General features: G+C 40.7%; 4 protein-coding genes across 4 annotated transcripts; 2 read left to right on the top strand and 2 right to left on the bottom strand.

Annotated features, from left to right (window-relative positions):
• Positions 1–17,756: 17,756 nt before the first annotated feature.
• On the top strand, positions 17,757–20,566 carry LOC135708521 (bromodomain-containing protein 4-like). The gene is made up of 4 exons (XM_065230632.1): positions 17,757–17,806; positions 17,884–18,096; positions 18,157–18,266; positions 18,324–20,566. The coding sequence occupies exons 1-4, from the start codon at positions 17,757–17,759 to the stop codon at positions 20,564–20,566; spliced, it is 2,616 nt and encodes an 871-aa protein (XP_065086704.1).
• A 10,982-nt stretch (positions 20,567–31,548) lies between these two features.
• LOC135708453 (uncharacterized) lies at positions 31,549–71,003 on the bottom strand. The gene is made up of 5 exons (XM_065230571.1): positions 70,181–71,003; positions 53,718–54,039; positions 53,556–53,645; positions 32,862–33,275; positions 31,549–32,802 (listed from the first exon to the last, which is right to left on the bottom strand). Exons 2-5 carry the CDS (start codon positions 53,836–53,838, stop codon positions 32,546–32,548), a joined length of 882 nt encoding a protein of 293 aa, XP_065086643.1. The 5' UTR covers positions 53,839–54,039; positions 70,181–71,003; the 3' UTR covers positions 31,549–32,545.
• Positions 33,372–34,913, top strand: LOC135708644 (vitellogenic carboxypeptidase). The gene has a single exon (XM_065230748.1). It carries the CDS (start codon positions 33,496–33,498, stop codon positions 34,900–34,902), a length of 1,407 nt encoding a protein of 468 aa, XP_065086820.1. The 5' UTR covers positions 33,372–33,495; the 3' UTR covers positions 34,903–34,913.
• Positions 40,773–42,325, bottom strand: LOC135708406 (vitellogenic carboxypeptidase-like). The gene has a single exon (XM_065230505.1). It carries the CDS (start codon positions 42,236–42,238, stop codon positions 40,784–40,786), a length of 1,455 nt encoding a protein of 484 aa, XP_065086577.1. The 5' UTR covers positions 42,239–42,325; the 3' UTR covers positions 40,773–40,783.
• Positions 71,004–72,089: the final 1,086 nt, after the last annotated feature.

Below are 72,089 nucleotides of genomic sequence, written 5' to 3'. Positions count from 1 at the left end.
TGAGCTTAGGAAGGAAATGGCTAAGCAAGAACAGCAGATCGCTCAGCTATCAAAACGAATCGCATTGACAACTCCGACAAACTCTGATTTCATGCGTCAACCGCCATTAAAACGGCGCCGCGATGAAGGCTCGCTCACAGGCAAACCACTTGTTGGTGGTTCTAAAGCAGTAACAGGTGACAATGCCTTTACCGAGGTCCTTACTGTCCCTGAACCCACCGAGCTGTTTTGGCTGTACCTTTCTCGTATTCATCCTAGCGTGAAATCGGAATCAATCGAGAAGCTGGTGAAAGGTTGTGTACAGTGCGAAGATCCGATTAAGGTTGTGCCGCTAGTCAAAAAAGGATCCGACATCAGCCGTATGAGCTTCATCTCGTACAAAGTCGGATTGGATCCCAAACTACGCGAAGCTGCTCTTAGATCGGATACATGGCCGAAAGGAATTTTGTTCCGTGAATTTGAAGACGGTTCAAAAAACATGTGGTTGCCTCGTTTGAACACGCCTACCATCACGATCTCTCCTATTACGGGACCTTCCGAGTTCTCAACTCCCATTTCCGGACTAGACCCAGTCTGCTGATTCAGAATTGGATTTTGCGTTGTGAATCGGAGCGCTGTAGACCAGAACGCAATGCCTGTCGCATTATGGGAGACCTCGAACCACTCGATCCAGTCGCGCTAGCTGTTTCCCGCCATCGAAGTCGTTCTATTTCCTGCCATCAGAGTCGTTCTGGCCCTGCGGTCGAGTTCGGTGGTGGGGTCTCCCAAGCATCGTCTTCAGGCAAGTATGCATACATTAGTTACAGTCATTTGCCTGATCAGTTTCCGTGTTCCAGTGCAACGCTTCAAGCACCTGCCGGCTGTTTCCAGTTGAGAAGCACTTCTGATACTGCTCATTCACAACATCCGCTTTACTGTTCGAACAATCCTAATTCATCTCCGGGACGCACAATAGACCGCTCTTTGGAAGCTCCTGGTTACTCCAGCCCAGTCGTGCCGATTCCCGCCAGCGTTCTGCATAGTCGTCCTGGACCTGTGGCTGGATATGAATCAGGAGTCTTCCACCTTGCCTCTACAAGCAAGTACAATCAATATATTAACTATTTACTGCCTGATGTCGATCAAATTTTCAGCAATTCTAACTATGTTAGTCATTGTGATGATGCCTCTGTAACTCCTAATCCTGGAAACCCGGAACGCGCCGTAGAAAGCCCCATGGAAGCCCCCAATCCCTCCGTCTCAGTCCTGCCATCAGCAGCCTTCGTTCATCATAGTCGTTGCGGACCTGCTGTCGGATGCGGAGAGGGGGTCTTCCAACCCACTCACTATGGCGAGTATCCAATGAGACTTGATGATGGTCAGTTATTGCCTGATGTATCTGTGATTTCCAGGGAGAGCAGTCGTTCGATTCCTTGCCGCAAGCAGGACGTCGTGATCTTCTACCAAAACGCCGGTGGAATGAATTCTGATGTTGAAGAATACCGCCTAGCTGTATCGGATCGTTGCTACGATATTATTGTCCTGTGCGAAACGTGGCTCGATTATCGAACGCTTTCCAGTCAAGTCTTCGGTCCTGACTACGAGGTCTTTCGTTGCGATCGGAATCCTAACAACAGCCGTAAATCTACTGGTGGAGGTGTCCTTGTAGCTGTCCGTAGCGGGTTGGAGGCAAAGGCCATCGAGAACGATTCATGGAACAATGTGGAGCAGGTTTGGACAGCCATCAATCTGGGTGATCGCACACTATTTCTATGCGCTCTGTACATTCCACCTGATCGAGTCCGCGACAATGAACTCATCGATACTCACTGTCGGTCAGTTTTCACAGTTGTCGAAAGTTCCACTCCAGTTGATGAGATATTCATTTTTGGTGACTTCAATCTGCCAGGCGTTTCGTGGAGTCCATCTCATAGCGGATTCCTGTATCCAGATCCTGATAGCTCTACATTTCACGCAGGAGCTATTAGCCTTCTCGACAACTACAGCGCAGCGACGCTTTCTCAAATTAACCATGTAGTTAATGAAAATGGTCGTAGTTTGGACCTCTGCTTCGTGAGCACACAGGACAGGGCTCCATCAATTTCCTCGGCTCCTTGTGCACTAACTAAGCTAGTTCCACATCACCCTCCTCTAATTGTCACTGTTGAGGACAAACTCGTGCGTGATTTTGGCGACTATACTGCTACGGTTTCTTATGACTTCCGTAAAGCTGACCACCGTAGCATCATAGATGTATTGTCTAGCATGGTATGGGAGAACATCCTTGATCCAGATGACGTTGAGGCTGCAGCGCAAACCTTTTCACATGTCTTGGCATATGTCATTGACAGACACGTCCCGAAAAGAACTCACCACAAAGTGTCTCACCCTCCCTGGCAAACGAGAGAGCTACGTAGGTTGAAGTCAATCAAGAGAGCAGCATTGAGAAGATTTACGAAGTATCGCACGCTTCCTCTGAAACTACATTATGTGAGGCTGAATCACATGTACCAGCGAGTCAGTCGTGAATGCTTTTCAAGTTTCCAACGAGGCATCCAGCGCAAACTTAAGCTACACCCGAAATCCTTTTGGAACTACGTGAACGAGCAACGCAGGGAATCCGGCCTCCCATCGTCTATGGAATTCAACGGAGAAGTTGCTGCCACTGTTCAGGATATATGCCACCTTTTTTCCGAAAAGTTTTCCAGTGTATTCACTAATGAGACACTAACTGACGACCATATTAACCTGGCTGCCAGGAACGTTCCAGTAAACGATCAAACGCTGGGTGCAATTGATGTTAATGCAGAAATGATTTCTAAGGCCGCGACTCTGCTCAAGTCATCCTTCAATCCTGGACCTGATGGAGTTCCATCTGTATTTTTGAAGAGACATATAGCTAGCTTGTTAATTCCGCTTCTTCGCCTGTTCCGAATGTCTCTCTCAGGTGGCATATTTCCATCTTGCTGGAAATTTGCGCACATGTTTCCCGTCCACAAAAAAGGAAGGAAACGAGCTGTGGATAACTATCGAGGAATTACATCGTTAAGTGCCGTTTCGAAGCTATTCGAGCTAGTGATTATGGAACCGTTGCTGTCTCATTGCAAGCAGTATTTGAGTGCTGATCAACATGGGTTTACTGTCGGCCGCTCTACAACCACCAATCTACTGTGTCTCACATCGTATATAACCGAAAGCATGTCGGATCGGGTTCAAACGGACGTTATTTATTCAGACCTATCCGCAGCATTCGACAAGTTGAACCATGCTATTGCGATTGCTAAACTCGGCAGGCTCGGTGTATGCGGTAATCTTCTGAGTTGGTTTCGATCATATCTTACCGGTCGGCAACTAAAAGTTGCCATAGGAGATTGCAGATCAGCTAGCTTCTTCGCCACATCAGGTATACCTCAGGGAAGCCACATGGGACCGTTAATTTTTATACTGTACTTCAACGACGTGCATCTGGTCATCGAAGCTCCTCGGTTATCATATGCAGATGACCTCAAAATCTTCCTACGAATCTGCTCCATTGCTGACTGTCACTTTCTTCAACGTCAACTGAATGTATTCGCTAGTTGGTGCAGGTTAAACAGAATGGTAGTGAACCCAGCCAAATGCTCCGCTATTACGTTCTCACGAAAACAACAACCGATAATATTTAGCTATGACCTGCTTGGCTCGACAATCGAACGCGTGAATCAGGTGAAAGACTTGGGTGTGATCTTGGATTCGCAGCTTTCTTTCAAGCAACACATTGCATATGTTGTTGATAAGGCGTCAAGAACTTTAGGGTTCATTTTTAGGATAGCTAAAAACTTCACTGATATCTACTGTCTAAAATCTCTCTATTGTTCGCTTGTTCGATCGACGCTTGAGTATTGTTCAGCGGTTTGGAACCCAAACTACAACAACGGTGCCGAGAGAATTGAATCTGTTCAACGTCGCTTTCTTCGTTTTGCGTTGCGTAGATTGCCTTGGAACGATCCGTTTCGATTACCAAGCTACGAAAGCCGTTGTCAACTTATCGACCTAGAACTTCTCCGGACTAGAAGAGACACAAACAGAGCCCTTACCGTGGCCGATATCCTACAAGGAAGGACAGATTGTGAGGCTATCCTGAGGCAAATTGACCTGAATGTTCAACCCCGACCGCTTCGTAATAACCTTATGCTAAGACTGCCTCTACGTCGCACAAATTATGGAGCGTACGGTGCGATTTGCGGACTGCAGAGAACATTCAACAGAGTTGCATCTGTTTTCGACTTTCATCTCTCCCGTGATGCGCTTCGTCGAAAGTTTTCTTCTGTTTTTCGCCGGCAGGAGTTAAGATATTGACTATAAGATATACGTTTTTTAATGTTTTTTTATGTTATGACCATGCTTGAATGTATTTTTTTTTTTTTTACCATAGTTGATAAGGTTTAAATCATTGGGGCTTCATCCAGCCTGTTGATGTAAATAAATAAAATAACAAATATATCCCGTGTCCTTAGTTTAGTCGAAGACAACAAATCAAGAAGACTGGCAACTTTGTCAGAATCCAAGCGACAGATACAATGGCGCTGCGCTTGAGTGAAGGTGGAAGCAACGCATAGAAAAATGAGCAAATACACAAACCCATCTTCTAAGGATGTAATCATTGCTATCAAATCGTTCGAAGCAAAGGCAAAGGCACGCCCCTTTGTCAATCAAAATTGGATTCCTTCCAAAATTAAACAATGACACCGATAATGACCATGCATCAGAATCCTAGTCTTAACCACTAAAAACTAGAGAACAACGAATAGAAGATTAGGAACCACATAGATGAAGACTAACTCATTTTTCCTTGTTTCAAGATCATCCTCGGTAGACAAAGCCGAGTCTTGTCACTATCAAAAAGGCATAAAAAGTAACAAGGACTAAGATGTGTTCCTTTGATTACTGAAAAATCCTGTTCCTCTAGTTTGAAGTAGTCGGTAGATCTAACATCCCGTAACGTACCACGAAAAGGTGATCTACCCACGTAACGGGGTTTGTCGTGGTTCTCGGCTGACTATATAAAATGCACTCATAGTAGTTTACAATGATATATTTAACAATTGTTTTCCCTAGTCTAAAATTTAAGTGAAAATAAAATCATCTTAATAGTAAGCATATTAAATGCATTTCATTACTCCTATACCCTAAGAAATGCGGGATTATGAGGATCTATCTTCACCTTAATTCTAATTGCAAGACTTACAAATAATGACATGACAAACAGTACAATCAACGAAGTAGTAAACGGACAAACAACAGCTCCTATCTTCTAGTGCATCTCATTCCACAAGCCTTTCGTTGTATTAGGCCTTATCCAATGTCCAGCACATACCATGCAAACACAGCGGCGTGTGATTGCTAGCCACTTCACTAGATGCCGCTGCTGATGTCTTCTTCAGTTTTCTTTCTTCTTCCTCTTGCTTGTACGTCGGATCAACTTCGATTTTATCGACATCCACCCAATCTACATGAGGTATGTAACTCCCAACACGACGTTTCTTCGCTGGAAGTGGCGGGGCGATTTTCCGGTTAGTTGCCTCTTGTTTTTCCTCATCTTTCTTGGGTTCCTCATGAACCTCTGCAAAAACAGTGATCGTCTGATGCCAGGGATAGGTCTTCTTCTCCACAAGTGACGACGGTATTTCCTCGGCTTGCTTCGGCCGTTGAACTGTCTCTGCTGTTGTACTCCCCGTCGCTTCGTCTTCTTTATCCAGCGGTTCCATCTCTTCATCTAATTTCGCTTCCTCGTGTATGTTAGATCGCGGAATTATCATAGTTTTCCAGGGTTTGTCATTCTCCGGAGGTGGCAGCGGTGGAAATTCTGTTTGTTCCGTTGGTTTCCAGTATGTGTAATTTTCCGGAGGTGGCAGCGGTAAGAATTCCTCCTCGTCTTCCTTTGGTTCAGAGGGTTTGCCATTCTCCGACGGTGGCAGCGGTGGAAGTGCTTGACCTTCTGTGGGTTCCAAGGATGTGTCATTCTCCGGAGGTGAGGGCAGCCGAAATTCCTCTTTTCGTTCCGAGGATTTTTCATTCTCCGGAGATGGCAGCAGGGAAGATTCTTGATCTTCCGTTGGTTTCCAGGATTTGTCATTCTCCGGAGGCGGCGTCGGGAATTCGCAATCTTCGGTTGATTCTTCGTATTTCTTTGGTAGCTGTGCTACTTCGTTCTGGGCTGTTGACGCTACACCCCCAGTTGCTCCTTCTTGAAACGGTGGAGGTGGTGATGGGAAAGTTTGGTCTTTCTTTGGCTGTTGAGTTGCCGCGTCCTGACCTGTTACTCCTCCCCCAATAGCGCCGTCTTCCGCTTGAATTAGCTCGACTTCTTGATAAATATTGAGCAACGTTTTCCAGGATTTGCCATTCTTTGGGGGTGGGGGTGAATATTCACCGTGGTCCTTTGGTTGTAGAACTGCACCATTTTTCTGATCAATCGAATCCTTTTCATCGCCTATTTTCGGTTCCTCGTTAATTACGGCCTGCACAATAATCGCTTCTGACATATCACCTGGTAGAACCATAGGCCAGATGCGAAAGATACCTGGAATATAGATTGGGGCAGAAATAGGCAATCCCGTACCGGGATGAACCTGGTTCCCATCTGTCTCCTCCAATGGTCCCTCAGGCCGCACCAATACTTTTGCCTCAGATTTTGGTTTAAACGCGTTATCGTTCGATTTAACCGGTGAATCTGGCTTCTGAACCTTCATCGGTTCCGGGTTTGCTTTCGGTGTTGCGGGTGCCAACGTGAATTTCATCTCCTTCATCTCGATTTCTTGAACGTGTTGACTTTCGCCAAACGATCGCTCGGCAATGGCCTTCAAATCTTTCATGTGTTCGTAGGTCATATGACGGTTGTAGAGGTTCTTACCTGAAGATCAAATTATAAGTTCAAGTTTTTGGTTATTTATGACATGCTTCCTTACCTTTTAAATATTTGATGACGACTTTCTTCTCTTTTCTCAACTCTTCCATTTCCAGTTCTTCCGGAGTTCTCTCTCTCACGAACAGCTTCCGGAAGCGAGTCAGCAGATTACTAAAACCAAAGAAAAAAAAGTTAAAGATTGGATCCAAAGCACAACCGCATTGTTGAAGTTCTTCTTCTTCTTCTTCTTCACATTTCATGATTATTTAAGTGTTCTAGATGCACTTCCACAGTTATTAATTGAGAGCTTTTGATGTATGTACCATTTTTGCATTATTATTTTTTTGTGGCAAATACAATCATATTCTATGCCCAGGGAAGTCGAGAAATTTTCCAACCCGAAAAATTCCTAGACCGGACCGTGAGAATTGAACCCAGCCATCTCCAGCATGGTCTTGCTTTGTAGCTACGCCTTTACCGATGGATGTAAAGGAGACCCCTAAACATTGTTGACGTAGGACTACGAGATTATTTTTGCTGCTCCATTCAATAGTATATTAATAACAAAATAAATGGTTTAGAAAACGAATCTTACTCATTGTGAGTCACTTTTACTCATTCGAATTGAGAAATCTCGCATCACTTTTCAAATAGACATTTACATGTTACATATCCATCCTTTTTTCCATGTTGCACATAGGAGCACGCAATAACCTTTAACTCCGACGCAAGCAACTGCTGTAATTAAAATAATTCCATTAACTACAGCTTTAATTACATCTATTATACAGTTTAGAACATTTACTACTTTTTATGTCCATTAATTACAGTCGACTTTTCGTGATTAAAGTACATTAATTACATTTTCAATACTTTTAATTACATTAAGTACGGATAGTTAGTTTTAATTACAGTCAGCACTACTTTAACGCATTAATTACTTTAAGTACTTTTGATTGCAGTTTAACTTCAACGGGGGGAGGTAGCTCATCGATTCTTCCGGTTCGCCTCCTAGTATCGTGCTATAAGGTACCAGGCGATAACCAGGGTAGTTGATCGATAGCTCGATGACGTCATTTCGTTGGCGTCTGCTATGGGAAATTCTCATAGCAGGCGTTGACGATGGGACGTTGTCGAGTTGTTGAATAGCAACTATCGTGCTAACTCACCGATTACCTGTCGATCTGCCAAATTTGGAAAGACGTCTGCATTGAATTGTCTCATATAATAATATTCCGCCCACTATATCACACGAAATTGCGAGTAGTTGAGTGGAATGGAGATAAGTTAAGCATTGGGTACAGGACCAAGTCTCCCCTGGGTGGTGCCAGAAGATGAGCGCAATAGAATCATCAAGTTGCCATAAGGCACGGAATGAGACTATTGCATGGCTGGGTAGTCAAAGTCTTCCATTCGTTAGTCATTTCAGGTGGATTAGAACAGGTTTAGGTTTAGGGTGGGCGTTGGCCAGATTTGGATTTTTCAGATATAATCCTAAATAGGACCTAGATTATTTAATACACTAGTAACCTCAACTTCTGTCACAATGTTTCATTGTGACTAATCAACACTCAATGGGTAAAATATCAAATTTGCGGTAAATTTGAAAAAAAGGGAACTTGGAGTGTAGAGTGCACTGCCCACTGGACGATTCTGAAGCCTGACCAAGTGAGTGGGTTACGGGTTTATTTGATTGTACGTCATTTCCAAGTTATATATAGATACATTCATACCATTGGCATTTTGTATTTGAGAGAAGACAGAGACAGGATGCGGAGGGCCCGCTTAGGGGGAGCGTAACCCATGTTATGGCTTCCATTTATTAAATAGTTCAGATAGGCTGGAAATGATAGGTTCATGGTGAGAAAATGTACCATATGGTGCCCGTTCACTGATCAAAATTAGATTCAAATCGTCAGGCCCTGCCCTGGAATAAGGGAATTGACGATGATTTGTCAAGTTTCATTTTGCATTTGCATATAATTGTAAATTTAGGTTTGCTTTTGTAATTGTAAGATAGATAGTTTGCCTCAATTGAAACATTGAGTTAAACATGACGAATCATACCTCTAAAATAGTAGTTGTTACAGTGCCGCATTATCTAACTTTTGTTTTGTTTGTTTACATATAACTAATACTAATACCTCCTTGTTTTCTCTCTAATTTGTCTGCTATGTCCCACCATCACGATGAGAGATGAGCTACCGTACATGGTACACGCTCATATACACTTTCAAAATAGTATACCGCAAGTAAGTATATCACAGAGGCAACTAAAGATCCAGAAACAAAAACCGAAAACGCTGAACGGCAGATTGGTTTACAGTGGTCGACCAGGGTGTGTGCGGATAAATTACAAAATTACAATTAGGGTAGATGTACCAGTTATGGCTGTGCGTTCCTGTTGTGGTGTGTTCCAGTCATGGCCTATGGAAATCCTATATGCCATGATTGGAGCACATCATGATAGGAGCGTATAGCCGTGACTGGTACATCTACCCTACATCATTATTCCATACATCAGCTTGAATTACGTTGATCGATATTACATTTTTTTTGCTGTGCACTACACCACCGGAGCCAGCAAAGTTCAACAATCCATCGTTGCTTATGCCTTTGTTGTCGTTTGGAACCAGTTTTGCGAGGTAGGTTTGTGCGTATTTCTCGCGTAAATTTTGAAAAGGGCCTAGCCTGAACAATACGTAAAGAGCAAATTGAAACATTGTACGTCGCGTGAATGTGGAACTTAATGAAGGCCTAAGTACTTTTTCGTAGTTTTAAGTTTTCGGATTTGAAAGATCGTCGGTTACAGTGGCCTGCTTACTGAGCAGAAAAACGCGGTCCCAGGTCCTTACATATCAAAGAGATTTATAGTAAAATCGCTTGTGTATCGTGTATTTTGCGAAACTCGTTGTTGTCGTTGGTTCCGGGTTTGAATGGATACAAAAATTTGAGCAACGGTATTATGTGATATGAGGGGCTCGGTGGCCTTAGAGCAACCGTTTTTGCTTACTGAGCAGAACATCATGAGTCTAATCTCAGGCCCATCCACAATCAAGATTCGTCAATCGTTTTATTTGTTAATATGACTACATGGTAATAATAGCAACTCGGTGATTAAAAAGGTGCTCGTCTGCCTAGTGGCAAACGTTTTTGCTTACTGAGCAGAAGACCGTGGGTTTAGTCCCAAGCTCCTTCGCGTTATATGATCGTTAGGACATTAATTCAGCTTATCGTTTACCAAAACGAACCCTGCTGCAAACCCAACCCTCTTATCCAACATCCCAGTGATTCCTCGTGGAAGTGCAGAGGTGTTCTCGGCTTCCATCAAAGCGAGTGTCATGTCAACACAATCCTTCCCATTCCTTTCTTGACCTGTGTTCGGGCGCGGCCGGCGCTGGTATTGCCTAATTCAAGATCACCAGTTTTTACACATTGAGGATGATTGCTAGTCCCAAGCATCGTCTATTGGTTCTCTGTGTAATTACAGCTGATCTGGCAATAACAGAGTAGCAACCGTGGGCGGTCAATCAAGCTCAAGCTCAAGCTCAAGCTGATTGCAGTTTAACTTCAACGCACCGGTTCTTTGTATTGCGTGCCCCTCGTATTGCATTACAAATTGCAAAACACATAGGACGTTTTAACTAGTCAAGTTGTACATCTGAGCGATATTTCACGCGCGGAGAGAGATTTTACGAAGGTACGAGAGGGAGAAAAGTACTAGTTGTCTCACTCATTCCAACGCAAATTTTGCTCCGCTTAGATCTGAATACACTATTATAGCGAATTTGTTTATTATCAGGAACCAGTTCCAACCCAGTGTGAAACTGAACTTTTTGTAAGTGCGAAGGTATTAAAAACAAACGATCAAACTGACGTTTTTCAGAAAACAACCCGCATAAACGCGAACCATAAATTGACCTTACCTAAAATGGTTAAAAATTGTTTATAATCCCTGCTAAACTTTAACTGAAATGGTTATGGAACTTTACATGAACGTTTAATGATAAAGTTTCAACCTTATGTATTATGGTTTTTTGGAACTGGACCTTACAAATAATGGGTTGTTAAGAACCATTACCGTTCCAAATTCTTGTTTTCTCTATACATTTTCGGAAAGAGAACTATATTAGAACCTTTTAACTTATGGTTTGAGAACTTTAATGGTAATGGTTATGGTAGTCAGTAAGGTCCACGAATGGTTTTGTAACATCGATCAACTTTATGTGGAATATATCGCGAATTGGTTGCCTGTAATTTACTGATTACCAATTCACGATATATTCCACGTAAAGTTGAGCGATAATACAAAACCATTAATGGACCTTACTGACTACCATAACCATTACCATTAATGTTCTCAAATCATAAGTAAAAACGTTCTTATATAGTTCTCTTTCTGAAAATGTATGGAGAAAACAAGAATTTGGAATGGTAATGGTTCTTAACAACCCATTATTTGTAAGGTCCAGTTCCAAAAAAACCATAATACATAAGGTTGAAACTTTATCATTAAACGTTCATGTAAAGTTCCATAACCATTTCAGTTAAAGTTTAGCAGGGATTATAAACAATTTTTAACCATTTTAGGTAATGTCAATTTATGGTTCGCGTTTATGCGGGAAGCAGAGCCGATCTTGATATCCGATCCAGGTTGGAACTGAATAATAAACAAATTCGCTATTAGTTTGAGAAGGGTATGTTGTCATTCGTAAAGAAACCAACGATCCAAGCCAAGTGCGAACTTTTGACAGCTCAACATCATTTGTTTGTAAACAAAGGTGCATCCTATATCTACACCATAAATTATTTCGGTGTACCGGCAGTGTAGCACCGGTGTAGCTACACCGTAAAAACGAAAACGACATTAGACCCATTCAAAGTGTTTTTTATGTTACTTCATACGCGAAGTTAACGATTTTCAGAGTTGGTTGGAAATGCTAACATGAAGCTTTAGTGTGATGATTTATTAGCTAGAGAATGATCTTTAGAAGAGGGTAGGTGGATAGTTCCGTTAGAGTACGGCAGTATGAAAATTGAATAGAAGTTGAAAATGAGCGAAGGGCCATTAAAGCGACAGTTTTACAAGATAGACGCACTAGGCAAAAATGTGCGTCTATCTTGTAAAACTGTCGCTTTAATGGCCCTTCGCTCATTTTCAACTTCTATTCAATTTTCATACTGCCGTACTCTAACGGAACTATCCACCTACCCTCTTCTAAAGATCATTCTCTAGCTAATAAATCATCACACTAAAGCTTCATGTTAGCATTTCCAACCAACTCTGACATTAGACCCTTCTGGCATGTTTACCCTGACTTCAAACTTTTCTGCCATTCGAACTTACCGCTTTTCGGTCTCATCCTTCACCTTCGCAACCTTGTCCAATGAATCCTGGGAATTGGCCGTTGCTCTCAGTCGGATTTCCTCCAGCACATCTTCGCAACAACGACTTCGCGGAGCCCAGTGCTTAAGAACCCCTTCGGGGAACTTATCGACCGGTTCCGGCAAATCCAAATCAGTCTCATCCGCTTTATATTTAAGCCGAAGCCTTCGTCTGAATCGAGCGTCAAATCTGGCCATTGTTGGCGATTCAAAACGCATTCGGCTGGTGGAACCGCGTCTGCCATTTCCCACGAAACTACCACTAGGAGCATAATTTCGGCTAGTTGCATCGCGTCCACCGTTAACCATGAAGCGTCTGGAAGCATCGCTTCGGCTGGTGGAATCACGTCCGCCATTTACCACGAACCGGTTAGGAGCATCATTTCGGGTGGTTCTAGCAAACCAACCGGAAAAGCACGATGTAAAGGAAAGACAGGGAGCCATTTACACCAAAAAACTATAAAACAACATTCATTCGTAAAAAAAAAAAATCACTTTTCACTGGAGCAAACTTTTAGCACGAGTTAAGTTGCGATTTCGTTTTAAATAAATTGTAAGAGCTTTCCAGTTTCTGGTTGGCTTTTGCCGTTGTTGAAACTCTCCAAAAACGTACGCTTATCCCTGAAAGCCTGAAATATTTCAAATTGAAATACCGTTTTGACCGGAAACGCACCCGATCCAGATTCAAGACGTTTTATAATTGCCAGGTGTTCTTATTAATTTGAATATGTGTTTTCCGTGCTGAAGAAAGTTCAAAAACTCTTATTCGGTCTTGAAAAAGACCAATTCGTTTCGGCTGGACTGGGAGAATAAGAAGGGCGCAAGCTTGGGCGCAAGTAACAAAAAACGAATTTATTCTTCGAACTGGTGGACTGTATATGACGGAAATTTTCTAAAATCACTTATTTATAATAACATTCTTCTTCATTTTCTTCTCTGAATTGCTCTTATTGTCTACCAAATGGCACCAATCAAGCAACGTGCTGTTTATTTCGATGTGGTGGTGAAGCTCTGCTTGGGAAGGCACCGTTGGCGGCTGGTCGATAACAACGTTCGTCGTTTTGCACCACCCGATTCTAGTCGAAATTCTACTACTACACAATGTTTGTTTTGATTCGCTATGAAAGTTTGACAGATAAAATGAGGGGTTAGTGGATTTTCCTATGTTTCGAGGGGTGAATCGATAAGCTTGGGACCGAAGATAGTACCAGAGCTGAGCCAAAAAGTTGAGCACGTTTCTTCGGGACCTACTAGTCTTAGAGTTACGCGAGGAGTTACCTCTATGCTTGCACTTGGTTTGCGAAAAGTAAGGGGGATTCGGGTTGCACGTTAACTGTTACATTTTCGCACTACAGTTGCAAACATGCATTCTTATATGACCTATGTGATTTGTCTAATGGAATCACAGAAATTCAAACAACCCAAAATTAAGTTCTTTCCACTCATCTCCCATGTTCCGTACGATAAGCCAAATTTGGGTAAACCGGCTCAAAGTAGTTTGCATTTAAGCACGGCAAAAAAAATTACCCATCGCTAAGTTATTTTCAATTTTTTCTACCCAAAATTAAGTTCAATTAACTCAAATTTGGGTATCTCGCATATTACTCAATTTTGGCTTCTCGTACGGAACTAGACGGTTGAGTCGAATCTTTCGTTCTGTTTTTGACAACAATAGCGAGAGGAAATGAAACGGGCAGAGGTCAAATAACTCAAATTTGAGTTTAAAAAACCCAAGCGGTGGGTAGTTTTGTTTTTCTGTGTATGTATAAGGCTAATGTTTTGACAAAAATGTATAAGTGAAACACATACATATAATAATTGATTTTCGTTTCGTGTAGTCTTATGCCACGGATACACTTGTATGACCTACTATGAGCATGGGCATTATATGTATAACTAGTTGGTTCGTGGACGCCGTGGCGCCCGTTGTAGCTTGTTTTGTTAGCATTTGTTGTTGGCATTTGAGATTTTTTTTTTAATTTTCGTCAGATTCTATCTTGCAAATATTCCTATATGGAAACACAATCTGCGTAACACTAAGATTTTTTGTCCTATCTATTTTTTATGAGGTAGAATAGCAGTCACTGAATACTGAATATCCAGCTTTCTATGCTCGGTAATGGTGGCCTAGTGGTATGAATAAATGTATCCTTCACTGTGCTTTTTGACACTATCTGGAGGTTCGGATTTTGACCCCTCCCTTTCCTTCTCCCAGGAACAGAAGAAAATGGAACAACACTCGCCCTCCAGTTAGTGTCAAAAAGCACAGTGAAGGATACATTTATTCATACACACAAAAAAAAAAACATTTGCAGATTTAAGAAAAACGTTGGTTAAAATAAGAGTACGCATTAGTTCTTTTTGGTAGAGAGTTCAAAGCTTTCCCTGCAAATGTTTAGTAACATTCACATCAAGAGCTTGGTCATAATTTTATTTTAAAAGGTGCTCCTCTCGTTCAAACTTTTTAAATGTCAAATCCAAAGCATTTCGTGTTTAATGTGAAAATCTGCTTATTTTGTAGGAACAAATAAATACTTTCCAAATAAAAGTGTTGACATTCGAGATAACTGTGATGTACTCTCATAATAAAATGATAACATTTTTGAAATGACATGAATCATTTCATAATTCTGTTGTAAAATGTGATTGTAATAAAAATAAAAGGTTTCAGAAAGATTATATTTTTTGTTTTATTTTTAAATAATGCATTTATACAGGTTATTAACTATACTAATTAAAATATTTCTTAACACGTATGTAGCTTTTACCATTGTTCAGTAGGTAAACATGAATTGGAGGGCCGTCAAAAATATCTGCGTCTAACATGGCAAAATTATCCATTTTTGATCCTACCTCGTAGGACACAAAATGATCTCTGTAACCTACGATCTGATATTCAGCAACAACTAACTGGAATTTGTTATCTGTTATAATGATTGTGTCATGAATTTCGTACAGTTTTACACTCTGTCCATTTGATATTGTTAAAAAATCATGTTTTTGATAAAACGTACCCTTATTACCCTTATATTGTTCAGTAGTCGGAACTTCTCTCCCGTTCGACAGGGTTCAAACAGTTCATTTACATCTGCTATTGAAACTTGTTTCAGGTCTTCATACTCTAGTCCTTTTTCTGAAATAACGAATTTAAGTAAAAAACAGATATTAGGAAAGACCGCGAGAAAGATTGATCAATTAAAATTAAAAATTAAATATCGTTAGAAATTCCGATGAGGATGTTGGTTTGCGTGGACGTGGATTATAGAGTATTCCTCTGTGCCAACATACACTTCAGAAAAACAACAATTAACGTACCTTTCAATAGCACATAAATGCTGTTGCTCAGTTTCCATTCGTCAAGCTGCTCTTTAAGAGGGGAGCTTGGAGAGCAGCTACTAGCCGAGCCACCGTCGTAAGTCCCACTCGATTCGGAATGCTCCGGAAGGTCTGAAGAACACCTAATATTCTGGTTCACTTTTTTCGGAAGCACCTCTTCGACTTCGCATGTTTCGTTTATGTGTTCTAAATAATGAAAGAAACGATAAAAAAATAAGTTAATGGCAACAGTTTTATTGTAATAATATAAACCCGTAAATAAATAATATGAGCCAAGTGTAGATCCGAAGTTTATTCATAATCTCATTGCAGAGAACATAACCTTACAAAATCCAAAACCTAATAACACGAAAATATGTAGGAGTATGATAAAAATTACCTGCATTACAATCCGTTCCTCTTCCGACAGTACCAGCCGCCGAAACTGAAGGTTGCTCTTCCTGCTTCTCGTCTTCGTCCTGCACTTCCTAAATCAGTCCCGCTCTCCCGGTCGCTCTCGTATACATTTACGAACTCTGGTTCTCTACGCATTTCCACTGCTTCCACACTTACTTTAACTATTTAGCTCAGATGCTGCGGAAATGTAATTTACTATATATCAACAATTTTTTTTTATTTCGGAATCTTCACACCTCGCGTGTTTGTGTTGTTATGCGAAATCCAGAACAGTGCATGCAGAATGGATGGTAAAAGACTGACGCATGGAATTGGCATCAATGCCACACTGAAAGTCAACCTATTCTAATTTTAAAAGTTTACACTTTTAATTTTAAATGGAAATCAACCAGATTTCACTTTTGATTTAAATGATATATTCTGGGAATAAGATTTTTCATCTTGATTTACCAAATTTAAGCGAACTTTTAAAAGAAAAGTTCAATATTTTCAAGGACACAATCTTTTTGTTTTGTGTGTACAAACAGGCCGCCATCACCGAGCATGGAAAGCTGGATAGCGACTATCCAGCATTTTACGAGTGCTTATGGCCGCCACAATCAGACTGAGTTTCTGGTAGGGAACATAAGATTAGAAGTTTGGGTTGTGTCGTTTGACGTGTAAATGATCAAATTTGAACTTTTATATGTCAAACGACACAACCCAAATGTCAAATCATATATTCCCTACCAGAAACTCAGCCAGATTGAGGCAGCTATAAGCGCCCGTAAAAACTAAAAAGCTGGATGGTTTCCCGTGGAGTCTGAATCACACGCTATTCTAAAACTCCCCAAATTTGGATAGAATCCACCCAGATCGGTCAAAACTGAACATACCCAAAATGGGTAAACTAGAGTCGGTGTATAATGAGTCACGCCAAGAGTGAAGCCAAGTCTACCTATTGAACTGTCAAATCGGCTACCTATCGTGCAAAGTAAATAAACATTACGATGCTATGAAAGGTCTACGAAAGGTATTGCAATGAAATATAAAATAAAATTGAAGAAATCATCATAAACACGCAGCGAGCATTAAATGGTCATGGGATACGTTTGGTTTTGATCAGTAATGAGAATTTCTACTATTTTTTGATAAAATAATTTGACAAAATCACTGATATTATGTCACTACAGCCGTTATTTTTGGTTCTCGCTAGAAGTCATTTAAAGTTGATGTAGAAGTCCTCTGTTGCCAAGTGAAAAGAAAGGGAATCCTTCGGAAACCGTGATGCGAGTTCAACTGTTTTTCTCTTGGCGTGACTCATTATACACCGACTCTAGGGTAAACTATAAAGTTGACAAATGGACAACATTGACATGAATCCGATCGACTTTGTTCATTTGTCAACTTGTCACTCCCAATATAGGTTCAGTTTTGACAGATCTGGGTTGATTCTACTTAAATTTGGGTAGTTTTGGAATAGCGTGAATCTTTTTAGTTTCCCGATCAGAACGGTTATTTGAAATATTTCAGCATTCTCAGACGATATGCACGCAGGCTTTTGGAGAGTTTTAATGAAGGGAAAAGTCAACCGGAAACTGGAAGGCCCAGCGAAAAGCTGGAAGCACTTCTAAATTTAAAACGAAAAAAAAAATCAAAATTCAGGCGTGTTTGCTAGTGAAAAGCTAAGAGGTGAAAAGTTCGATTTCTAACCATTCGGTGAAAATGGCTTCCTGTCTTTCTTTTGCATCGTGCTTTTCCGGATGGTTTGATTCTTCTAATCGTCTGGCGGGAAATGGCGGACGCGGCTCTACCAGCCGAAATGACGCTCCCAGACGCTTTGAGGTAAATGGCGGACGCAAAACAAACAGCCGAACGCGTGTTGAATTGCCTCCAGTAGCTAGGGTGGACGTTCGATTCAGACGTATGTTCCGACGTAAACGTAAATCTGAGGAAACGGAGCGTTTAAATTTGCAGGCAACGGTTGACGAACTCCCAGAAGAGGTTCTTAAGCACTGGGCTCCACGAAGTCGCTGCAGCGAAGAACTGTTTGAGGAAATCCGACTGAGAGCACCGGCCAATTCCCAGGTTTCATTGGATAAGGTCACGAAGGTGGAGGATGAGACCGAAAGGCGGTAAGTTGGAATGGCAGACCAGCCTCCAAGTTTGAGGATATATTTTTTCTTTGGTTTTAGTAATCTGCTGGCTCGCTTCCGGAGGCTGTTTGTTAGAGAGAGAACCCCGGAAGAACTGGAAATACAAACGTTGAGAAAAGAGAAGAAAGCCGTCATCAAGTATCTAAAAGGTGAGGAAGTGTGTCACGAATGACCGAAAGCTTGAACTATTAATTCTTGATCTTCAGGCAAGAACCTCTACAACCGTCGAATGACTTACGAGCACATGAAAGATTTGAAGGCCATTGCTGAGCGATCGTTTGGCGAAAGACGGAATAATCAATTCGTTCAAGAAATCGAGATGAAATGTGTAGCGGTACCCTCGGGACCGGAAGCAAGCCCGGAACCGGTGGGGATTCAGAAGCCAGAATCAGCGATTGAATCGAAACCTGAGCCAATCGCAATGGTGCGGTATGAGGGACCTCTGGAGGAAACTGATGGCAACCAGATCCATCCCGGTACGGGATTGCCCATTTCAGCTCCAATCTACAATCCAGGTACCTTTCGTACGTGGCATATGGTTCCCATTCCGCTAGTGAAGAATAACATTTTGATCCATATTTTACCAGGCGTCCAGTGCAGTCCGGAACCGATCATTGTACAAGGCAAAATTCACGACGAACTAAAAATGAGCGATGAAAAGGAGGGCAACGTAGAATATCCACAACCTCCACCGACGAATGACAAATCCTGGAAACCGTTGATCATTACTAATGGAGAAGGGCAACCAATTGAAGACAACAACGGAACTATTGGGGGTGCCGCAGCAGGTCAAGGCGAGGCAACTGCGCAGTCAAAGGAAAATCAGGAGTCCCCACCTTCTGCACTGTTTGAAGATGGAGCAACTGGGGGTACAGCGAGAACAGACCAAGACCAAGCCGACGGGGAATTTCCTCCACCGCCACCTTCGGAAGATCAAGAACATCCATTGAAGAATGTGGAGGATGACAATCCGTGGAATCCAAATGAGAGCGAGGAATTTTCTCTACCGCCACCACCGGAAACTTATTTACCCTGGACACCAAAGGAAGGCGAAGTAGAATTCCCTCCGCCGCCACCTCCAGAGAATGACAATCCGTGGAATCCAAATGAGAGCGAGGAATTTCCTCTACCGCCACCACCGGAAACTTATTTACCCTGGACACCAAAGGAAGGCGAAGAAGAATTCCCGCCGCCGCCACCTCCGGAGAATGACAATCCGTGGAATCCAAATGAGAGCGAGGAATTTCCTCTACCGCCACCACCGGAAACCTATTTGCCCTGGACACCAAAGGAAGGCGAAGAAGAATTCCCTCCGCCGCCACCTCCGGAGAATGACAATCCGTGGAATCCAAATGAGAGCGAGGAATTTCCTCTACCGCCACCACCGGAAACTTATTTGCCCTGGACACCAAAGGAAGGCGAAGAAGAATTCCCGCCGCCGCCACCTCCGGAGAATGACAATCCGTGGAATCCAAATGAGAGCGAGGAATTTCCTCTACCGCCACCACCGGAAACTTATTTACCCTGGACACCAAAGGAAGGCGAAGAAGAATTCCCGCCGCCGCCACCTCCGGAGAATGACAATCCGTGGAATCCAAATGAGAGCGAGGAATTTCCTCTACCGCCACCACCGGAAACTTATTTACCCTGGACACCAAAGGATGGCGAAGAAGAATTCCCGCCACCGCCACCTCCGGAGAATGACAATCCGTGGAATCCAAATGAGAGCGAGGAATTTCCTCTACCGCCACCACCGGAAACTTATTTAACCTGGACACCAAAGGAAGGCGAGGTAGAATTCCCTCCGCCGCCACCTCCGGAGAATGACAATCAGTGGAATCCAAATGAGAGCGAGGAATTTCCTCTACCACCACCACCGGAAACTTATTTACCCTGGACACCAAAGGAAGGCGAAGTAGAATTCCCTCCGCCGCCACCTCCAGAGAATGACAATCCCTATGAAACAATGATCAGTCCACGATCACATAAATTTAACAAACGAATGGATACGGTATTAGAAGAAGATGAAGCAACGGAGAATACATCAGCAGAAACAGGCAAAGATGAAGCAGTTAAACGATCGAAGCAAGTGGTGGAAATGCCACCGCCTCTTCCCGAGAAGAAGAATTATCGCTGGAAACATACGACCGAGCTTAATGTGGAACCCAGGGAAGTTAAGGAAATTCCACCGCCACTACCACCGAAGAAGCACAAACCCCGTATTGTGGGGTTCACACTGAAACCTCATGTAAATTTGGCGGATGTCGATAAAATCAAGCTTGATCCGACGTACGACCAAGAGGAAGAGGAAAGAAAGCAGAAGTTGAAATCAGCGGCGGAATCGAGTCAGTGTAGCTTGGCTAGCAATGCTACGCCGCTGTGTTTGCAGGGTCTACACTGGAAATTTGATGAACCATTAAAATACCGGAACGAACGGCTCCCGGAATGAGAAGCATGAAGCATTTGAAAGGTAGGAGCTTTTGTTTGTCCACTTTTTACTTCATAGATTGTACCAACATGATTTTATAGATTAATATTTGCATAAGTTTTTTAAGTTCACGATTTAGGATTAAGGAAGCAATCGTTCCTTGTTTGATGCCTCAAAAATGATACAGTTATGTACACATTTCAACGCATCTGCTGAACAAATACTTATAATTGATTTTACATTCACTTAAATTGTATATTAGAGAAAAAATGTACAGTATCATATCTATCAAACTGCACCTATGAGTTTCTCATGGATTTTTATTTAGGTATGAAAACGAGAATAACAGCAAAGTTGTTTTTTACCCTTCTGAGAGAAAGGTTTTAGTTTCGATTTTAATGAACTTTGTGAGCCGCTGCAGTGCCAAATAAAAGGTACCGTAAGGTCGCCGTTCACCGCTCACTGTATAATTATTTTTATCATTTTTCTTTTGACTTGCCACATCATAACATGATGATAGTGGCGTTTCCTCAACCTCAATCTACCTGTGCACTAACTCTCAAAACATAAACAATTATCAAAATATTGTTTGCAATGGATAGACATCGAGTAAACTAGGATATTAAGTGTATTTTTCAACCGATTCGAGTATGAATATGGTATTAAATCTGGTTTTGAAAATGATACACAGGTAAAAAGTGAGGTTACGGGACGCCACATATGATACTATTGATATTAATTGTTTATTTGTTTATTTGTTATGGTTGCATCAACAGACTAGAAAAAATAGTCCCAATGATGTGTTGTAAAAAAAGTACAGATATACAGACGACATACATATACTACAGTTACTACAGTTACAAACGAAAATAACTTGGAAAGCATTGTCAAGTTACTAAAAATTAAATTTTACACTTAGCTGTTGGGTATCAAGCGCCTTCGGTCAGCAAAAAAGGCAGAGAATCTTCGGCGAAGCATATTCCGTGTCAAGTGGAAATCGAACATCGACGCTACTCGGTTGAACACTAGCTGCAAGCCGTAAATAGCGCTCCCTATGCTATAATTAGTTCGAAGAAGTGGAAGTCTCAGCATAAGACTGTTGCGTAGTGATCGAGGTTGAACATTAATGTTCACTTGTTGCAGAATTACTTCGCAGTCGATTCTTCCTTGCAGAGTATCGGCGACGGTTAAGGCTCTGAAAACATCTCTTCGGATACGTAAGGGCTCGATATTGATCAATTGGCAGCGATTCTCGTAGCTTGGAAGACGAAGTGGGTATCTCCAAGGCAGCTTACGGAGCGCGAAGCGAAGAAAACGTCGTTGAACAGATTCAATTCGCTCGGCCCCATTATTGTAGTTCGGGCTCCAGACAGCAGAGCAGTATTCCAACGTAGATCGTACGAGAGAGCAATAGAGCGATTTCAAGCAGTAAATGTCCGTGAAGTTCTTAGTAATCTTGAAGACAAAGCCAAGCGTTCTGGACGCTTTGTCGACGACATACGGTATATGGTGTGAGTATGTCAGCTTTGAGTCTAGAAAAACGCCTAAGTCTTTCACGCAGTGCACCCGTTCGATAGTCGTGCCTAGTAGTTTGTAGTTGAAAATAATCGGTTGTTTCTAATAACTGTACACTTAGCTGGGTTGACCACCAGTCGGTTTAGACTACACCAGTCAGCAAAGATGTCAATCTAATTTTGGAGAGAACGGCAGTCGGCGAGTGAGCGGATGCGCAGAAAAACTTTCAGATCGTCTGCAAACGATTATCGTGGCTCTGTGATAACATGGTGAACGTCGTCGAAGTAGAGGAGAAATACCAATGGTCCCAGATGGCTGCCCTGAGGTATACCGGACTTTGCGCAGAAGCTAGCTGAGCGACAAGTACCCAAAGTTACTGTCAATTGGCGCTCCGTGAGGTATGAACGAAACCATCTCAAAAGATTTCCACCGATCAGTAGCCTATCAAGCTTAGCGATCGGAATTTCGTGGTTCAGCTTATCGAAGGCTGCCGTAAGATCTGTGTAGATAACGTCCGTTTGGGTCCGAGCAATCAAACTGTCTGTGATGTAAGACGTTAGGCACAGCAGGTTCGTAGTTGTGGAACGCCCAGTTATGAATCCGTGTTGATCTGTACTTAGATATTGCCTGCAATGCGCATTTAGGGACTCTATGACAACCAATTCAAAAAAGTTTTGATACAGCACTCAGCGACGTGATTCCCCGGTAGTTGTTTACGTCGCGTTTGCTTCCCTTTTTATGAACAGGAAACATATCCGCAGTCTTCCAGCAAGATGGAAAGATGCCGCTGGAAAGAGAGAGCTGGAATATGCGGCGCAGTGGATCTAAAAGACAAGTGATGTTCTTTTTAAGAATGATCGACGGAACACCATCGGGTCCAGCCTTAGTTGAAGTCTTAAGTTTAGATGCTGCTCTAGAAATCGTATCTGTAGTGGCTTCGACCATACTGAGCGTTTGGTTGATCAAAGGAACATTACTGGCCGCGGAAGTAATGATATTAGCGGAGAGTTGCTCGGCTTCAAACACACTAGCAAATTTGACTGAGAACAGGTTGCAAATGTCTTGTTGATTTCCAGCAGTTTCACCATTAAAAATCATGGAAGAGGGTAAGCCGACTTCCCTGCGTTGCTCATTTACGAAGTTCCAGAAGGATTTCGGGTGTGATTTTAGCCGCCGTTGAATCCTCCTTTGATAGCGTTGAAAACAGAGACGACTTAACCGCTTATACTCGTGGTTGAGTCTGACATAGTATAGCATTTCAGTGGCAGTGTGCGGAGTTTAGTAAATCTTCTGAGAGCAGCCTTCTTAGTTCTTTTCAACGAGCGAAGATCTTTCGTCATCCTAATTATACTATTGGTATGTGTTGTAATTGTATGTAAATAATGATGATACGTATGAATTAGCACCTTACACTTGTTACAAAATTAATCAACTTGCCAACATTATTTTGGTGGCACTCTTTAAGTGATAATAAGCTGTTTTTTTTCTCTACAGTTGTCTCGGGCGGCGTTCGCAATTTGCGCGATTTTCGTATCTTACGTAATTTAGCTGTTTAACTCTAAACGGTTTTACTGATTCAAGGTCGTTCCTTGGTTTTGGTGCATGTTAAACCTTTGGCGACTGTCGGATTAAACGCGCCTACGTCTACAGTGTTTACGCAGAAATGATACGCAGAGCTTGCCAAAAGTTTTTTGAGCTTATGTACACTCAAAAAATAAATCACATTTCCAATGGAAAACATCCATTAGAATTTCACATAACTTTCATGTGATCTCATAATTGGGAATCGCACCACGAAATCACATAAACCTTATGTGCCCAATGAAGTTTATGTGATTTATCACATAGAATTCATGTGATAATGTGAATGTTATGTGAATTTCAGGTAGAAATAATTGATTTCGTTATTGGAAAAATTTCATTTGCGTTCCCAATGGAAACTAAATGAAAACTTTTTTCAGTGTAGTATAGTTGGCCTATTCTGCGCGGCGTGTGAGGTGAGGTGACAGTGAAATGATGGTGAAGTGACAATTGTCACCTCGGGTGAGGTGACTCTCCGTGCAAATCAAATGGAGAGTCAACTCACCCGAGGTGACAATTGTCACTTCACCATCACTTCACTGTCACCTCACCTCACACGCCGCGCAGAATAGGCCTATAGAATTTGTTCGGTACGGTCGCGAAATTTTGAAATGATTGATACGTCCGTTGAATTAACTAATTTCATACAAAGCTCAGTAGTAAATAAGTAGAATATCTAGGGAGGAACCCAAAACTAATCAACTCGCCAATATAGGGTATCACATTTATTTGGGTGGCACTCATTAAATTATAATAAGCGATTAAGTCATATGAATAAAAGCGTTTACTTTACTTTTCCCGTAAGAAAAGCACGGGAAAGTAAAGTAAACTCTTTTTATTCATACGGCCCATTGTTTCGCACGGCGTTTGGAACTCGCGCGGTCTTCGTAACTTACATAATCTCGATAGGTATTTCGTTCGAAACGGATTACCTTATTCAATCGGATTTCTACGCGGATGTATCTACGCGCACACGTCACAGTATTTTTTTCCTATAGCTATCTTGAAACAACACACGTTGCTGTATTGGCAAAGATAGAAGCAAAATTTATTCAAATGGGTCAAGTCTTGAAAACAAAGCTGTCACGCAGCTCCAGCTTGATACCCAATAACAAAAATCTGAGGTAGGGAATGCGCTTTTCGCAGGCAACCGGTGATAATTTTAATTGAGGGGGTTAGAATGAAAGGGGTGTAAGTGACTTTGATCGATTCTCTTCATCGAATTTCTCTTTCGTTAATAATTCAGCTGTAAACACATTCCTTGATTCGTGTGCCATTCTGGATGCAAGATGAGAACCTCCTTTATCAAACTATGTGGCAGAAATAGCGCAAAATCTGTTTATATAAAGCTGTGGCTATCAAAAGAGAAAATTGATGAAGAGAATCGATCAAAGTCACTTACACCCCTTTCCTTCTAACCCCCTCAATTATAATAGCAACTATTGGTGTAAGCAGTCACTGTAGTCGACACATTTTCTGTGATAATCGACTGCCTTTGCTTCCAACATTTGCAAAACAAGCTATCAAAGTACAGTACCAAACTAAAATGTCATATGACAGTCTCTGTCTAATGTTGTACTTCTGTCAAGGGGAGGTCACTCTACACACTTATTTTGCGCCAACATTTTTCTCAGTGTGCCTCAGCGTGCCACAGCTGTACCGGCAGTGCCAAGAAGTCATTGAACTGACTTTTGTTTGCTTGTGAATAATGCCTTGTTTGGCAACCTGGTATTTTAACAGCTCTTGTTTTTGTTTTGTTTTTCAATGTTTTCAAAAACGACACGGACTCCAGTTGGGACAACACACTGGATGCATCCGTCTCCAAAGATGCATGCAACGGACGAGCTCCGTTGCTACCTGTGGCGTCCCGTAAACTCACTTTTCACCTGTGCACCAACTTTCAAAACCAGATTTAATGCCATATTCATACTCGAATCGGTTGAAAATACATTTAATGTCCTAGTTTACTCGATATCTATGCATTGCAAACAATATTGTGATAATTGTTTATGTTTTGAGAGTTGGTGCTCAGGTAGATTGAGATTAAGGAAACGCCACGATCCTTCCATCTTCGGCGGAGAAAACGGATTTACACCGAATTTTTCACCGCCCGAGTATCATCCGTCGGAAAAATGGAAACTAACACCGGCCGGAACACACGCCGGACTGATGAAGGACGCACCGTTGACCCGAAACTGACCTGCCAACTTCATTCAACCGGCACAGCAACAGGACGCAGTGATGATGGTCTACGGACTCGATAACAGCACAGCCAACACCGATAAGCTGTTCAATCTGTTCTGCCTGTATGGAAATGTTGTCAGGATAAAGTTCATGAAGACCAAAGAGGGTATCGCCATGGTCCAGATAGGAGACGCCATCGCAGTCGAACGCAGCATCCAGCACTTGAACAACATTGAATGAATGGAAATGATGGTAGTAAAATTCAAATTGCATTTTCCAAGCAGAACTACTTGTCAGAGTCCACCAACTCGCACACCCTGCCGGACAATTCGATCAGCTTCAAGGTCTACAGCGCCTCCAAGAACAATCGCTTCCTAGGCCAGCAAAAATCGCATTCTCCATCTCTTCAATACCCTACCTGGCTGCATTCACCACCAAGGATAGCCACCCGTCGCAAGTGCGAATGTTCCCGCTGAAATCGGAAAGTTCCTCCTCCGGATTGATCGAGTTCCCGAGCGTAACCCTGGCGGTGAACGCCATCATGAAGTGCAACCACAGCGCGATCGATCACAAATGCACAAAATTCTCGTTCATTATGAAGCTGCACGGCGAATGAGAACGACCCAAATATGAGTTTAGTTCACTCATAATCGCCAAAGTGCAGGAACTCAGGGATGAGTAAATTTGTGTCATGGTTTCCTGTGGATAACCTAAAAAATCTGCCGGAAAATGAGGAAATTGACGAAAATTTTATTCAGTCTCGGAGTAGTACCAATAGACAGAGTGAATCCAATATTTACTTTTCTCAAATTCGGGAATTTTTCCCTGGAAAATCCTGGAAAAAACCTGGGAAAACATGAGACAAAATTTACTCATCGCTGAGTTCCTGCACTTTTGGCGATTATGAGTGAACTAAACTCAAATTTGGGTCATTTTTATTAGCCGTGTGTGCTTCTCCTCCTCCAAGAATATGAACGGTGCGTGGAGCAACGAGAACATCGAAAACACGTTAAGTGGACCCTACACGATTACTTTTATTGACAATAATCGTATTGTCAATACATTCTATATTGACGTCAATATATCGAGATTGACAATATTTCTGAATTCACATTATCAATATTATTGTCAATAATTCCCCTTCGCGTCAATATATTGATGCGTGTGGGGTTTGCTTTAGCTTTGAAAGAGCGGAAGCTTCTTTTTCTGAGAAAAGAAAGGATTTTCCTTTTTCTGTGTAGTTAATGTTATGATTCGTAATTATAATTTCTTATTGTATTAGTTGGAAGTGCAAAAAGCAGGAGAGTTAAAAAAAATTGTTGAATTATTTGAGATTTTACCAAGACGGTCCTCCAACATTATATGTTGGACGATGAAATCGTTGGTGTAGCAGCCACCGCCATGGATGTATTCGAGCAGTTCGAATGGTCGGATGGTATAGGTTTTGTTTGGTTGTTGAATTTCCGATTAAAACTTAAGCACCACTTGTCGTGACCGGCTCGAGATTTCCAGCGTCTGCCACGGCTACACGAATTAGCGATGCAGCTCCCACGGCTGCGGCTGCTTCCAATGCTGCTTCTGCTTTAGTTGCTTCTGTTCCTTCTGCTGGTCCGTCTCCTCTAAAATTCGTAAAAAAAAGACGGACCAGCAGCAGCATTGGAAGCAGCCGCAGCCGTGGGAGCTGCATCGCTAGTTCGTGTAGCCATGGCCGGAAACCTCGGTCAGGTCAATATACCGCTGTCAGCTGTTCTTCATCTGGGAGGAAATGTGGATGTGACTGCCGTCACGAGTGTAACGATTTTGAGAATCCATGGCGAGACTTGGTGGTGATTCACGGTTGTTTTGAAAATAATTTGATTATATTGTGGCAACATCAATAACAAATGTTGACACATGCGCACTGCGTAGGCGCAGAAAAAGTTCAGTGTTGCCAGTAACTTTAAAGATCATAAAAATTCTAACCATGGGTGCCAAACAGCGCCCAAGTGTGCCCAAGGTTGTTTTTGGCACACTGTGCGGTGTGACCATCCCCTTGGTTGTCCCATATATAAAAGTCTACGAATAAATAAATGTTCAACAGTGTTTTTCTCGGCTTGCTGTTTTGCTTTTATGGGCTGAGTAGCTTCAAAACTTTTTCATCACTTAGGGAAAATGACGGCTTCAGCAATACCTTATTCTAGTATCGTCAGGACGGTAAACAACATCCTTGATAGGTGTTGATTGAACACTTTGCAGGTTCACCTTCATTTGCTTCAAATGGCATCAGCTGGTAAATGCTTCAAACTGGCGTTGGAGAAATTGTCAATCATCGATCGAGCAGATCCGTGAGTAGATTTTGAGATCGTCTGCATACGATAGTCGTGGACCTTCGATAACTAAATTCATGTCATGGAAGGCATTCCTGAAGTAGCTGCGAAAATGTCGGACTGGCAGTCACCATAGGTTGCCACCAGCTGACGATCGGCGAGATGTGAGCGAAACCATTTCAGGAGATTTCCGCTAACTCCGAGTCTATCCAATTTGGCGATCGCGATGGCGTGATTTATCTTATCGAAGGCAGCAGCCGTCTGTTTGTGACCTTTCAACCATACTTTGCGTGATGTACGATGTCAAACACAGTAAATTCGTGGTAGTAAATCAACCGGAGGTGAAGCCATGTTGATCTTCGCTTAGAAACTGCTTGCAATGGGAGAACAGAGGCTCGAATGACTAACTCGAATAGTTGAATAGTTTCAAAATTTCGCACAACGATGTAATTCCAAGATAATTATCCACGTCCCGTTGACTACCCTTTTTATATACAGGGAACATATGCGCAAATTTCCAGTTTGATGGAAAAATGCCACCCTAGATGGACAATCGGAACAGATGTTGTAGCGGTGACAGTAAGTTAGCGATATGCTTTAGTCGCTATCACTTCGGCGTTGACCACAATTCCACCCATAGCATGACCGGAAAGTGGAACGTTGCTTGTGTTGTGTTCGATAAAAATGTCGGAATCCACCGTGACAGTTCGAGTGATAGAGTTATCGTTTTATAGCAAACGAGTTGATTGAAATAAAATCGAGTCCGAATCGGTCTCTTAGTCTTGGATCGTACAAGGTGAAAGACGTGTTTGTTTTTAAACTATAATCCGAAGCGTGTATCTGGTGGTAATACTTAAAAGTGGCGACAAGGATGGGATTTGAAGTGGATTTGGTGCTTAGGGAGGAAAAACCAATATTTCGGAAAGCGTATGACGTGCCGTTTAAATTAAGAGAAAAAGTTCAGAGTTGGTTGGAAATGCTAACATGAAGCTTTAGTGTGATAATTTATTAGCTAGAGAATGATCTTTAGAAAAGAGTAGGTGGATAGGTACGTTAGAGTACGGCAGTATGAAAATTGAATAGAAGTTGAAAATGAGCGAAGGGCCATTAATGCGACAGTTTTAAAGTTAGACGCACATCTTTTGCCTAACCCGTACGATGTACACGGAGACTTGCCTGTAGACTTGGAGACATACTTCAACTCTCCGCGTACATCGTACGGGATAGGCAAAAGATGTGCGTCTAACTTTAAAACTGTCGCATCATGGCCCTTCGCTCATTTTCAACTTCTATTCAATTTTCATACTGCCGTACTCTAACGGACCTATCCACCTACTCTCTTCTAAAGATCATTCTCTAGCTAATAAATTATCACACTAAAGCTTCATGTTAGCATTTCCAACCAACTCTGAAAATCGCTAACTTCGCGTATGAAGTAACATAAAAACACTTTGAATGAGAAAAAGTTATTGAAAATTTGGATTCTCTTGAGAAACAAAACGTGATTACTCCAATAATGCTAGGGTCACGTCTTCGTTGATTAAGCTCTCGTCAGAGAAGACACTTGCAAACTTGTTGGAGAACAAGCGGCAGACCTCCTGTGGACTGGAAGCGACTTCGCCGATCAATATCATGGATGAAGGTAGACCGAACTCTCTGCACTGCTCCATCACGTACTTCCAGAAAGACTAACGATTGGAAACTCGGATCATGGAACTGTAAGTCTATCAATTTCATGGAAAGTACCCGCATTCTTTCCGACGCAGCCTACAAAGAGCTTTCTCAAATAATCTATCGCCACTAGTGGGAGGCGGTTTTGTGGACCGGCGATCGACAACAGATCAAATCTTTACGTTCCTCCAAAAGCGTTGCGAATGTGAAGTCCTTGCACACCACCTATGTATCGATTTCAAGGCGACTTAGAGCTATGGAAGGTAAGGTTATGGGCAAAAACGGTTTTCCCGGGAAACTGATCAAACTGATCTAGGCTACGATGGATGTGTACAGTGCTGTTTGAACATATTGGGTACATTTATAGGACTCGTTAGAAGCACGCAAACTGCCGCCTGTGGGTCCCGTAGTCGTTTTTGTCAAAATTTAATTTTTCAATGCAAATGTACTTCTTCTTCGCATTTCGAGCTTATTGCTTAGGAGGGCCCATGCATTAATTATATCACGCTAAATCGAGCAAAAAATTACCCCTCTCCCCTATCGTGACGTTTTTCCTATACCTAATACCCCCCTTAGAGCGTGGCATAATATATGCATCAACCCTAATTGCTTATTGTGTGCTCTCAACTTAGTGCTCTATATGCACTTCCACAGTTATTAATTCAGAGCTTTCGATGGCCTGTACCATTAGTATTATTGTGTGGCAAGTACAGTCATACTCTACACGGCGAATGAGAACGACTCAAATTTGAGTTAAGTTCACTCATAATCGCCAAAAGTGCAGGAACTCAGCGATGAGTTAATTTGCCTCATGTTTTCCCAGGTTTTTCCAGGGAAAAATTCCCGAATTTGAGAAAAGTAAAGATTGGATTCACTCAGTCTATTGGTACTACTCCGAGACTGAATAAAATTTTCGTCAATTTCCTCATTTTCCGGCAGATTTTTTAGGTTTTCCACAGAAAACCATGAGACAAATTTTACTCATCGCTGAGTTCCTGCACTTTTGGCGATTATGAGTGAACTAAACTCAAATTTGAGTCGTTCTCATTCGCCGTGTATGCCCAAGGAAGTCGAGCAATTTGCCAACCCGAAAAATCCATAGACCGGACCGGAAATCGAACCCAGCCACCTCCAGCATGGTCCTGCTTTGTAGCTGCACTTTTACCAACTGAACTAAGGGAGGCCCCAATGTAAATGTAGCTACCCTTATTTTCATTATACTGGATGAACTGAACAACTTTGTTCTGAAAAAGTTTGGAAAGACAGTCAAATTGGTTGTCCCATGACATAAGAAGCAATGGTACTAAGCAAGCGATTTTCTCGGCTTGCTGATTTTTGCTATGGGACGAACATGCGAAGAGCTGCAGCATCGCCAAGCTGATGGTATTTCCTGCCTCCTGTTAAACATTGCGCTAGAAGATTCTATAACATTCGCCCGAATGTCACTAGAGAAGTCTGTTCGCTCCAGCTTTGTTCGATAGGAACGGATGTTGACAATTCGATTGGATCTTCGTCGTGTGACAGTCGTCTATACTTTTTCCGAAGGGTTTTTTGGGGCTGATGGAGAGGTGGAGCCTCAACAAAGGAAAATAAAAGATGTTTCACGTAAGCCCTGTGCAGTACTGGGGCAGCTCAAGATATTTCAGTTAGTGAGATCATAAGAAAAAAAAAACAAAGTACACATTAATTCTTCAGAATACAGGCTGTGATCATCATCAAAACTTTTAATTTCAAACCGCAAACCAGTCAATTGTTAGTAACAACATTTTATTGTTCTCCACATTCATGTCATCCTGGTTCACAATTCATTTTAAATGAATCACAGTACACTTTTCTATAACTTGTTTGTTGCTTATTAAAACTCATATCTTAAACAAAATTCGATCTGGACTTCGTAACATTCATAATGGACGGATTGATTCACATAGGTACACACTACCTGATGGTTTCAGGAAGTTCTACATAAAGGGGTACTTTTCTCGTTCTAGCATTACATAACTGATGATTTCTATACTTAAAATATCTACCATTACTCAGATTCCAACGGAAGACTATCGGGCTTAAAGTATTACACTAATAAAAGGTAATGGTTAAGAATGCTGATTGTAGTTGTGTGTGTGTGTCCGTGTGGTATATTTGTACGTACATAATTATATAAAATGTAAACAAATGGAAGTCAATAGTCTTCATTGATAAAAAAAAATATCTTAAAAGGGGATTTTCCAAGAAATCGTGCCTCAACTGGTAGAGAGGTTAAATAGATTCTGCATTCATCGATTATCTTCAGATAAACATACATATTTATATGATATAATTCATACAATACTATCTTCTTGCTTTATTGCTGTTACGTGCTAAGGCAACAATGAAGTGCACTTGGACTTTCCCGTTAATTTTCTCCTCGCCTTTTTCACATCATAAATAATAAATTGGCAAATCTCACTAATAATTCCCTACGAATAGCAAAGGTCTTATTTCCTTATATTTTGCGCGCTCCTTTTTTGTTGCTTCATTCTAGTAGTACGTATTTTTCTCTTAATTTTGTTGTGCTATTTACAATCAGTACTTTTCAAGTGACAGCTTTAACAAAAAAATATAGTCTACGACTAAATAACACTTAAATCAGATCTATTGATTTGCTTGCGTAAGGCTTAAGTAAATAAAGATCATCTTGTCGAGATTTTTGTTTCCTTAAGAAAGTGGACGGACACGTAAATGTTGGTTCCAAAACTATGTGATCTCCCTAAACGTCAGTACTGCCCGTTTGAATTCGTACCTTCTTGACGGTACCATTTTCGGCGTAGCCCGGATTTCGGATACCAAATCCGTCTGCATTTTGCGGTCGGGGTTTCTTAAGACTGGATCGGAGCGGTGTTCGGGTGACCGAACCGGAACCTATTGTCGACCCATTGGACATTGTGGTCATGGTCGTGGTGACGGATTGGACGCTTCCGTTGATGCTGGAGTATGGCCGACCGCTGGAGTTAGTCACGGCGATGCCTACGAGAAAAAGGGAACGTGATGAGAGCTGTCTTTTAATTACCCATCGTAGTACATACCATTGGTCTCCCGGAAGCCCGGATTGTTGTAGGTAGTTGCGTTACCGTTGACGTTGCCCATCATCGTGGGATCACCATCCGGCCGCTTCGTCAGTATTTTATCGTATACCGACAGGACCATCAGAGCCAACGATAGGGCCACCGTTACAATCTGCAGGTAGAACGAGATCCCCCGTGTGATGCGATACCCCGTTCGATCGTCGTCAGTCTGTAGGGCAAACAGGCCGGCTGCCGCCAGCGAAAGGAATGTTGCCAGCCCCACCACCAATAGCTTCAATGTGATGAGAACGCTGTACTTCATGCAGATCCGATCCCGCGACGAGATCATCGCTATCTGCATAATGCTGAGTATGCAATATATGCCAAATAGGGCACATCCCGCTACCGCTATCAGGCCACTGGTGAAGACAACGCCTGGAAAGGAAAAGCAAAATCAAAATCCGTTATCAGTTGGCACCTACATTTGTTTTTCCTACAGTGTTCATTGACTTGGTGAGTTCAGTGATGTTGGTGCAGAGTTGGTTATCAAATCAAGATCAGCGATTTCTATTTACAAAGTTGAATCAAACCTCTATTTAAGCTTACACAAAAATCGTTGTCATGCCAGTTGGCTTTTGTGACCGTCGTCGTCGTTATGGTGAAATTACAGCTGTTAGCTCTAGTGCTGTTTGCCTGCTATGCAGGTAGCAATGCACTCTGGAATCCATACGTGAAACTTATGAAGGGATCGGCTTCTCCGCGTCGACCAGGTGAAAGTGGAGAACCATTGTTCCTGACCAAACTGTTGCAGGACGGAAAGATCGAGGAAGCTCGCAACAAGGCCCGTGTTAACCATCCCATGCTGGGATCGGTCGAGAGTTATTCCGGTTTCATCACCGTCGATGCCAAACACAACTCAAATCTGTTCTTCTGGTACGTCGCGGCCAAGAACAACCGTGAACAGGCACCCCTCCTAGTTTGGTTGCAAGGTGGCCCAGGCGCTTCGTCCCTCTTTGGATTGTTCGAAGAGAATGGACCGTTCCACATCCACAAGAACATGTCGGTCAAGCATCGGGAATTCTCCTGGCACCAAAACCATCACATGATCTATATCGACAACCCAGTCGGAACTGGATTCAGCTTCACCGATAACGATGAAGGTTACTCCACCAACGAAGAACATGTCGGTGAAAACCTGTTGAAATTCATCCATCAGTTCTTCATCATGTTCCCGAACCTTCTCAAACATCCCTTCTACCTTGCTGGTGAATCATATGGTGGAAAATTCGTCCCTGCCTTCGGCCATGCTATTCACAATTCCCAAAACCAACCCAAGATCAACCTTCAGGGATTGGCTATTGGTGATGGTTATACCGATCCGTTGAACCAGCTCAACTACGGAGAGTACCTCTACGAGCTGGGTCTGATCGATTTGAACGCCAGGCAGAAATTCGACAAGGACACGGCTGCCGCCATCGCCTGTGCTGAACGTAAGGACATGCCATGCGCCAACCGACTGATTCAGGGTCTGTTTGACGGTATCGACGGCCAGGAATCGTTCTTCAAGAAGGTAACCGGATTCGATTCCTACTACAACTTCATCAAAGGCGACGAAGATAAAGATAGCACGCTGATTGACTTTCTCAGCCACCCGGAGGTGCGCAAGGGAATCCACGTCGGTGAGCTACCGTTCCACAATATCGAGGAAAACAACAAGGTAGCGGAAAAACTATCCAATGACCAGCTGGATACGGTAGTCCCTTGGGTTAGCGAACTGCTGTCGCACTATCGGGTACTGTTCTACAACGGTCAGCTGGACATCATCTGCGCCTATCCGATGACGGTCGACTTCCTGATGAAGATGCCCTTCGACGGGGATAACGAGTACAAACAGGCCAACAGAGAAATCTACCGGGTCGACGGGGAGATCGCCGGTTACAAGAAGAAGGCTGGCCGTCTGCAGGAGGTGTTGATTCGAAACGCTGGCCATATGGTGCCGAGAGATCAACCGAAGTGGGCCTTCGATATGATCAGTTCGTTCACGCATCAGAAGAACGTGTAAGATGTTACTGATACGGGATAGAATTTTATAACAAATAAAATTATAACGAACGAGAGTTTTTTTGTATTTACATTTCGATTTATATAGGGTAAAATGTGGGTCGAATTTTATATTAGCAACCATTTTTAATCAAAGAGCCGAATATGAAGTCTAATACCACAGTCCGTTTCATTGAGTAGATTAACCCAACAACATCTCAATCAATTCGGCGAACGGTTTCAGAATTTTCAAACTATTTAATAAATATTTCAATACGCCTTTTTAATGCACCACCAACGTAGAGGACACCACGCGAGTTCGAGAGGAAACGTCAACCAAACCGTTTGTTTACATCAGAAAAAGGATTTTTCACAACGCAAATTAAAGCATTTTTCATTGAACATTTTGCCTGTTTCCATCGGTTGTCTTATTTTACGATTTTCCACACATCTGAACCGATTTGCACCTAAACTATTCACACACAAGAAATCCGAAAGATCATAACCACTAAGGCACTATTGGAATTTTGCATTTTTCTCAATAAAAATATTCCTGAACACTAGCAGAATCCTTGCAAAAATGATCAGAATTAAATTTTTCAACTATAGATAAAGTTCTCGAGCACCTCAGATGAATCAATTTATCAGGAAAAGTGAAAAATGTGTTCCGCTTCCAATGTCTCACGGCAAAAATTTCTGCTCACAGCACTCTTTTTGACGTTCTTATATTCACCACCAGAGGTTGAATCGATCGATTAGTTTCTATTAAAAAGGCGTATTTATGAATACATTGATGTCTAAAAAAATAATTAATTTTAGTTAAATTTGTTCCTGGCTACATACCTATCTGCTCCATCACCGCTCAAATTTAATATTTGTAGATAAACATTGCAAATGTCCTATCTGCATTGATCGATTCTCTTCATCAACATTCTCTTTTGTTAATAACTCAGTTGCAAAAACTTTTCCTGTTGTATTTAACGTTGAGGACGCTAGATAAGAACTTCTTTTACCAAACTATGTGGCGATTAAAGGAGATAGGACTTGTTGAAATGTTCATCGATATTTATTCATATATTGGCATAACGAAAACTCATTGCAGGCCTGATGAAACAACTCAAACTCACTGGAGGTTTCAAAATACTCTTGCGGGTTTAGACAGCCCTCACCTCAAGTGAGTGGTGGCAGGAATATAGAAGAAGTAAACAATCACCCCCCGAGAGATAGGGAGAGCAAACTCGAGCGAGACGATGATATGAGGCTCCGGATGACTTTTTTGTTCGAGGCAAGAAGCTCAGAGGTTACCCAGGGTGAGAGTAAGAACGTGTGAAAGAAAACATGAAAATGAACCACTTTTCTGTCAAACGTGAACCAGCTCCTGATTGGCCGATTTCATGTACGTAAGATAGAAATAGAGATAGAAATAAAAGAGGAAGAAGCCAATTGTCACCTCTTCCTCTTAAGTGGACTCTACACGGTTGCTTTTATTGACAATAATCGTATTGTCAATACATTCTATATTGACGTCAATACATCGAGATTGACAATATTTCTGAATTCACATCATCAATATTATTGTCAATACTTGTAAGTATTGACAATATTTCTTACCGTGTGGGGTTTGCTTTAGGTTTAATCCCCCTTCACTCACATGCTATGAGGCTCGGTGGAATGATTTGTGAGTAGGAATTCTACTCCTGAAAAATACTACGCTCGGCTAATTTTAAACTCGCTAGTAAGGCTCAATCCTGAATAGAGTGTCTTTAATTGGGATAAAAAAAAAACCGAAATAACGTGACGCTAAATCACTCCCCCTTCTTTTTTCAAGATTGAATAAAAACCCTCAATGGGGTTATTTAATTTCGACAAACATACCGGTTTTTATACATCATATGAAAGAGCTTCGTTTTCCGAGCACAACGATATATTTAACCAGGGTGTCGATTACCTGTAAAATCAGAGAATATCAGGGAATTCATTTTGAGACCTGGAAAATCAGGGAATTTAATTCAAATTCAGGGAAATATTTCTTAATCACAAACTTTGCTAGTTTCAAACAACTTGATTACTCGGTGTAGTTGAAGTTTGTAGTTTTAAACATTAAATAGATTTGCGAATTTGTGGTTGTTCAATGCTTGATGTTGCATTTTTGCAAGTTGAGCAAGAATTACTCAAATAAAAGGGTATTTTGATGATTTTGAGCCTACACTTAAAAAAATCTACACGTGCCGTTCATGTGTTTCACATTTGAATTGGCGCAATGTGGCAAACACATTAATTTCAAATGTATAACTTATGAAATCAGTCACACCTTACCCATGCTTCATTCACTTACAGCACACATGATTTAAATGTCAACGTCATGTGCTTGATTTCTAATCATGAAATGTTTTGCATATAAATATGTTGTACCAGACATGCTAAATTTAAGCGTGATGCACATGAATTTCATGAAATACCTTGTAGCAATCTTATAGTATAACTATTGGTTTTAGATTTGATTTGTTGCTGTGAAAAAGATAACGGAATTTAATTTAAGCAAATCGTAGTCATGCATACTGCATTCCAATAGTACCGTATATACAAACATAAAAATGTTATCCGATACCTTTGAAACTTAATACATTACTACGGTCCTCTTAAAAGATAATTATTGAACGGGTATGTAAAAATGATAAACACGATATATTTCATTTTAGATATATTGATTTATATTTTCATATTGTGTGTACAGTAGATTAATCGTAGTAGATAGCTTAACCTATCAAATCAAATATCGCTGTCTTCGTGAATAAAGTTGTACTTTTTTTTCTGTATACGTAGTAGTAGAATCGGATGTCCAAAAGAATTCATTTTCGTTCTAGAATTAAAATCATATAAATTTAGGTGCTCTGAGAGTGACATACGAGCGTCAATTTTGACATAAATTTGAGCCATAGCAGACTTGAAATATAGCTCAATCAAACTTACTTTTCGTCGAGCAACAAACTTTTCAGTCTCGGAGCACTAAACATTACATGACATGTTTGTTTACGTCTCTACTTTTGTGTCAAAGACGGATTCCGTCACGTGTAAAATTAGTTATTTCTAAGTGTGATCCCTTTATTTAAACATATAATTTCCTACAAAGAATACTCACATACTCACGGTTAATAATTTCGAGGATTTTGTTATGAAAACCTAACTCCACTAACAAGTCTTCTCTGCTAGCTGTTGCCTTCCATGTTTGTTTTGACACTTTAGGTACTCTTCTCATCCTTATAGTGAGATCCATTGCAATTCATGTGTCATACACGTTAAATACACTAGTAGGAAACAGTAGCGCATAATTATATGGGGATCTCTTTGATTTCGATAAGTTAACACATGAAATCAATGTGTGGTAGTATTGATTTCATAAGCAACAAAAACATATTATTTGTGTATGTAAATCTCATGACATCCGTGTGAAAAGCACATGATTCTATGGTGACAAGTAATGAACGGTCTTCATATTCCAAAACACATGAATGGAACGTGTCATTTTTTTGAGTGTAATATAAATTCAGTTGGGTGTTGACACATTCCTGAGTTGAACTGAGATCCTGATAAAAACCCATTTCCGTAGACAATAGACATTATTAGTTGTTGCAAAATTTAACCTCCAAATTGGTATGTGTTGGTCTCTTAGTAGATGTTACATCTAATTGCGTCTGACTTAGATCCTTTGGGCACATTGGAGCGCTTTTGAGTAAAGAGCTAAGTGAAGAGGATGTTTTTTTTCTGAGCACATGTAGTTCCTGTTCCTTATTGCGTTCCTAACAACCTGATTAGCTCAGAGAATAAATTAAATGAAAATTTAGAATAATGTTCTTCCTTGGGTGGATTTTTGTCTTTGATGCTTGAAGTAGCACTTTTATGATTGAAATATGATTCAAAGAAACGTAGACAAGCATTGCCTCGACAGCATAGAGTGGCTTTATTGTGTATTCTAGGTCTTCATTGTAAATCTGATTAGCTCGGAAAATTAGTTTCTCAGTGAATGGTGAAGGCGCTGTTTTTACGATTTTCCACCATAGGAATCTGGCCGCAAATTAGCGTTTGGTTAAGCGTACTAACTGGAATAATTTTCTTGCGAAGCTGGGTCTCAAATTGTGCTCAAAGGATTAAAGACAAGTGTTTAATATGTAAGATGTAGGAGAACTGGTTGAATTTCTGCCCCTATCGGTGTGTACAGAAACAGTCATAAAAGAACTTTTTAAGTCGGGTTGAAAAAGTTCACGATATTTCGGGAAGTTCAACAAGGTAAAAGTTCGCGAGTCATAGTGAGTTTTAGTGAATATTTTCAACACTGCTTTTAAAGGTGAGAAAATCGCCATGCCAAGGATCTCTTCTCATATTATGGAGTAAATCGAGCAAACTTGTTGATATTTTTAAGCGATTAAGCAAGACTTGTTTGTAGATTGATATCGAGAAGGTTGCAGTTTCCTTCGCTATCAATCATCAATTGAACTGAGTACCTACCTGTCACTTACCGTGATTACAATTTGTGAATTTAAAAAAATGTGATGCCTTCTCGGTTTTGGCAACACGCGATTTCTGTCTTATTTGCATTCTATAAAATGTATCGAACGCTTTATTCAATTGAGATTGTACTGGACCACTCTTCGTGAGTTAGAGTTCCATGTGGTATTAAATGAAAAAAATGTCCAGAAAGCACTACCCAACTAACAATTTTGGCTGCAGAATAGCTGACACAACCGAAAAATGACGTTATGCATCTAATTTGTGCCTGTATAAGCTGGTCTGCGCTAGAACTTTTTGTTGGGTAATACATATATGAGGAAAGTAATAGCTGATGAGATCGTGTTGACAAATCCATGTAATCACTACAACTGGAATTTGTTTGAAAATTACTGGAAAATCAGGGAATATCAGAGAATTTGGTTTTCTTCATTGAGTCGACACCCTGTTAACGATCCGATAGACATTCATCTCGATATTTAAATCATGCCTTAAATTTTTCATTTTCGACTACATTTATTAGTTTACAGCTCGCTCCCATGCAAAGACTCACCGAGGGGCGCTAAGATGGTTTTTCTTTTTAATAATTTCAGTGCACCAAAATTGATGAAATTTTGGAGTTTGGTTCTATTTTTAATGCAGATTACAAATATGTATTTAACTCAATACCCCTAAGCAACTCAGTTAACAGTTAGAAAAGTTTGTATGTATTATGTTATCGAAACAAGGGGCGCATGGGGTGTGACACATTTAAATCTCAATTTTAGATGGTCGAAAAATCTCACGCTAGCGAATCAATCTACGAAAACACTTTTTTCATCTCTTGCATCTAAATCCATCTTCTCGCATCGCTCTCCACCTTTTTGCAGGAAATCTTCATCTTCATATACCATATTTGGGCGTAATTGCTTCTGCAAACAAACACGAAATTAATACCACTAATAACAATCTCGAAAACGGGTCGGGTTATAGTCGCTATATTCATAGTCTGGCGGATAGAATCTCGGGAACCAATTGAGCTGTCAAATTGCGGAACCAATCGAGCAAATCACGACCAACAACAGAAAAGAGCACATCAGCTATTGCGTACAAAACTTCGGAAACCGTTTTCTCGTGATTCAAGGCTCGCTTACGCAAACTAACACTATCTGTGGGTTGGGGAAGGATTCACCCATTCGATTATGCCGGTAATACTAGAATAATCAACGTTTTGTTTATACAAGTTGATAGGGCCGTTTCAATTGTTGGTCTACAACATATTGAATTGGTTTCGCTTTTCGATAGATCAAAATTCTATCCGCCATGAATATAGCGACTATAAGTCGGGTAGGTTTTTTCAAAGAACATTATTTCTCAAAATTGATTCTCTATATAGAAATTATAGTCACGTTTTATATTTTTCAATCATCTAGCATAAAATTCGTGGCAGTCGTAAACGTATTAATCATAACGTACGCCCACTTGGGTTGATCCCGGGGAACCATGTGGCCAGCGTCTCGGATAAGCACCTCCAACAGATTGTTAACCAACTTGTAGTACCCAGCAATCTCACCGTCCACGCTGAACATGTACCGTTTGGCAGTTCTGTACTGATCTGCTCCATCGAAGGTCAGATTTTTCAAATAGTTCACCATCATCGGATAGGCACAAATGATATCCAACTGGCCGTTGTAGATCATCATCCGGTAGTGGGAGAGGAGCTCTACAATCCACGGGGCCACCGAGTCCAGGATGTCATGCTGCAAGTACTTTCCCACCTTGTTCTCGCTGTCCAAGTCATGGAACGGCAAATCTCCCACATGGATCGCCCGTCTAGTTTCCGGAAGTTGCAGGAATCCTATCAGATAGTACTGATCCGTTGGGTCTTCCGCCGTGTGTAGGTAGTTGTAGTACGTGTTGAACCCGGAGATATTCTTGAAGTACGAAGCACCTACATCGTCCCCATTCAACAACTCGTCCATAATCTTGAAAGCGCACTGATAATCGTTCTTCTTGACACACTCCGCCGCAGCCGCCTCATCTTCATCGAACTTCTCCTTCGCATTGATATCGATCAATCCCAGCTGATACAAGTAGTCTCCGTAGTCGAGTTGATTCAGCGGATCGCTGTACCCATTACCGATGGCCATTCCCTGCAGGTTTATCTTGATCTTCGCACTGGGATTCTTCTTGTGAATGGTGTGACCAATGGCCGGAACATACTTCCCTGCGTACGATTCGCCACTCGCGTAGAATGGATTCTTCTGCAGCTCCGGAAACAGCTGGAAGAACTGGATCAACGCCTCGTACAAATTCTCGCCCACTTGAGTTTGGTTGCGCGCATACCCATCGTCGCTATCTGTGAAACTGAACCCTGTCCCGACGGGGTTATCAATGTAGATCAAATTGTGATTGACGTGCCAGGAGTACTGTCGTGGAACGGCTTTCAGATTCTTTGATATGAAGAAGGGACCATTCTCCTCGAACAGACCGAACAAAGACGATGCCCCAGGTCCTCCTTGCAGCCAGAGAAGCACGGGTGCGTTGGCTGAGTTGTTCTTCGCTGGGAAATACCAGAAGAACAGGTTGGAATTGTATCGTTTATCGACGGTGAAGAATCCTGTGTAGCTTTCGAAACCTACGATTCGGCTGTGGTTAACTCGAGCTGCCGTTTGGGCTTCCTTGATCTTCCCAGCTTCCAGATAAGGCGTGATCAACAAAGGATCGCCATTATTTCCTTTGAAGCGCGGTTCAGCTGAGTACATTCCACGTTTCATGAATTGCTCATAGGGATTGATGAACGAGGCACTGCCGACTGCTATCAAGGCGAAGGTCATTAGTAGTGCATAGCATCCTTTCGATTTGAATTTTTCCATTATGTGGCTTTCTTTTGTGCCACTCACAATCACATCAACACAAGAATGGACTATAAATCCTATTACAGACGAAGAAAGTGCTCGGTAAAGTAAAAGAGAACTGTTTCGGCTGACGATCAGAAAAGAACTGAGCATTGACGCTCTGGAATGGACAATCATGTGATGTGTCTACAGTGCAGTCCGCGCTCTCACAATTGATACTTTTGCCTTTTGAATACGCCGATAGCGATAACAGTTTGTTTATAAATAAGCTAACTGGTTTATATTGCATAGCATTAAACAAGAAAGGCATCCTACATAATACAGATTGGTCGGTGGAGTTCATTCTATCCTGTTGGGGAATTATTTCCAAATGAATAATATGATTTTCAGCATAAAATAGAATTAATACTTGTAATCTATAATCTTTTTTTTTTCAAATTTACCTACAGATTTATAGTTATCTTTGAACAGGCTGGACTACCTGAAAAATCAGGGAATCTCAGGGAATTCAATTTTTGACCACCTGGGAACTCAGGGAATTTTTATTAAATTCAATCCTATTCATAAGGGGCTGTTCATTAACTACGTATACAGTTTTTTTTTCGGATTCTTGACCCCCATCCCCCTGCGTAGACAATTTTCCTAACTAAAATAATAATTTTGCATGTACCGTGAATAATTGCCAATCCCCCCCTAAACTGTCTACGTAGTTTATGGACAGCCCCTAACTGCATTATAAAATATAATGACCACACCAATGACACCAATCATGTAGGAAAGTGAAATAATGATTTCAGGCTCAGACAATTGAAATCCAGAGAAAAGTTCTTTGGACTAGATTTTTTTTTTCATGTATCCAGGACATGAACCATTGTTGGGCCTCTCTTAGCTCAATCGGTAAAGGCTAAGTTACAAAGTAAGACCATCTTGGACGTGGCTGGGTTTGATTCCCGGTCCGGTCTAGGTATTTTTCGGGTTGAAAAATTTCTCGACTTTCCTGGGTATCAAGGCGTAAAATAAAGTTAATAAATTTGACTAAAAGTGGATGTTGTACGATTTAGGTCAATTTTGAAGTGTCCATTGTGTTCGATTTAAAGAAGTAAGCAGTTTTGATAAGCTTTCCAATAAACATAAAATCTCAAAAATGTTTTTTTTTGTTATTGAAGGTTTTAGGGTCTGTTCATAAACTACGTAGACAATTTTTTTTTTGGATTCTTGACCCCCCCTCCCCCTGCGTAGACAATTGTCCATACAAAAAATTTAAAATTTGTATGGTCCGTAGATAATCATCACCCCCTCCTAAACTGTCTACGTAGTTTATGAACAGCCCCTTATCTGTATTTTTTTAAATTTTTTGACGAAAATTTGTATTTTTTTATTTCTGAAAATGCACTCTAGTTTCCTACACCTTTGTCTCAGACGTGGTGACGAATAGATTAGCCGTTTTCGTGCTATGATTTAAAAAAAAGCGAACACGCCATTTAGCAAAATTAGGCGTGAACACACGCAGGAAAATGGATTTTTGTTTCAGGGCCTAATGTATTTATTTAACCGTTAGGGAGAGGAGGGGCATAGTGAGCATCCCACAGTTTGGCTCTGGATCTCCAGTTGCATGAAACAAATCAACTGGTAGTAGGTTCAATATCATTATGATATTGATCCTACCGCCAAACAATTTGTTCCAAAATACCGGAAGTTCTAGCTGGTGCACGGGATGCTCACTATGCCCCTCTTACCCCTATGTGATCGACAAAAAAACACCTTTAGGAGCTCGACAAGGGTATCCGGGTACACGCAGAGAAATGATTTTTAAATTTAAATGCATATATTTTTGGCTCAGGGCCTAATATATTTTTAGTATTGATTTAAATATATTATTCGGTTAATTCAAAGAAAAATATTTTTGAATCAACAAACTGGTTGTAGAGCCAATAATCTGTTTGTTGATTATAAAAACCATTTTGTTGATTCAAAAATATGTTTTGTTGAAATAGTGATTCAATATGTTTGAATCAATAACAAAATACATTAGGCCCTGAAACAAAAATCCATTTTTCTGCGTGCACAAATTGAAATACTTGCTACTGCGGCCAATTCTGATCGATTTTCAATCTTTTGGCACCATAGGGTTCAGAAACTATTCCTCTTTCTCGACATTGCCAGCAATGTCCATCCGGACTAGTCTGTTTCCCGGAAATCCGGATTTCCTTTATAATGTTCCAGATCTAAGCATTTTCTTGCCACTTTCGCTAGAATTTCGAAGGAATCTATATCAAAGTATCAGAATCTCCTTCAAGAAACAATTTTAACTTACTTGAGGACCAGTTTAAGGTTTCTCCCCGGAACGGCCATTCCTCTTGTGCCCATAGAAGTTATTGGGAAGAATTCCCTACAATACGGGTATCAAAATTCATGAATTTGCAGCAGAATACCGTTTATCATAATTTTGTGGCCATTTGATGGATTGTCCTCGGAACGGCCATTCCGAAGCAGCAGGGTGGCAAGTGAACTAGGAAAACCGGGAAAAAGTCGGGAATTTATTTTCACCAGGAAAAACCGGGAAAAACCAGGAATTTCATAAGTTCACCAAGAAAATTATCTTGTTTGTATGATATAAAAAGGTTTTACATTTTATGTGTGTCAAAGTTTCTTTTTATAATCAGGTCAAAACAGACCATTTTGTTCAAGCTAAATCTTTCACACAATTAAACATTGATGAACAAAATTTACCCTGAGAATTTAGTAAATATATTTTGTATTTGTTTTTAATTTAATTTTTGTCTCGCATCAATTGCATGTATGATTTGTGCTTAATTGAAGCAGACTTAAGCTGGCCGACGCGTAACTACTTTGAAGTTCCTGTTCAACATGTTCAATAAAAAGTTCTATTTTCAAAAACTTCAGATAAGGCCTTCGAACTTCATGCAAGTTCTACAAAATTCGGGAAAGTCTTGCAAGTTTCAGGAAAATCCTGTGAACTACTGTGATGACCTACGACGGCCAGGAAATCTCTCCGAACCTTCAGAGAAGTTCTACAAATTTTAGAGAAGATTTACAAACTTCAGGGAAGTCCTTTAATCTTAGGGGAATAACTACGAATTTTACAGAATTTTCTACAGATTTAATGTAACTTCTACGACATTTAGGCATTGCTTAAAACTTAAGGATAATCCTATGACACTTATGGATTTTTTCCGAGCTTCAGTACTCTTGGGAAGTCCTCTGAACTTAACATAGTTCTCCAAGCTCAAAAAAGTTCCTAGAACTTCCGAGAAGTCGATTGAACTACAGGTAGTCCTACGAAATTCATGGGAGCTATCCAAACTTCAGGGAATTTCCAAGAAATTAAGGAAAGACCCACTAAATTTTGGAAAACCCTTCGATATATTAAAGCCTAATGAACTTAAGCGAAGCTTTTCTAAATTAAGGGTCCTCATATATTCAGTTAAGTCCTTCAAACTTCAGGGAAGTGCTCAGATCTTCGAGAAAATTCTTCGAACTTTCTGGAAGTCTTACGAACTTCTGAGAATTTCTACGAACTTCGTGGTACTTCTACGATATTTAAGAAATTCCTATGAATTTCAAAAAACTCTGAACTTCAGGGAAATCCTAAGATTTAAAAAAAAGTCCTTCGAACTTCGGGGAAGTCCCATGAAATTCAGGCAATACAAATTTCAATGAACCCTTCAGGAAAGACCTTAACGCTTCAGGGAAGTTCTACGAACTTTAGGGAGTTTCTATGAACTTCAGCAGTCAGTCTTTTTAATAATAAGAGTTATTAAACCAGCGTTGTTTATCAGTGTCAATCGTAATTAATCTTGTAAGCAAAGATGTTTTTGCAAAAACATGAGTGAAAACGCTTTGCTATTATAGTTTTAGCACATAGAACGGAAATAGGCGCCATGATACGACGAAGTAGCGCGGCTCCCTACTAGCTTCTTTACAGCAAACAATCAGATAAAGATTTCACGGGCATTCACAAGAACCTTAATACCTATTTTCAGGGTGTCGACTACCTGGAAAAACCTGGAAAGTCAGGGAATGTCAGGGAATTCTATTTATGATCTGGAAAGTCAGGGAATGTCAGGGAATTTTAATGTAGATCAGGGAAAAAAATAATGTTGATCACATTGCAAAAAATCATGTGTGGGACACATATAAACAATCTTTGAAATTTTATCAGTGCATGACGTCAAAGTTTTTGGGAAGATCCCGGGCATCAGATCTACTCGCTGCGTTTATGGACGCCCTTGCCGGTATTTCTTCGAACAAGTTGCTGCAAGTGTCCATGGATGGGCCCAATGTGAATTGAAGCTAGAGGTACAAAAAGGTGGCGAGAAGCTGATAGATCTGGGAAGCTGTGGGCTGTATATTTTTTTTTGTATATGTGTTCGCAGGATTAGTTGGGATGTTGTCAAATATTTGCGTGGTATCTACAATATCTTCAAAGATGTACCAGCAAGATCTACCATATTCCCGCTAAAGTTTTGCGGTCACCGATGGTTGGAAAATAGTGCTGCTGTTCAGAGGGCAATCAAAATTACTCCGCAAATACGAAAATTTATTCAAGGCGTCCAGAAAGACAAAATTGAACCAACGTCAGCTTCCTACCAAGATGTTAAAAACTGTTTGAATGTCTCGCTGCTGATGGCTAATAGTACGTTCAGACTACAGATTTATAACATTTTATAGCACTATCTTGATGGTGGTTTCTGTGTTGCTATATTTGACAAACGTTATAACATGTTATAACTCTGTAGTCTGAACGTGGTATTAAGCTAGCTTTCTTTAAATCAGTTGCTGTCGAAGTTGAGCCATTTCAATGCGAATTTCAGATGGACCTTTTATGGTGCCTTTTTTGTGCAACGCAATGTCTCAAATGGTTAGAGGCCAGCGAATCCAAACACATAAAGCAACCAACGATACAGACAAAACGGTTGCTACGACTACCATGACAAACTCGCTCTGTAACATAGCTCGATCCGAGTGGTAGAAGGATAATGATATATTGCTTGCCTGCTTTGTTTCAATGTACATTGTACACGGATGAGGACATAGCTTGATATGAATCGAGAAAAGGCATAACAAAAAAATTCCCATTAACACACGTGTATCATGTTCGGCTTTACTTCGTGAAGCAGCTTTCCAACAATTTGCTCGTTTCCTTCTACCGCCCCGAGTGAGTTGTGTCGCACGGGCTGCTTGTCATGAAAAAGAAGGAAGAAGATTATATCATTATTGCTTTCCACTTCTGACATAGCGTTATTATTCGGTTCGTTGATCGCTTGTCATTTTGTCATTTGGAGATATTTTTGATTCCTTGTTAGAGGCGTTATGGAAAGGTTCATTAATATTAACCATCTGAACGGTGTACATTCTGAACGACGTCTCGACTGTAGCATAATGCAACTTCATATGGATGTTGTAGAATTTGCTTCTTCTAGGGCTAATTATTCGGACATGATTCTTATGCTCGGTGATTTCAATCAACCTGGGCTTATCTGGTCGCACTCAGGTCAGGGATTTGCATATCCAGATCCAAAAGCATCTGTTACTACTCCGGCCAGCCGCTTGCTTGTGGACGGTACTGGTTTTCATGGATTGAGGCAGATAAATCTAGTTCCCAACTTTCAGTCTCATTTCCTAGACTTGGTGTTCGTTAGTGAAAATTCACTTCTTGACTGTACCGTTACTGAGGCGCCTGATGTCATCGTTTTGACAACTTCCATCCTGCTTTGGATATTTCTATCGCAAATAGATCTCAACTTCACTTTGATGAAACTTCGATTGTCTATCGTCTCAACTTCCAGAAGACTGATTTACGTTTGCTGCGACGTTCCTTGTCCGAGATAGACTGGAACGAATTGAACGAATTCAACGTGGTATCCGACCAATTCAATTTTGGCATCACTTCATCCAGATTTCGTAATCGCTTAATGTCGGGCAATTTTAATGTATGACTACTTTTAGCTTTAAGTGTGTTATTAAGACTTTAAAGTCAGATGGACTAATAATAAATAATAATAACAATATTGCACAGGTAAATGCACATTTGATCAATATGATCGCAAAAACGGAACGACTGGACGTTTTTTGGCACAGGTTATTGGTCGGCGTATTCAGAACTATTGTTGGTTGTGAAAATGATTTGCTGCTTCGCATGGCAACGCCAATGCAGAGAGAGGTTTTTCGGTAAATGCAGAATATCTTTGAAAACATGAGGGAAGAGTCAAGGCCCAAGCGCAATGACAGCGGAACGGCAGTGGAAGCGGAAAAACCCGATCTGAGTAAGCCTATTAGTCGGATTGAAAACTAGTTAAGGCCGGCGCACAATAGATACGTTTTCGGGTTTTTTGACAGATAATGCATGGGCTAACTGTCAAAAAACCTGAAAACGTATCTATTGTGCGCCGGCATTTAGAATCAAATCGAGTGCGGTTAGGCATCTTGATGTCATTTGTGACACCGTTTCCGTTCCGCTTCCGCCCACATTGCGTTTGGGCCTTCAGTTGTAGTGCGACGTCAGATCTATGATGGTGTTACTCATGCAAGCGGGTTCGAAAACTTACAAATTTTGAATGAAATTATTCAGCGAGTTCGAAAAATCGCATTCGCTTTCCATGTAGACAAGGATCGTCGTTTGCAGGAGAAAAGTGTTCATGATAAACATTTTTAAAAGTAATCCGAAAATTAACACATATTCAACTTGCAATTTCTTGTTGTAATGTGAACTCACTGAGAGAATAAAATGTTAATGATAAATAAACTTAAATTATTTTACCATGTCTGCGGTTGTCATATGGAGTTCTAGAGAGTACAAAACTGACTAATGCCTTTTATTTTTTTTTTGTATTTATTTTACAATAATTTATATGTAAAGAGAAAGGATCGTCTACGGGTTGATTTTTATTTGGCTGTGAAATTATGAACACAAATTGAGAGCTGCGTCCATTATTTGATCTTTTGTGGTACCCCTTACTTAGTAATGAATAGGGAGCCTAGTTGTGAGCAGTAGTTATTCATTATTATATTATAATATGTATTTAAAGCCCTAGGTCTATTCACATCCTTCGTAGGTAGTCGGTCATATGGTCTGTAAAAATTGTATTAGTATCAAGTTCTGTTGTAAGTGCCATGAGTATGCTATTCTTGATATTTTCGAAAGCTTACCCTGCTGCTCATTTTAAACTAACCTTAATTTACGCTACGGTATAATAAAGCACATCACGTTGTAGCTTCTTAGGTTAAAATAACGAAGTTTTGTGGACTGGAATTTTTCTGAAAACCGACTGGAAAGTCAGGGAATTTTATTTTCGACTTTGAGTCGACACCCTGATTTTGGTTTGTGAAATTCCGTATTGATTCACTTTATCTTTTTTATTAAAAATTGTTTTTTAAATACAAGGTTTTTAAAACAAGAAAATTTTCAAATCATTGACCAGGAAAGCCAGAAAAAACCAGGAATTTCAAAATGGAAATTCACTTCCCACCCTGCGAAGCAGGCCCCCGGAGAGCCTCTAGTGGCCATAGAAGTGTTTGGGAAGAAACCCCTGCAATATGGGTATCAAAATTCATGAATTTACAGCAGGAGACTTTTTATCATACTTTTGTGATCATCCGATGGATTGTCCTCGAGACGGCCATTCCGGAGTAGGTTCTCGTAGGGCCTCTAGTGGTCATAGAAGTATTTGGGAAGGAACCCCTGCACTTGTTGTCTTTCACTTCAAACTTTCATAGCGAATCAAAACAAACATTGCGTAGTACTAGAATTTCGACTAGAATGGGATACGTTAATCGTTTGCTTGGGACCAATAGGCTAGTCAAGTAGTGAGCCAATTTAAAATCGTTAGTTTCGTATTGATTGTTGGTAGAACTACCTGCACGCTGCAAAAAAAATTTAAGTGCTCTGAAACTGACATATACGAGCGTCAATTTTGACAGGGAATTCAGTCATAACAGACGCGAAATTCAACTCAATCAAACGTACTTTTCGTCGAGTAACGAACTTTTCAGTCTGCCCAAGTAGCACACATCTGTCACGCAAAGTTGCAGCAACTTGATTGTGACTAAAATGAGCTCTATTGCAGTTACCTCAACCGGTTGTGACAAGGGTGCTACTAGAGTGGGAACACTCAATTTTACATGAAATATTTGTTTACGTCTTAAAGGATTATGCCAAAGATGGATTCCGTTGCGCGGGCTAAAGGTGAAAAATAAAACACATTTGAAGAGTAACACGAGAAAAGGGTCTACAAGCTTTTCGCAAACAAACCTTATCATGCCATTGAGATAGCTGACGCTTATTGCACTAGTGTGCGTACACGTATACGTATACACCAATGTTAGTGCGCTTTGTGAGAAAGTATTAGTGAAAATCCGTGGAAAATATTAGCAAACCGCTGTCAGACGTCGTTTACAAATCATATATTTAAGCTTCATATGATTCTGTACTGCTCATAGACTCCAAGTGTGTCACAATTTGAACCAATAGTGTTTAGGCATGGTTCACAGCATAAGATTCACTCATGAAATGGATGTGTTTCACAATAAGTGCACAATTAAGTGTGAGACACATGATGATGACGTGTGGATTTTTTTGAGTGTAACGTCGCGTGTGTGGTTTAGTGAGCGCGCAACAATAAAATGAATTTTAAACTTTAGTTTTGTTTACTGTACATCATTTCCGCATTCGCTCTTTTCAGATAACACTTCTAAAATTTGTGAGTTTGACAGAACCACCAGCACCAAATTGCTGGGGTACACTGGCAATATACTGGAGCTGTCAAGTTGCCCCCGAGTTGGTTAGTGTGCGTGCTTTATAGGAAGCTTCCCATGATATTCAGATGACGAAAGAATGGCATGGGACATAGTCTCCTGCTGTAAATTCATGAATTTTGATACCCATATTGCAGGGGTTTCTTCCCAAACACTTCTATGGCCACTAGAGGCCAGACGGAAACCTCCTCCGGAATGACCTTTCCGAGGACAATCCATCGGATGATCACAAAATTATGGTTAACAGCAGGGCTGGTAGCGAGTCACTTTTTAGTGACTTGGTCACTTTTTTCAAGTCAGTCACTAAAAAGTCTCTTTTTTCAAGACCAAGTCACTAAAGTCACTTTTTCTTGTAATAAGTCACTATTTTCAACTTTTTTAGCGTGAATTTATTTCAAGATTGATTGTTCTTTGGGTTGTGACGTTTAATCGTCTTTCTCTATATACAGGATGTCTACTAATTTTTCTGGATAAAATTACCTGAGTTTTCCAAGTAAGTAAATCCAAGATCTAAAAATATTCAATGTCTTGAAGTTTCGTATTCCATGTACAAGTTCAAGATATTGAAAATATTCAAAATGCCAGAATTAAGTAAACAAATAAATGATTTATTTCAAGTTCGTAATTAACTTTATGGAAGATTAGAGATCTTCAATGCAGTCCCATCAACTTTACAACAATTGTAGGAACTTTGGAGAATTTCTGAGGAATGAAAGGAAATGCTGAGAATTTCAGTGAAGCTCTATAAACAAACTGCAGGAACATAAGGGAAGTTAACACACTGCAAATATGGGAAACTTACTGGAAGCTGTAAGAACCTCAAAGCGGTTCTTTTAGCATTCGAGACTTTTCAGGAACTTTTATGATGTTCTTAGAATTTCAGAGAACTTCAAGCGAACTTAAGAAGTTCTAAGCACCTCCGAAAAGTTAGATAGATTGAACATGTATAATCGTAAATTTAGATAAATTTAAGATAGTCCCATGATGTGTTGAAAAACAAATCGAGAATCCTTAAGATGTTCCGCGAATTTCAGGGAAATACAGAGACTTTCAGAGAATTTATGAAACTTCAGAAATATTTCAGAAACTTCACAGAAGTCCAATGAATTTCAGGGAAATTTAAAGGTGTTTACGGGAATTCTATTTATTTCCGAGCAGAATCGAGACCTTCAATAGAACTAAAAGCTTAATGGAAGCTTCGAGAACATCAAGACAGATCAGAGAATCAAAGGGCAGTTCAAATAATTTCAAGAAATATTAGAAACCTTGAAGAAGTTACGAGAAACTCAGTGAATTTCCGAAAACTTCAGCAAAGCTCCGAGAGAATTCCTGGAAATTTTATGAACAGCCGGAAAACGTGAGAGTATTTTAAGGGTGTTATATCATGGAGATTTCTAGAACTTAAAAAATGGGAAAATTTAGCTAAGTTGATTAGAGAACATCAACGAAGAACTTTTAGCAAGTAGCGGTATCTTTAAGAAATTCCAGAGAACTAAATATCGATGTTTTTAGTTAGTTTAAAGATATTCAGCGAAGTTTCGAGTACATCGAGGACGATCAGATAGCTTCAGAATAATCCCATTAACTTAAGCAAATTTGCAGCGACTTACAAAGGTGTTCCGTGGAATTATAGGGTATTCCAAGAATTCTATGATTGATCCTAAAATGTCCGAAGCGTCAGGGAATTATGAAAATATTTCATAAAATACATGAATAGAAAATTTGCTGGATTATTAAACAAATTAAGAAAACCTCAGGAAAGCATAGTACCACAGAACAGAAGGGGAAGTGCAAACAAATCGGTGAATCAAAAATGGTTCGTTTTTCTGCTCAACAAGCTATGTGTTGTGGTAGCGTTCCACACGGGCTTTCTATGTGCACTCACACTATCATAGGATGCTGTCTATCTTAACTGCAGGCAGAAGATGCCTTCTACCGCTAGGTTCGCTAGTGTTCGCAAATGCCAAGTGGAGCCACTTTCTGATCCGAAGTTCCACTCCTGTGATAGTACCCTTGTCGAGCTCCTAAAGGGTAAAAAATTTCACGAAACCCCCCCTCCCCCCCTTTCGAAGCCCCTTGCTGCAATTTGAAATCTTTCTTAATGAAAACTTGTCTCTCCATGAGTTCTAAGATGTCACTTAATTCTGGTTTCCTGTCGTGAAAATAACTTTATAATTTATTAACTTGAAATCTGAAAAAGTTACCCGGGTACCCTGTCGATCACATAACGCTTATTGTATCACTATTCCAACAAAACATAATTTTGAATCAACAAAATGGTTCTTAGAATCAACAAACGGATTATCGACTCTACAACCGGTTTGTTGATTCAAAAATATTTTTTGTTGAATTAATCGAATAATGTATTTGAATCAATACCAAAAACATATTAAGTCCTGAGTCAAAAGTACATTGAATTAAAAAATTATTTCTCTGCGTGCAGAAATGGCCGAATTTCGACTCAAAATTGGATCGTTGCTCCTCATGAACAATTGTACAAAGTTTCATGAAATTCGGAGAGGAAAAAATTGGCGTGTTGGTGTCTTATTTGGTAGCTTACCTGAAGGTTGAAACCGGCCGACGTCTCCACACCGTTCCCGGTAGCTAATCTTCTGGCACTTTTGCCATGGTCCGAAATACCCTCTGTCGTCTAAAAAATTACCAAAAATAAAATCAATGTTAGATTCAGCAACACAAATTGATTTAATTTCCAAAAACTTACCTCCCCCTCGATTCTCGTAGTACGCCCATATCGGCACCCCGACGGCGGTGGCACTGAACACCAGACAGAAGAATCCCAAGCAGGTCACCAGTATCGCGTAGATGTTCGAACTTAAGGCCATCGTTGGTGCATCGCTTTAGCAGGTGTTGTACTTCCGTTGTTGGTCCGTCCGAATCAATCTAACTATTCTCAACGGAACGTGGAATGCGTGCGCCGCCTCGTGCACAGGTGGTCAATCAAATTGGACGTGGTGCCGTACCGGACTGCGACGACACGCCGTTTTAGATTGTTTGTTACGTTGATTGGAGCGGGCGGTCGATGACTGAAATGGTGTACAATTGAGTTTGATTAGATTATATGGCTACGGGCGGATGTGCTGTGAATACGAAATGAACAACGCTGACTATAATTCGAAGTTGGTAACTTTGGTGGTTTTTGAAAAAATGCAGCAGGTGTGCATAGGCGATGCTTGTTTTTTTTGTATGAACCTAGTGATGATCAAATTGACTGCGTGCCCGATGACAGTAAATTATCGCACTAAGCATAACCACTTGGGAATCCCAGCTACGCTGTTACCGTTCCCCATGTCTAGAATACTTTATTTTTACCGCAACTCAGCTCCGTGGGGTTTTCCACCAAGACGAAGTACCCACTAATGGTGACAATTTGATGAATAACTAATGACCGGGTGAGTAAATATAAGTCGAGACTATTCCAATACCTGTGATGGGACTGTGTCTAACAGGTGTGTCTCTGACTATGCTGGAGTGCCAGCCCTTGTTTTCGATTGTTGCTCCAAATGCAACTGGTTGAGCAAGATATTTAAAGCCAAGCTTAATCTATCGACCAGGGATACCGGTTTGTCGAAATTACCTACTGGATGCTAGGCACATTTAAAGGGTCTTCATTTGTTTTCTCATTTCCAAATGTGTGCTTTGGGCAAAGTTTGTCCCTTGAGAAATATTCACCCTCATTGTTGTTTACGGCTGTTTCGGATAGCTGATTAAAAAAAACAGTCATACATTTGTTCGCAATAAAAGGTATTGAACTATTTCTTCCTCATGCCCCAAATCCACTTTTGTTACGATATAGGGTAAATGACACCTTCGGCAATACCTCATTATATTATCGTCAAGGGGTAAACAACGTCCTCGAGGCCTCAATATTGGCATGCAGATACATTGTGTGTCAGAGCACCTATTGGCCAAATTTGAGTGCTTATTTTACCCCCTGACGATAATAGATTAAGGTATTGCCGAAGCCGACATTTCCCCTATTTGAAAATATCAGGATAAAAATGTTAACTGATTCTGTGATACCTGTCAACAGCTCTTATCTGCGATTTTTGCTAAATTTAGTTAAATGAAGATTGCATGTCAATAAAAGGTTAATGTCACCCAAAACCGCACATAAATTCTATTACTACAAAACAGGTTTGTTGGTAATTGTGATTGCATGATAGAAATTGATATTGTCCCTATTATTTTGATTCCAACCATTGCAATTCTATTTACATACAAGGTTTCTTATCAGGTTCTAGGAACTTCACTCAAATATGACCCATGCGTCATTTTTGCGTGTTGCGTGCACCGCCCATCGTCGCCACATGCATGGGATTCGGTGATTCACGTTTCCATTTATTTCTATCGCCTATTGTTTGGCCGGAAAGAATGGTGCATTTTTCCAACTCTGATGTAACGCGATGCTCACCGGTTGAAAAGCGCATTCGGTGGTTGCCCAAAGGTGTGTTATGTACCGACCCCCGTAAGGCAGATATCGAATCGAATGAAGCACATTTTAAGTTTAAAAAATGTACCTAGCTGTATAGGAACGATGATAGCCATTCGGCTCTTAACTAGATCAAGTGATAAACCTTGACCCGTGGGCAAACTGCGATGATGTTGATGATGATGATGATGATGCGGTGTGCCAGTTTCGGCTGAACGAGGAAATCAAACACCACCCAGCACCGTTTGCGTTCGGTCGGCTGCATTGATGAAGGGCGATCTAGCAGTAGGTATCTAGTGATGACGGAAGTACACCAACCAATGATGGGGACGATGAACGTATAGCGACGTGACCTTTTGGTGCATCAGACCTCGAAATCTGCATTCAAAACCACACACAATATCAGCGTTCAAGAAAATGAGAAGGGGGATACAAGATAACCGCATCGCCTGCATAGAGAATCTGTTGTTGTTAAAAAGGGGGATTGTTTGCAAACGTAGATTTGTACCTACGTCCAAAAAGCTAGATGCACTAACTGGTACTGACATTGAAGCACATTGTTGTTGTTGTTGTTGTGTGGTTTAATTGCAATTTCATTGAGGGACTGAGGTAAACCGGGGTAAGACTTGGAAGACGGTGTAATTTACGTGGTGGTTGGTTGGTGATGATGAGTAAGTGGTCAATCCGGCTATATCGGGTTGTGAATGTGTTTGTTCAGCACTGCGGCTACACCAAGTGTGGGGTAGGTTGGGCGTTTTGAGCTCGTCTCGAGTACACCTCTCTTTCTGGGACGGAGCCGGCGTTGTTGAAAGTTATAGTAAGTACTCACGTTGACCGGATTACGGTAAAATTAACTTGCCGTAGGAATTTAAAAAACAAAGTGTTGCGGTGAGCTCTAGATGAACATTTCAAAAGGTCCTATCTGCATGCAATGATCGGTTCTCTTAATCGAGTTTCTCTTTCGTTAATCGTACAGGTTGAGACTAGATTTTTTTTTTTTTTTTTTTTATTCCTTTATTTAACGTCGGTCTCTGTTCCGCAATCTAGTGCCAATCACCGACGGACATCGATTGCCATCCATTGACGGCAATCGAATGTGCAGGAAGGCAGCTCCACACCTGCGTAGGATATCGCACCCATTCAACACACATGAGCCGGGACCAACGGCTTTACTTCCCTTCCGAAGGAAGACGTGACCAGAGATTTTTATGCCTCAGAAAAATCCCACCGACCTCGACTGGGATTGAACCCAGACCCATTGGGGTGTGAGAAAGCAGTCACGTTTACCACTACACCACCGGCGCCGGCAGGTTGAGACTAGATGATAACTTCATTTTGTAACATGCTAACATGACATAGGGGAGTGTCGCGCCAGTAAGGAAATTATGGGCCCTTTTATGTAAGTCGAGTCGATCACTGGTCTAATTTGGTATTACTTCTGTAATACCTGTTTTTTATCAGTTTTTTTTTCAAAGTTTAAGACACCGTTCTACCTCAATGTTACACATTTCATAAATTTCTAGCGCCATAATCCTGAACAGGTTTTTTAGACCAGGATCATGAAATTTCTTATCTCTCAAGCGAATTCCACGACGTATAAAGGGTGTCCACGATGAAATTGCCACACTATGAAATTGCTCTAACTTCTTAACAATTGGGTAGAATTTAATGAAAATTTGGGTGGATTTAGTTCATAGTGCATTATTTACATCCTGCAAGTTTTAAAGTCCTGTGATCAAAACTCGCGGAAATGGAGTCGAAAGAACAGCTCGTGCGTGATAAAATCTTGCGCATTCATCACGAGAACAAGGATCTCTCGCATCGTTCCATCGCTAAAACGTTGGGAATCGCGAATTCCACGGTGTCGCGAGTGATTAAGCGGTTCGAGGAACGGTTGACCACCGATCGGAAGCCCAGAAGTGAAGGAAAAAGTATTCCGTACAACACCAAAAATCACAACCGCGTAGTTGGGGCCTTCAACCGAAATCTGAACGCCTCCGTTAGGGATGTGGCTAAGAAGCTGCACCTAAGCCGAAGTTTTGTCTAGAAAGCCAAAACTAAGGCTGGGCTTCGAACGTTCAAGGTACAAAAGGCCCCTAATCGCGACGAGAAGCAGAACAAGTCCGCCAAAACCCGTGCCAGGAAGTTGTACCTCAACATGCTGACGAAAGTTGAATGCTGCATCATGGACGACGAAACATATGTGAAGGCCGACTTCAAACAGATCCCCGGCAACCTGTTTTTCACGGCCAAGGATAAGTTCAGCGTTCCGGAGCATGTCCGCACTCAGAAGATGTCCAAATTTGCGAAGAAATTCCTGGTTTGGCAAGCCATCTGCACGTGCGGGAAGCGGAGTGCACCTTTCGTGACCCAGGACAGGATGAACGGACAGGTGTACATAAAAGAGTGCCTCCAGAAGCGGCTGCTTCCTCTCCTGAAGGCCCACAACGTCCCAACAATCTTCTGGCCGGATTTGGCCTCATGCCACTACTCCAAGAACGTGCTGAAGTGGTATGCGGACAATAAGGTAAATTTCGTGACGAAAAAGTTCAACCCTCCCAACACTCCGGAGCTCCGCCCCATCGAGAAGTACTGGGAGATTATGAAGCAGCACCTTCTTAAACGACCTAAGGTAGTGAAGACAGTCGAGGAACTGAAGAAAGTATGGGTTTACATGCAAAAAACGGTTGATTCACAGGTTGTGCAGAATCTTATGGCCGGGGTTAAGGCCAAGGTGCGGGCATTTGCGTATGGACTGTAAATAAAATACGAGTAAAATGGTAAAATGAAGTTTAATAGTTATTTCTCAATCCCTGAAAATTTGATGGCAATCGGATGAAAACTCGAATTTTGCGAATCAATTTTGTGTGTGGCAATTTCATCGTGGACACCCTTTAATTGGCTAAATCCGATATCAGAAACAATGATTCTTCATTCACTGGGTTTTATTACCTTTGTCTATTTGACCAGCAACAATTTCAATTCCAGTTCCAATTATGTTAGGTATTATTGAGGTCATTACCATTTGTTAGAAAGCCTCTGCTCCATAACGTGGGTAGATCATCTTTTCGTGGTACGTTACGGGATGTAAGATCTACCACCGATTCCTAATCTTGACTACTTCAAAGGGGAACATATTTTCCAGTAATCAAAGGAACACATCTTAGTCCTTGTTACTTTTTGTACCTTGTTGATAGTGATAAGACTCGGCTTTGTCCACTGAGGATGATCTTGAAACAAGGAAAAAATGAATTAGTTAGTCTTCATCTATGTGATTCCTAATCTTCTATTCGTTGTTCGCTAGTTTGAAGTGGTTAAGACTAGGGTTCTGATGCATGGTCATTATCGGTGTCATTGTTTAATTTTTTGCTAAGGATTCCAATTTTGACTGACAAAGGGGTGCGCCTTTGGATACCAATGTAATCGATCTTTTCTTTACCGATTTCTTTAGAACTGCGTACTGGGTCAAGAAATGCTACAGGAAAATAATTTCTTTAGCATTCCGTGTCCTATCCCGTAGCACGTAAAAACGTCATTACTTTTCAGCTGCGTACCAGGCTTAACGCCGAAATCATGGATTTATTTGATGTTTTCTGCTTGATAGTCCCAAAGTGGGCGCTTAGTAGTTCCAAGTGTTCATTACATACCAAGTGAAAAGTTAATCATATTTTGTTGTGGTTTTGAGATGCTCGATAACGGAGGGATCAGTTTTGCTTAATAAGCAGAATATCATGGGTTTAATCCCAAGCTATCCCACAACAGAATAAACTACCATCGTTGGGTTCCGAGAGCATCAAGCGTAGTTAATATCCAAAAGTTGAATAGTTTAAACTATGAATTTCGGAAAGGGTGTATGTGTGATCCAGTTTAAGACGTCGCTTCATTTGAATAACTTTTTTTGAGTCGGTCTTAGATTGTGGTAATCCCTCTCCATGGACATGGAGGTTGACGGTACTGAAGCAAAGAATTATGTTTAATAGAGTGGGTCATCGTTTTATGGAAAAACGCAAACTTTACCTCACCAATCGAGACAAACCTTTTTTAGTTCCATTTGGAGTCCCAAACAACTGTGCAAAATTTGGGGACGGTTGGTTGTAACTCGGCTTTCCGCATTGCGTTTGAAATTTGTATGGAAATTAGTATGGAAAAACCAACTTTCTTGAATTTTTATCCCTAGAGACCACAATTTTGCATGAACTATGCAACTAAGTATGTACACATATATTCCAGGAAGTGCCTAACAACTGCGCCAAAGAAAGTACGGTGCTAGAATAAATCTAAAAAAAGTTATAACTATTCAAATATGTATGGTTTGAATTAAACACCAAAAATCCCTTTTTCTGACAACACTGCCGGTGTATCAATGGGAGTCAGATTTCAAACTGAAAAAAATTCCGGAATTTCTTATCTTATCGATTTGGTATGTTCAGATGAATTATTCTAAAACAATTGGGTTCTTTAATTTTGAAAAATATATCGTTTTTAATATAACATCTGAAAGAGCTTCGTTTTCTGAGCAGAGCGATATTTTTTTCGAACCCACACACTTTCATCTCGATTTTGAAATCAAGATTTAAAGCAAAATAATAACTTCACTGTTTGACACTAAACTGGCACACTGACACCTCGCTCCCATAGAAAGTGACACCGAGGGGCGCTAATAAGGTGATTTTTGCAAATGTAATCGTACTTATTTAAAATAGTTTCAGTGTACCAAAATTGATGAAATTTTGGGTTTGGGTTCCATTCTTAATGCAGATTACGAATATTCATTCACCTCAATACCCTTAAAGAACCCAATTGCTCTATCTCATATGTGTAGTTTGGTGGGGGGGGGGGGGGGGGGTGGTAAAAATATACCCCGTCCACTCACGCATATCAATAGAAGTGAAGTTTCAAACTGCTTCGGAGTTTCTTATCTTATCGATTTGGTATGTTCAGATGAATTATTCAAAAACATTTGCTCAATCTCATAAGCGTAGTTAGGTGAGGGCTTACTATATGCAGTTTTTAAAACGAAATTTGTTGTAGTGTAAATATTTAATATCCACATGTTCGTTCATTTGTTAGTGAGGAGATGTCGTTTGAATTATTAGTCCAACTGCTACATTATTTCTATATAAAGCTTTTGTTTGAAATATTACACTGCCATTCGCCAGAAAACACAGAAGAAGTCGTACATCAAAAACCAAAAACAGGATGAAGTAATGAAATTGGGTTGTTAGCGGAATGCTTAAATAAAACAGCAAAAAAGGTTATCTTCCATTTAATTCCACTTAATTAATTTTGGTATCCATGACAGATACGTATTTCGACTACAATGTGCAGTCTTCATCAGTGTCATTCCCACTAAAGAACTTATCACTTCCGCTAACAACCCAATTTCATTACTTCATTATGATGGCGATTCAACACATTGTAGTTTCATTTTTATACCTGTGATCTTGACTTTTATACCTAGGGGATGAGTACTTAAGGGGGTTAGATTTTGATAAGTTCTTTAGTGGGAATGACACTGATGAAGACTGCACATTGTAGTCGAAATACGTATCTGTCATGGATACCAAAACTAATTAAGTGGAATTAAATGAAGATAACCTTTTTTGCTGTTTTATTTTTTACAAAAACAGGAGAAAACGTAAACTGTCTTCACCAGTTTCGCCTCAGACACAGGTACATTCGGTTTTCGCTTGTTGGGCTAACTATAAGTGGGCTACATTTTAGTTGGGTTCCCAAGTCAAACGTCATTTCTAACAGTGCTGATTCCTTTTAGAAATTTCGACCGTCTTCATGCAAAAACCGGCAAACGAGTGGAGTAATGATACAGATTAACGAGTTGCTTCCTTGATGGTTGCCAACGATATGGCTGAATGAGGGGTGAAGCTTATTTCTGACTTATCAAGAGATCCACCCGATACCTAGTTCAACAGCAATATTTGCTTCAGGCGATAGAACAGCATCGAAAAGAGTACCCTGAGAAATTGTAGAATATATTCAAATGAAATATAATCATTACAATCCAATAACATTTGTGTGAACGAATCTGACATTGTATATTACACCAAAAGAGTAGGGAAGGGAACGGGGGTACTCGCTTTACAACTGCTTTTATGAGATTTAGTAATTGTTTTTGAATAACCCATCGGAACAACTCGAGAGATGGGAAACTCCGAAGTTATTTTAGTCTTTATCTTTACTTTCATTGATATAAGTGAAGACCGGAAAGCATACAGTAAGTCCCCAAATCTAACTACGCCTATTAAATGGAGCACATGTTTTTGAATACATCTGAACATACCAACTTGACAAGATCAGAAGCACCGAAGTTATTGCAGTTTGAAGCTTTACCTCTATTTATATGAGTGAGGAGAGTGACATGAAATTGAGCAATTGTTTGTAAATAATTCATCGCAACATACCAAATAGTTAAGATAAGAAACTCCGAAGTTATTTCAGTTTGGAGTCTGACTTTCATTGGTACACCGGCAGTGTTGTCAGGAAAAGGGATTTTTGGCATTTAATTCGAAACATTGATCTTTGAACAGCTATAATTTTTTTTATTGGCATTCTAGCACCACACATGCTTCAGCAAAGTTGTTAGGCTCTTCCTGCACTATACTTTAACGTATGCGTGTTTAACACTGCTGCGTGGTTTGTGCAAAATTTGAATTCGTTAGATGTTGTAATGGAGAATTGTGTTGTTGGATGCGGGAGGAGACTGGAGAGCGGGTTCATCCGAGTTCATCCATATATTCGTATTTTGACGCGAAGCGCTGTGGATTATGAGATGCTCGATGACCCTGGAGGGATCGTTTTTACTTACTGAGCAGAAAATCATGGGTTTAATCCCAAGCTCTCCGTCATGACTCTTAAAATTCATGATCACTAAACAGAATGAATATTTTCTTCCAATACATACTTTTGGTTGCATCGCCAACTTGAGGTGAATCCTGACCGAATACCCTACCCGACCTTCCAACTTCGTAGCACTTCTGAGGGTGTCGCTAAGTCGGAGGCCTCTCGTTAAGTAAGTACTACATCAACATTTCCTTCCCTATCCCTAGTTATGGTGAAGATGGGCGTGGCCGGGAATAGCGACATTCATGCTTCTGTTCCTCTTGTTTAGATTGGAACCAATGTTTACTCCCCAGCATTATTCCTGAAAGTATTCTAACCAGACATACCAAAAGTACCGCCTCATGACAGTATTTCAACGGCTGTCGCTTTCTTTTTCCTACGACAGCCTTGAGATTTAGCTATAAGCGACAGCCCACAGTGAGGCTGTTATACGACATGCAACGTTGCCTTCCTGTGCAGTACACGACAGCTCGTTCTTAGTCATGTATTTTGTTCGTTCGGCTATGACAGCCTCGGATGGTCTTTCGTAACGTTCCTCGTACATACAACAAGCAGTTCGTCCGTCAAACAGCCGATTCGTTGCGGCTGTCTTTGAAATTTTGTTTGTATGTCGTAAGACTGCTGTGGTAAGACACTACCACACGAATAGAAATCTCCTTATACCTTATGGCAAATTTCTATTGCTGATTATTCATAAAATGTATAAGTCAACTAATGAGCAGACGCCTTGAAAAAAGTTAATGAAGATCATGTGTCAAATGAAATGTATAAGCGGTCACACATACCTTTTATGCATTCTTATATGACCTATGCGGTTCGTCTTATGGAATGTATAAGGCTGATCTTTTGGCAAAAATGTATAAGTGCAACACATTAATAAAATAATTGATTTTCGTTTCGTGCAGTGTCAAGCCGAAGCTCGTTCGGTTGCTATCACGTTCGTGCTGCACATTGCAAAATTTGCATCCGATATTTTTTTTGAAAACGCGCGGTCTTGAGCAGATCAGACATTCCGACATTCCGGCGAAAAATATAAGCCTACCCGACACCAACCTGACTTCTACCAAACCCCAACCCGATGTTGGCCCGACATAAACACAGAATTGACCCGACATCGAGCCGAAATTTGGCCGACGTCGATCATAAATTGACCTTACATTGATCCGACATCGGGCCGACATGTCTGTTCGGCATGCACAGTTGTACACACCAACTGCTCATTTGTTAATAACTTTACACAGAGTTGATGAAACAGTTCTTTTTAATGCAGTGGATAGAATAGAGTTTAAGCTTGTTATAGATACATAAAACAAAGTAGATTTTAACTCTAGTATTAAACTGTATTTGTTTTTACGTTGTAAAAATGAAGTGAGAAATGCTCGCTGCACATCTCGGACTTTAAGAGTAAAAAATCATTGGTGTTGATTCAAATGTTAAGATTTATCTACTTTTTCCATATCTATAGTAAGCTATGATCCTAATCTATCAATTACTTTAAAGAAACACAAATTTCAACAACTGAGTAAAAAGATATTAACAAATGAGCAGTTGGTGTGTACAACTGTGTATGCCAAGCATACTGTTCGGGATCATTCTTCAGGGTTTCTTCCATACTCCACGGCCGTAAATCAATTGTATATAATGTCTCGTGACAGCCTTTTCGAGACAGCCACTTGGGTAAGCTGAGGGATGTCGTCGGTTTGTGAAGGCTGTCATGACGACAGAAACATTGAAAACCTGGTCATAACGAAATGTGTAAATACAGCCCATTCGGTTCACTAAGATCCAAGCACGATGATTTTTGCAAAGCGGGTATAGACATAGAGGTAACTCTAAGACTAGAAGGTCCCGAAGAAACGTGCTCAACTTTCTGGCTCAGCTCTGGTACTCTTTTCGGTCCCAAGCTAATTGATTCACCCCTCGAAACATAGGAAAATCCACGAACCCCTCATTTCATCTGTCAAACTTTCATAGCGAATCAAAACAAACATTGTGTAGTACTAGAATCTCGACTAGAATGGGGTACGTTAAATCGTTTGCTTGGGACCAATAGGCTAGTCAAGTAGTGAGCCAATTTAAAATCGTTAGTTTCGTATTGATTGTTGGTATAGATGCGACTGTTCTAATACAGCTTTCATTCTTTCGTGCGTGCGCTGTTGCCAATACACTTCGAATTCAGATCTGAACGTACAGTAGCAAGCGGTAGTAAAGCACACAAAGCAACAGTCGATTCTAGATAGAGCTGGAATAAGGGCCAATGTCGCAATGAGCTTGAACTGAGAAAATGAATCTGAAGTTTTGAACAAGAATAATTAAATATAAAATAAACCTTAAACCCATTTCTAAAACTGGACTATTTCTAATTACTAAATTATTGGTTAGCATTATTGTGAGATAAATAAGAATATTATTATTTTAATTTACAAGTCGAAAAAAATCAAAATGTTGCATACGCCCTTTTGATTTATAGTATTTTGTATCGCTCCGAGGTTATTCGCCCGGCTGCGTTCACAGAAGCCATTTCGCCCCTATGTTTCGCCTGTTAGTTTTTGACATTGCTGTTTCACCTCAATTACGTTCTTTTTCCTGATGGTTTGTTACTATCGACCTTTTGCAGTTTGTTGGATTCCAGATAAATTCATGTGTTGTGGTGTTTTGACCTCGGTTTTCACTTATTTCGATCTGATTAACAATGTTTCCTTTTGATTACCAACCGGTTATTGCAAGGAGTAGTGAAAAGATTCAAATTATATCTTTTGCCTTGTTTTGAGAAAATATGTCTGTTTCACCCCATCTATGTATATGGGAGGAAGCGGGCGTAAGAGACAACTCAATTTGTAATAAAAAAAACTTGGTTTCGCCCTTATGTTTTTTGCGTTTTTTTAAGAATGTACATTATTTTTCCATTTTTTTTTAAATATCGGTTTGAAGCATTTGAATAGTAGTATAACGTGATGCTTTACCTCAGTTTGTTTACACTTGCGACATTCGCCCTTATTCCAGCTCTATCTAGAATTCAGGTATAAACCAACTGTCACGAGAAGGCTGTACTATTTGAAGCCTGATTCTAACTAAGAATTTCAGAAGAGACGTGAGTGTCGCTAGTATCCAATCTACGAAGTATATCATAACAACGCTAACGCTAGTCGGTCGTAGATTGTGGTAATGTAAGGGGCACGGCGGCTATTAGACTGATGCAAAATTTGAAATTTTCGCTCTACAGTGCTCAAACGGTTCCAAATTGGGCCCTGATTAGCCTTCCAAAACTTGAACTCATTTAGTGAGAAACTGACTTGGCACAAACCATTTGAAGTTTATATGGAAATTACTATGGGAAAACAAAACTTTTTGGAGTTGGTTGGAAATGCTAACATTAAGCTTTAGTGTGATGATTTATTAGCAAGAGAATGATCTTTACAAGAGGGTAGGTGGATAGTTCCGAATAGAAATTGAAAATGAGCGAAGGGCCATTAATGCGACAGTTTTTTGAAGATAGACGCACATCTTTTGCCTAACCCGTACGATGTACGCGGAGACTTGAAGTATGTCTCCAAGTCTACTTTTTGTTCATTGTCTTCTAGCCTTTTTACGTATTGTACTTTCAACCAATTTTATTGTTATTCTTATGGGACTTTTTATCAGCTACAACTTCGCAGACAATCGTTTTTTCAGCCAAACGTCAAATTAAAGAGTTATTAATTGTTTAAGAGATTAATAATCTTATGGCAAGATTAAGCAACTGTATTATGGGCAACACTGTATTCTGCAGTGTCACATAGTAGCCATGATTTTTGTCCTCTATTCTACGCGCCATAAACACCAATGTTGCCTGCTGAACAGTTGATTGAGCATAATCATAAGACATGAGGGACTTGAATCATTAATAACTTTTGTTCCTTATATTTGATCGAAAAGTGGTCTTTAACAAAGTTGTAGCTGAGAAAATTTTCAATAAGCTCAGCTATCATTTTCTAAAGTATAGTGAACTGGTGAATTTTGAGATAGATATGAACCGAAATTATGGTTTCTTCAAAGTAATTCCCATATAAACATCAAATAGTTTGTGCCAAGTCAGTTTCTCACTAAATGTGTTCAAATTTCGGGAGGCTAATCAGGGCCCAATTTGGAACCGTTTGAGCACTGTGGAGCGAAAATTTCAAATTTTGCATCAGTCTAGTGGCTATTGAGTAACTGTTTTTGCTTAATAAGTAGAAGATCATGGGTTAAAACCCAAGCCTCATTACAATACTAAGTTAATCAGGGCTATTCTGCGCGGCGTTTGAGGTGAAGTGACAGTGAAGTGATGATGAAGTGACAATTGTCACCTCGGGTGAGGTGACTCTCCATTTGATTTGCACGGAGAGTCACCTCACCCGAGGTGACAATTGTCACTTCACAAGTGAGAGCGTGTCACCTCACCTCACACGCCGCGGAGAATAGGCCTGAATATATCCAGGCCTCTATTGTAGGAAATCGTTAATAAGAAAAATTGAAGGAACGATTCAGAAAAGTAATAAGTATATTTAGAAAAAATGTGACGTACGCCTGAATCGGTGCGGAAGACATTGTTAACTACTTTGGATGATTTCATTTTATTGTAATAGCTTCTTGTAACCGATAATGAACGATCGTCGGTCGTAGCTTGTTGTGATGTAAGGGGCACGGTGGTTTTAGAGCGACCGTTTTTGCTTACTGAGCAGAAGATCGTGGGTTAAAACCCAAGCCTCTTCACATTACTGAATTGATAGGGTCGCGTCATTTGCTTAACTGGTTTTAAAAGATCGCATAATTTACCCTTCCCACTAACAAAAACGTTCTTCCCGATGACCGTAAGGACGTGGCCGGTGCCGTTATTGACCTCCAAAATATGGATTCTCCGGATTTTGTACACTGAGAATGCATTGCTAGCAGTGCTGCGATTTATCATTTTCATTGAGAAAACTTCAGTGGATATAGACAAAATTCATTTCAGCAGCAACACTGATAGAACTGAAAATCAAAATTTCCTTTGTCAAAATCTTTCTTTGTCAGTGACAAAGATTCCCTTGGTGAAAAAACTGTGAATTTGCGCATTCTGTGTCACATTATTGTTCTCCAGGCTGATAATGATGATGATTCGTATTCACTTTGATGGTTCTATGTAACTGTTTTGCTAAATTAATTTGATTTCGATAGTAATTCATCAAATGAAAAAACTGCACATCGTCGTCACTGATAGTAATATCACTGACAATTGATATTGATTGCTACTGATGGTGACTCTCTGCTGAAATGAGTGACCAGGGTTGTTTTGTTATTATCAGTTTTTAGTGTCGAAATTTTGCAGCACTGATTGCTAGTCCCAAGCCCCATTGATATGGTTCTTTGTACAATTTTCGCTAAATCTGGTCAATCACGGAGTAGCAACTACTGAAATACAATGCTCATGCTCATAAAAGTATAAATCGTCAATCAAGTCAGGTTTATTATAACCCTAGTAACGTCAATTCATCCTATACATAGTCGAGAAACTTCCATCACGCTTTGACTAAGGCTCTGAACCATTTGGTGGATTATTTTAACTTTTTGTTAAAATTTGACAGATGGAAAGTTATCGATTAACCCTGCTATCCGAGCGTGGTTACTTCTGACAGACAAGGAGTTAAATTTTGACAACTGTGGCTGAGTTCTTCTCGAAAACCGGTCGATCTACAGCACAGGGATTTTCGAACATAGAAAATAACTTTCGAAATGTCACTTTTAACTCGGCAAATGGTTCACAGCCTAAGAGGAAACCGACAGAATTTAAATCACTTTTCTCTGACGACACTGTCTCTGTGATACCAGAAGAATTTGACATTTTGTGTAAAACGCTGTATTTTTACATAAGGATGCCATGCATTTCAATAGAATTTTTGAAATAAATAAAAATAATGAGTATAGATACGATCAAAAAAGTATTCGTTTTACCGTGACGCTGAAGCAGACGACAGTCGCTCAAATTAAAGGTCACTAAACACAAAATTGCGGGTTGCCAAACCTTACAGACAAAATGACTTAGTTGGGGCCGTGCAACCAGATTTACTTGTATTCTCTCCGCGCGTCTCTTATACAACATCGTCTCTGTAAAAAAGACACACATGTAAACATCTCCTCCAAATTTGGTCCAAAGCGAAAGCACCCATATACGGTACATTCTCCATAACTTCGATGGTCCTTTGTTGGATGCAATTCCGCTCTCAATGCACTGTTTCTATTTCTCACCAGCACGAACCGGACCGTCAAGAGCGGTAGACCGACCGGACGCGCAGACAACAACGGCGGCAAGTAGCCCAGCAAAAAAAAAAAAGAAGCAATAAAACGATTCACTCGAGTACGGTGGGGTGGTTTCGATTTCGTTGCAACGTAGGGAAAGTCAATTTACATTTCTCAGCATACGTATAGGTACTCAACGCATCATGCACAAATCGGCAGTGGCGCGACCTGTTGAATTCTCAGGCTTTTTTGGGGTTTCCTTCCACCTTCCACGATCAATTGGAATCGGAACACACTCACTCGCCACTCTAAACCACCGCACCGCACTCACCGCACAAAACAACCGGAGAAGAAGAGGGTGTAGGTAATGGATCGATCGTTTGGGAACAATTGATTCGATCGGAATGCATCTCAGATCACCATCATGTGAGTGTGAAACCCTTCGACGAATGTGCGATTTTGGTTGGCAGTGAAATGTTATGGTGGGAAACGAAACCGCTTGAGTTTACTGAAGCGTGCACACTATTAATTAGGCTTATTAAATAAACGCCGGGCGGTTTCATGGATGCATAAAAAAAAATGATCCTAACATTGTGGCTTTGGAGAAAACGCTAGAAACCACTTCAATTGGGCATCATCTTAATGGCCATTTAGTTGGTCATTGACCCCTTGGTGCAAAATCACTCAAAAGGTGTTGCGAATGAAAATTTAAAAGTTAAATTACATAGGAACAGTCTTGGATACTGTTCTGTTGCATTCTAGAATCTCTAGTTCTACATTTATCGATCAGATCCTGTTTATATAACTCATGCAATTTGCTTGGTAATTCATATAAATACGACACACCTTGCACGTAACGTGACGTTCAAATTGATTTTCGTAATTTCCCGTAGCCCTTACGCCACTTTTGCCTAGCACCATGAGATCAGCAATCTGCCGTTCGGTCAAGCACCCAATCCGCCACTTTTACGTAAACTGGTTTCGGCTAGCTAATGCCCCAGCCTGTATCCTACATATGCATGATCATCATTTTAAGCGAGTAAATATTTATGACTCTTCGAGAAAGACGCAAGTGTGGACTCTCATCTCCAAAGAAACACGTAGACTCTCATAACAACAAAGTTTTTTTTTCTCAATGGTGTGCCGTGTGGTGGCACCTGTTTGCTGTTTCACCGTCTACTGATAATCTAGCCTATAGCAATACTTAGCAACGCATCAACCGAAAATGCGATTTTCCCACGCGAGCGTCTATTGTTGATCGAAATCAAAAGTGTTTTTCCCCTTCGTGGGCCCTTATGAAGCTTCATTACCGGGTAGTTTGCGGTTCTCCCGCTTAGTTAGTTGAATAGGAGTTTAATTGTACACGTTTCAGGAATGCACGTTGGTGTCACCTCTACCGAAATGACGAGAAATTAAAAATTTCCCACTCGTCGCCGACGTCGTCGTTTGGTAGTTATACATTTTTGTTGTTGCCTGAACGACGATCGTGCCCGATAACACAGCAAGCATTCGAAAGCATCGAGTTAATAAACACGTCCAGTTTATCCAAAAAATTTGCATATTTCTTCTTCGAAATTCATTTCGTATTAATATTTCTTATATGTTGGTTGGTTGGTAGGTGGTAGAAGCATAATCTTTCTTACATTCTCCTCTGCTGTTTGTGGCACTATACGGGTTTTGGGTTGTTGGCAATAACTTGGATTGATTCTTCTTCGTCGTTCTTCTTGTTCTTCTGGATTCAAGGCACTCCGCTTCGACTCTTCTTCGTCGTCGTCGTCGGTTCGTCGCCAATCTCCGCTATAGCAAATCCGCGCACACCGTTCGGTTTGGATATTGTTGTTGGTTTTTGGTATGCGGACGATGATGATGATGATGATGAAGGCTTGTTTTTCTTTCTCCTCTTCGCCACTCTTTTTTTTGGCTAAAATCTGCTCCACACTCGCTCACTACAAACATACACTGATCACTGACTCACTTCCCCCCGCGGTTTGCTATAGGGTACCAACAACAGACACAGACACAGCGAGAGCTGAAATAACCACGTCCACCACGCCCCAGCACTCCCCTTGGCGTTTGCGTTTACTCTACAGCAGCGGGCAACAACTGCATCAGCAGCAGCTACGACGGCGACGATGGAACCACTTCGCCATTTTTCGACAATTCAAATTCCACGACGACAATTGGCGTTCAGAATGGGCGCAATATCACCATCAACACATGATGCACTTCACCGGAATGCACTAGCGAACGACTCACGACACCCCGGAAAATAAGCAATAGATGTACCGACCGACAATAATTAAAACTATCAGGTAACAACACTCTCGACTATATCGGGGGGACTATTTGCGCAAATGGAATACTGATGTGAAGGAATTTAAAACGACGTCGTAAAAGTGTGAGCTTCTCTCCCGTGGCAGTGGCCAACACAAAATGACAGGTAGAGAGGTTTACCTATAGCTCGCAAGCAGCTCGTCGGTCGGTCTCGAACGCGGCGATCTCTCACCTCACTGCATATCTCGTGTGTGTAGTTGCTTTGCTACATATCGTAAAACATGACTCAGAGAAAGAGCGAATCCGATGCTGCTTATTTTTACATTGTGAGTGTATGGGAGCGTAACATGAACAGGTTTTTCATTACGCTTTCAAACTTGTTTCAACGATGATGGAACTCACTTTCGTCCACCGAGGGATAGGATGCTAGCAGCTACGAGCACACATGCCTCTCAATGCTTCACAGAATGTTTGATTAGCGTAAGGTGCTATCGTATCTTCTAGACACATGTCCCGATGAGTTCAACGAACACACGTTTATTCGGGAAAATCGTTGTCAAATAAAATTTACATTTGGTCTGACGGAGATCGTGGTGAGCTTCATCCAAGATACAAACTAAAAAGGTTGCCACTTTAATAAAAACCTGAATGTATCCACCTATGATGAGATCTGACCCTTCTTACACTCAATATAACCAGCAATGATCTTATTTTTGAATCCTCATGTGATTTGATGTGCCGCATGATGGGTCGTAGTGCATGCCAGATTCTGGTCATCTCCTCGTATACACAGCAAAAAAAATGTAATATCGATCAACGTAATTCAAGCTGATGTATGAAATAATGATGTAAAAGCAAAAAGCAGATACAATATTACATCAATGGCTGTAATTTTGTTCGCAAAATCGATGTACATCGTACAATGTGATATTACACAACCGATGGATTGACCTGGTTGCAGCAGTTTCGATGTAATATTCAACAACTTTTTTTGCTGTGTAGTTTGAGGTCATATCTCCAGTTGACCGATTCCATAAATATTAAAGAACGTACGTTTTTTTTATATATCTTTATTAAGGAGACTTTCAGCCCTGGGTTGCACAGTGGTGCAAAAGGTCAAATGCACGAACTTTTTTCATTAGTACCTTTCACAGTTTTAGTTCGGAACTTCACCACAGGTGGCACTGCAGAATCTAAATTTTTAGTTTGACCAGATTGTGATATGAAGACTTCAGCGTAGAAGACGTCATGTCTCTATCTGCTTGCGATTTTGAGTTA

The sequence above is a fragment of the Ochlerotatus camptorhynchus genome, unplaced genomic scaffold, assembly GCF_037179485.1.
Source record: "Ochlerotatus camptorhynchus isolate MF236.1 unplaced genomic scaffold, CSIRO-AGI_Acam_v1.1 ptg000330l, whole genome shotgun sequence".
In the NCBI taxonomy this organism is placed as follows: Eukaryota; Metazoa; Arthropoda; class Insecta; order Diptera; family Culicidae; genus Ochlerotatus; species Ochlerotatus camptorhynchus.
This window is presented reverse-complemented; position numbering and strand designations above follow the sequence as displayed.

Excerpts from the sequence above, each read along its gene's own strand:
- LOC135708521 (XM_065230632.1), top strand. The coding sequence starts at position 17,757 with ATGGCGGACGCGGCTCTACCAGCCGAAATGACGCTCCCAGACGCTTTG. Across the intron at positions 18,097-18,156 it reads GAGGATGAGACCGAAAGGCG|TAATCTGCTGGCTCGCTTCC; the intron begins GTAAGTTGGAAT and ends CTTTGGTTTTAG. Across the intron at positions 18,267-18,323 it reads CGTCATCAAGTATCTAAAAG|GCAAGAACCTCTACAACCGT; the intron begins GTGAGGAAGTGT and ends CTTGATCTTCAG.
- LOC135708644 (XM_065230748.1), top strand. The coding sequence starts at position 33,496 with ATGGTGAAATTACAGCTGTTAGCTCTAGTGCTGTTTGCCTGCTATGCA.
- LOC135708406 (XM_065230505.1), bottom strand. The coding sequence starts at position 42,238 with ATGGAAAAATTCAAATCGAAAGGATGCTATGCACTACTAATGACCTTC.
- LOC135708453 (XM_065230571.1), bottom strand. The coding sequence starts at position 53,838 with ATGGCCTTAAGTTCGAACATCTACGCGATACTGGTGACCTGCTTGGGA. Across the intron at positions 53,646-53,717 it reads CTACGAGAATCGAGGGGGAG|ACGACAGAGGGTATTTCGGA; the intron begins GTAAGTTTTTGG and ends GTAATTTTTTAG. Across the intron at positions 32,803-32,861 it reads GGGCTTCCGGGAGACCAATG|GCATCGCCGTGACTAACTCC; the intron begins GTATGTACTACG and ends TTTTTCTCGTAG.